This window comes from Babylonia areolata, chromosome 19 (assembly GCF_041734735.1).
Source record: "Babylonia areolata isolate BAREFJ2019XMU chromosome 19, ASM4173473v1, whole genome shotgun sequence".
NCBI lineage: Eukaryota > Metazoa > Mollusca > Gastropoda > Neogastropoda > Buccinidae > Babylonia > Babylonia areolata.
The window spans coordinates 52,801,334-52,852,629 of record NC_134894.1 but is presented as its reverse complement, the minus strand read 5'-3'; the positions used below and the strand labels follow the sequence as shown (position 1 = coordinate 52,852,629).

Genomic DNA, 51,296 nt, shown 5'->3' with positions numbered 1-51,296 from the left:
ATGGATGAACCAAAGTAACTTTGCTCTTAAATGAATCACCTATTTTGTGTCTTGGATGAAGCAGACTTTATCCGTTTGTTCATCTGGACGTGGAAAATAGTGATGGTCTAGGAGAACGAAGGGTCCAAGAGGTGATCCTCCAAGTTCCCTCCTCGGTAGTCGTCTTGCACACCCAGGCAGCTCGGCCTCCCTCAAGCACTGGGACTCGGACTCGAAAGCCGTTCCAGGAAGGGCTAACATAGAGCCTTCACACATACACACACACACACAGAGAGTATGTTCTCCATTCAACTGCCCGTCTTCATTCGACCAAAGGGAAATCAAACAAAATCTTCAATTGTCAGGAACGTGAAAAACAACACTTCTGGGGATCGGAGGAGTTATCTCCCTGTTCTGGAATAGTAACTGAAAAGTAATGGCGGAAGGACATTCATCCCCACGCATGCACAGACATCCAGCTGAGATGCAAGCCAATCTCCCGGTGTGGCATAGCCGAAAAACAGACTGGCTTCAAATTAGCGGAAAGATGTTCAACAAGAAGAAATCAACGCTTGCCCACTACCTGGATGCATATAGTTCACACACACAGATACAACAACATTTAAAGCAAGGTGGCTCTTCGTTACCTTGGGTATATATTGTGAATAAAACAAGAGAGGCAAGGCCTTCAAGACTCACTTGTGATACACTTTTTTTTTAAATCCAAGCTTTTTATGTATTGAGTATAATTTCAAAATGTAATGTTTAAGATAAGAAAGATCAGTTTAAAGCAAATTAAGTCCCCTAGCATTAATAACAGAGTAATTTCCCTTCTTTACTATCTGCACCAAAACGTTTGCAAAATAAATTTAAAAAAACTTCCATGCTTAGCAAAAGAAGTTCCTGTTTGAACAAAAAATGATATTAATGACTGCTTTTTTGTTGGGTCGAATATCAGATCAAAGTGCCAAGTTTAGAGAATACAAAAAATATAAATATAACAGTAAATGCAGTTTGGATATAATTAGGCTTCTTTTTTGGGGGGTTTTTTACCCATCCCAGAGGTGCAATATTGTTTTAAACAAGATGACTGGAAAGAACTGAATTTTTCCTATTTTCATGCCTAATTTGGTGTCAACTGACAAAGTATTTGCAGAGAAAATGTTAAAGTTTACCACGGACACACACACACACACACACACACACACACACACACACACACACACACACACACACACACACACAGACAGACAACCGAACACCATGTTAAAACACAGACTCACTTTGTTTACACAAGTGAGTCAAAAAGCGGAAGTTCGTTTATTTATTTATAGCCTATTCATCTAAGATGATGATATTAGACTGAAAATAAATGATATTATTATTATTTGGATTATTATCATTTCCATCATAATGATGATTGTTATTATTTATTAGAAATCGACATTTCTGTATAATCGAATGAAAATGGGGGCGGTTGAGGTTGGAGGGAAGCGGGGGAGGGGAGGGGACTAAGAAAGGAAGAGAGAGAGAGAACAGAATGTGGAAAAGATAAAGTACAAAATCTAAAATGGAGAGGGTGAGTGTCAAAAAAAAGCGGAAGTTTTTTCAAAGAAATTAACAAGGACTAAGTGTAGATATCAGCTCGTACCACTGGGCTTGAATCATAGTTAATAAGAAAATATGTTCTCAGATCTTTAACCCCCCGAACTGACATCATTATAGTACAAATCAACAAGTCATTTACCATTCATTTCATCACGAATACATCTCAAGAAAATCGAAAATATTACTTGCAAACATTAGCGTGAAAACCAATGGCAAACAAAATGGGGAAGGGGTGGGAGAATATAAAGGAAACACTTCTAGAAGTGATGCCGAAGTGAATAAGACGATTCAAAATGAAAGTATTTTTATAAGCTGACTTCGCGATTTTCGAGTGGCAGTGGGCTGGCATCAACAACTCGTGAGGCAGTATCCACGATTTTTTCCTTCCAGACGGAATGAGTAGTGTTCACAAGGCATGAACGTTCACTCCGCCAGTCACACAGAGGAGTGGAAGGGAAGAAATGTGGAAACAGACGTTCGTGATTTCGACTGAGAGAAAGGACCAATCAGCAGAAAAAACATGGTCTTGCTTCGACGCTGGTCACAGCTGGTATGTGGCCACAGTGATGTGACACGAGGTGTTACCAAACAGACGTAGGCGAACCGTTACCCATGGGTCCCAGAGCTGGAAACTCCTCGTCTCAGTGCTAGGATGGGAGTGTTCAGTTGCTGTCTATGGGTGAACGAAGAAAACTCCACCCAGTTTCACTCACACATCAAGTATGCCCACAGTCCAGTCAAAACATTTGCCGTGTACAGTACCTGCAAAGGCATAGCAAATTGAGAAAGTAAAAATTCTAAATTTATACCTGACTACTTGCTGAACCCTTTTCAGCTGACAGTCGCCAGGTTTCGAATATTACCTTAGCAATAGAAGTAGTGAATTAAAAAGCAAAGCAAAAACTGTTATCCCTCTCTCCACTGCCAACCTGGTGTGGGATATTACCTTGGCAGTCGTCGTAGGGAAACAGTAACGTCACTACCAGCACAGGGTTTCGGATGTTACCTGGTAGTAGCTTGTCAGATGCAATAGTGCATCAAACCATCAAGCAGCACTTTTGACAAAATGAAGATCTGTTGACATCAGTGAAGAAAATGAAACTATTTTAGTATGGCCACGTAACAAGATCCAGTGGCCTTGCTAAAACGGTCCTCCAAGGAAATGTTGAGGGAGGGAGACGAAGGAGAAGGCAGAGAAACCGATAGAAAGAGAACGTAGAGTGGACAGGAAAACAATTTGCAGAGACCAAGACTTTGACACCGACAGACCAAGAGGAATCTAGTGAACAAATCTTCTGTGTGACACCCCAGTCCAGTGAATCTTCACAGAGAAGAAGAAGAAGAATCTCAATTCATGGCAGCACAACCTTTTTCGTCTTGACCATTCCGAGCTATAGTTTGGTTTGATATTTATATTCGTACTCTTCCTGTAAAATGTCAGATTGATGGAGGAACGGCAACTTTACAAAATTCAAGCAAGTGATCATACTTCGCATTTGGCTTATCAAAAATAGCGTTGAGACCAGTGCATCTCAGCTCTTTTTTTTTCAGATTGGTTTGCTTGTTTATTGTTGTTGTTGTTTCTTTCTTTCTTTGATTTCAATTGCAATTGATTATGAATGTCGATACGAAAATAATATTTGTGTACTAGTGTGTGAATGTGTCCTAAATAGGAGTGCGTTTAGGTGGAGGATGAACGGATCTTCTTTGTTTTTTCATCATCATCATTGTTATTACTACCACACCAGTTCTAGTACAACCACTACTGCTACTCCTACATCTACAACTACTACTACTGCTATTACTGCTAGTTTTAGTACTGTCATACCATTACCGTCGTTGTTCTTATTACTATTATTATTGTTGTTTTTGTTATCATTACATGTACAAAATGGAAGACAAGGCATTCCAAAAAATCTTTATCCTTAAGCAATAACGTTTTTGACTCTCTCTCTCTCTCTCTCTTCTTCTTCTTCTTCTTCTTCTTCTCTGGTTTAAAAATGACGAATGTGTGTGTGATCATATGTTTTTGTGTGTTTCTGTACGAGTTAATTGGTGCGTATGTGTGTGTGTTTGTGAGTGCGTGCGTGCGTGCGTGTGTGGGTGTGTGTGTTAATGCGTGCTTGCCGCAGTGTGAAGGAGGGTATGCGAATGTTTTGCAGTGTGCACTTTAAAGAGTGCATATGCACTCATGTATTTTTGTGTGTGCGTGAAATGTGTCTAATGTTACAATGACTGAAAACAGAGTGTGAAGGTGGACAGAATAAAACAGCTCAGTGTTCTGTTAATAGTTCTGGTTGTCAGGACTGGGAACCACTCTGTAATCACTGCTACAAATTTGCAACAAGTTTGACAGAATTTCACAGCAGTGAAACAAACAGTTTTGAAATGGCCAATGAATACTGTAATTTTCACGGGGGGACTCTAGGGATGCCAAAATGCGTCAGTGATCCTATTCGAGTGGTGTACAAATTAACAGGTTTGGAAAAAATGTTGTCTGGATTATACTTTGGTCTCACGTCGGTGCCTAACATATACCGACAAGAGCTGATTTCTGTTGACATGACCGTGGTTTATCACTCTGTTGCTGTGTTAGGGTACACCAGTAAAGGACCGAATCTGTGTTCCACAACACAAAGGTATCAGGGACTTTTACTGACCTCGTGTGACGTAACACCTTACACTTTTACCCATGGCGCTATGTGTGAATTTAATTCGATAAATGCAAATGAAAAGCAGAACCATTCCAAAGAAATACCGTTGTTTAATGTATATTCTTTATTGCAAACAAATCAACAATCTCTAATTACATGTCCTGAGAGCTATGTAACACATAGTTTTATTTTGTGTAGTTCGTATCATCATAACCTATGTGGCGGAGAGTACACACCTATGTGTACTTTTTCTGCTCAATTTTCAAATAGGGGGGCATTTCAGAAAAAGGCTGATTTAGCAGACGATAACATCATTTGGGTGCCTTCATTTTCATGTAGTAATGGTATCACTAATTTGTCGTTCACGCTGGTATGTGACTTCATCAAGGATTGTCCAGACAACAGCGATGAATCCTTTTGTACGCATCCTGCTTGTCTCCGTATGTTTACCTGTTCCAATGGTCACTGTGTGTCTTTTGACAAGGTGTGTGACAGAGTGTCCCACTGTCAGGATGAATCAGATGAACATATATGTATAGATCTGAGACTCAGAAACATAGTACAAGAAATTTTGACATCTCCGGTTCTCATTACTTTTGACGTCTTTGGGTTTTTCGTGACAACTCCAATGAGGCCGAACGAGTCCTGCCCAGAAAGTCATTACCGTTGTCCTGGTTTGATGAACGACTGTCTGCCTGTCTTCACCCTGTGCAACGAGATCTACGACTGTACTGACCACCAGGATGAGGAGGGGTGTGAAGAGAGGGCGTGCACGGGGCTCTTGAAATGCAGAAGGTCCAGAATATGTGTTCACGGTGACCATCTGTGTGATGGCTGGCCTCACTGCCCAATGCATGATGATGAGCTGGCGTGTAATGTCATCTGTCCAGTGAACTGTCTGTGTCAAGGTCACACATTTCTGTGTCATCAGCCATTCTCCACAACAGCTTTTCCTCAACTCCGCTTTTTAGATGTCACTGGATCAGGAATGGCCCTGTCTGATGTGAGTAATATTACATATCTCATTCATGTGATTTTTTCTCAGTGTTCTATAACTCACGTTCCTGTCTTGAAATTATTGAATCTGAACGTTCTTGACCTCAGCAACAACGAACTGCATCATGTTAATATGACGTCTTTGGTGAATTTAGACAATCTGCAAATTCTGCTGTTGTCAAAAAATCCCCTCACAATGCTGTCTCGTGATCAGTCATCTACTGTCCAACAAAGCGCACTTGTGGTGATAGACCTGTCACAAACCTTACTCACTGTGTTTGATTCCAACGTCTTGGAAAACTTTCCGCATTTACAGAAACTAAATTTATCATTTACTACCATTCATACCATCAGTCATGGTGGGTTTCAATTTCTATCTCAGTTATCGGAATTGTACATGCATTATTGTCCTGTCAACACCTTTCAGCCTGACATATTTGAAGGTCTTTTCAACCTGCGTGTGCTAACATCACAAAACTACAAACTATGCTGCAATAACATCCTGCCAAAGACTTTGGAACCCACACTTTGTCGTGCACCAAAAGATGAAATTTCTACATGTGAAGATTTATTGCAGTCATGGATTTACCGTGGTTTTCTCTGGCTGATGGCCTGTCTTTCCGTGACAGGCAACGTCTTTTGTTTCTGTGCACGTGTGTTTGTGAAGAGTCTGACCTCGTCAAGCGGCTTCAGCGTATTTGTTACAAACTTAACAGTGGCTGATTTTCTGATGGGTGTATACATTGCTATCATTGGAGTAGCTGACAATATGTTCCGTGGTAGCTACCTCCATCATGATGACTCGTGGAAAACCAGTGTAGCCTGTAAAGTTTCTGGATTTCTGTCTCTGTCGTCCAGTGAGGTATCAGCTCTGACCATCTGGCTTATTACGCTGGATCGTTTCCTTGTTCTCCGCTTTCCTTTCAGCAGCATGCGATTTGAGAGGAAGTCGGCAGTGATGGCCTGTCTGTTGATCTGGTTGATAGGTTGGCTCCTTGCCTTGCTGCCATTACTTCCGGTGACAGCTCACTGGGAATTTTACAGCCAGTCAGGGATCTGCATTCCTTTGCCAGTAACGAGACAACAGTTCAAAGGACGATATTATTCTTTTGGTGTGCTAATCATCCTGAATTTCGTTCTGTTTTTACAAATTTCTTCAGGCCAGGCTTTCATCTACTGGTCAGTGCAGAAGAATAGCTTGGCAACTGACACAACGAAAACATCACAGGACATGACTATAGCACGGCGATTAATAACTGTTGCTGTAACCGATTTCATGTGTTGGTTTCCAATTGGATTGTGTGGAATCTTGGCATCGGCTGACATTCCAGTTCCTGGAGAAGTCAATGTGGCTTTGGCAATATTTGTATTACCCCTAAATTCTGCAATAAATCCTTTCATTTATACTTTTAACACTATGGCAGAGAAACGGCAGAAATCCAAAGAAACAAAAATTCTAAAATGGTTGGAGTCCCACGCCGATCTGTCAGTCTAACAGACTGTTTATCTTGAAATGTTTCTGACTTGTGTGATACATGCTTTACTCATGGTCGTGTGTACATTTGTTCTTAAACACCTCTATGTGTGTGTGTTTGTGTGTGTGTGTGTGAGAGAGAGAGAGAGAGAGAGAGGGGGGGGGGGGGGTTGCGTGTGTGGAGACATCTGGGGTTGCTGGTATAGTTGTGTATGTTGGGGGTAGAGGAGGGAAGATATTTGTGTCTACTTCGTGGATAGAAAGAAAAATTAATAAAGCTTCCCTGTCAAACTCTGTTCTAATGAATTTGGTTGCGTAAACCACGTTTATATTGTCAGACAAAACTAAGTAGCTGGCCATGTGTGTAACGTATTAACTAATCAACTGGAGAGTAGAGGAAAATGAGAACTGGGTATCAATTCTACAGTCCATGAAGACTGGACAAATATCAAATCAAGTTGTAAGCCTTGGTGCTGGACAAACATTTGTTCTTTTTATAAGCCTTAGTGCAATCTCTACAATAGAGGAAACAGGGGCAAATCATCATATGTATAATCAAGCGAAACCAAGACTGTTTTTAACGCGTGTTTTTTGTACGAAAACGAAGACATCTGGGGTTGGATTATTCCCCTCTCTCTCTCTCTCTCTGCTAACTATAGGCCTATATCAATATTATCCACATTATCCAAACCCCTCGAAAAACATATTAAACTTAATCTTCAAGCACATTTCAGCAAATATGATTTATTTCATCCCAATCAAAGTGGCTTTAGAAAAAATCATTCCTGTCACACCGCACTAACAAATCTTGTAGAAGAATGGCATTTAAACATAAACAACGACTTATTTACTGGTTCTGTTTTTATTGATTTTGCTAAAGCTTTTGATACTATTGATCACAATCTTCTCTCAAAAAAATTACTCATGTATGGATTATCCCCTGAATCTGTCGAACTTGTATCTTCCTTTCTTAATAGTAGGAAACAAATTGTCTTCCAAGATTCTAAAGTATCCCCTCTTATGCCAATCAATTATGGAATTCCTCAGGGATCAGTGTTGGGGCCTGTTTTATTTTCAATATATATAAATGACCTTCCACTTTTCGTTTCATCTTCTTATGAACTTTTCGCTGATGACACAACCCTCCATAAAAAAAAAGACACAAATGTCGATGCCGTATGTACTCAGTTGCAGAGTGATATTGATAAACTCGTAAAATGGACCGAAATTAATCACATGGCAATTCATCCACACAAATCAAAATTTATGCTAGTGACAACCAGACAGAAACGGCAAAACATCAAATCTAGATTACTCGGACCAAAGGTACTTGGCAGTGAGCTGGGGGTAGTTAATTCTTACAAATTACTTGGTCTTACTATTGATAATAACCTGTCATGGTCTAATCATGTTTCTGCTTTATGTAAAAAGCTATCGAAAAAATTATATCAGCTCAACAGAATTAAACATTTCCTTGATCAACATACCCGCAAGTTATTTTTTCACGCATACATTCAACCTGACATCGACTATGCCTCAACATGCTGGGACTTAGCAAGCAAAAATTGCTTGAAACCACTCATAAGCATATACAGACGTTCTCTCAAGATTATTCTCCTCAAATCTTCTGTCTATACTAACGACTACAAAGAACTAAACATTCTTCCTTTCTATCTCAAATGTATCTTTAATAAAGGTGTTTTTATGTACAAAATTAAAAAGAAATTAGCACCATCCTACCTTCAGAGGAAATTTCCGGAAAAAAGTGTTCGTGGCAAAAATACCATTTCTATCCCTCGTCCGAGAACAAACCTTTTCATGACATCTCTCATGTATTCTGGTGGTAAACTATGGAATGAAATTCCCGACTATCTGAAAAATAAGCCTACCTTGGTATCATTCAAAAAAGAGTACCAAAAATATCTCATGAATCAATTATAAATAATTCTTATGTACCGTGTTCTGTTTGAGATTCTTGAGAGAGCTTCTACACAATAACATTTTTTTCGTTGCTCTCTGACAATGTGAACAGAGAAAGGAGCTCAGAAGATTTGTGTATATCAGTCCGTGTATACATGCGTGCGTAGCTGGTGCGTGCGTGCGTGTTTGTGTGTGTGTGTGTGTGTGTGAGTTATATTCCATGCTATTTTTTTATGTTTCGTGACTAACTCTTGTTGGATAACGTCAAGCAGCAGGAACAAACAGCTCTGCCATAAAATAATATCTTTTAACTGTTATTGTTTTCTTTTTAATATCATCAGATTCGTTTCCCCATTCATCTGTGTTTTGGTGACGTGAAATCGGAGTTTTTTGTGCGGTGGATTCGGTAGGAGAGTGCTACAAGGTCCATTTGTGCGTCGACCTGTGTTCGTGGCTGTACTTCAGCCATTGTACCAGCGGCCTCTTTAGGAGCGGTGCTCTTCTACCAGAATATTACACGCCACGATTAACACGAAGCCGAAATCAGTATTTACTTTGTTCTTTGTGTGTTAACCCTTTTTTTTTTTTTCTTTCTTTTTTTTCCCCCAAACCCTTTTGGGTTTGTTATAGATTTTTTTTTTTTTTTTTTTTTTTTAAACCTGAATATGACGTCTTGCATTGACGTAACTGGATGAGGCGACGTCGTCTATACAGTTTGCGTCATTATTATGATGGAATTTAAATGGGGAAAGAATGAACAACATCTGACAGTAACCACTCCTTCAAAACAAGTACATCTCAAGTATCAACAATCATCCTTTTCACCTGATCAGTTAAACACAGAAGAACGGTTTCTTGTTTTATTAAAAGATTCGGGAAATGACTCTCTCCAGTTGCGACATTTATATCCACATTATCATAAAAAAGCCATCCAGTCTGTAGTTGGAGAGGTGGAATCTGTAACAAAACTGAGAAATAATAGTTTTTACGTCCAGTGTAAAAACGAGAGACAACGTAAGAAGTTGTTACAGACGCAAAGCATCGCGGGCATTTCTGTCTTAGCTTCAAAACCTGACCCGAAAACAGTGGGAATAGTTTTCCGAGAAGTTGACACCAGCTTTCTTTCCACTATACCTATTGTGAGTGACAGTCGGAAAATCCATCTGAAAAACGGGAGACCAGCGACAGTGATAACATTCAAACTTCATGACCTTCCAGAAGAACTAAGCTTTGAAAATGTCCATTTAAAAATATATCCATATTGTTCTCCAGTCGTAAGATGTACTTTTTGTCAATTGTTACATCACACTAAAAAATATTGTTCCAGCAATACTCATCGATGCAGCAGATGTGGACAGTCGTCTCATTCTCGAGACAAATGTACTGCTGAAAGGTTTTGTTGGAACTGCAAGGGAGACCATTCAGCTGCTTTCCATGGATGTCCGGCCAAAATCGTCGCAAGAGAAGCGAATAAACTGAAATCTAAAACTTACATTTCATTTCAAGAAGCACTTCGACAGGCAAGGTTGAATACGAATCAAAATGTGTGCGAAAAAAAGAAATCATATGCAGAAGTTGTTAAAGCTTATCATAAACTGTGTTCCAAGTCTACACAGACAGATGTACATTATGACAGTGTGTCAACACAGACTGAGGTCTTTGATGGAAAATTAATGTTGAAAAATGTATATGATGATTACACGGTATCATCAGAACGTAAAACTTCCGGTCTACATGACGTCCATTTGTCATCTGCAACAAAACCTGATCTTCACAACAACCACCTGCCATCATCATCTGAGGAGACATTACCTATTCTACATGACGACCACCCGACATTGTCACCTAAGGAGACATCATCTGGTTTGCAAGACGGTCATCTGACATTGTCATCGGAGGAGACATCACTTGATCTACATGAATACCTTCTGAAATCGTCATCAGAGGAGCCATCACCTGTTCTCCACAATGACCATATGACATCATCATCTGAAAATGCTTCACGTGTTCTACACGATGACCACCTGACGTCGTCATCTGTAAAGACATCATCGGGTATACATGAAAGCCTTCCAACAGCATCACCTCAGCAGACATTACATAATCTACATGACGACCACCTGACGGCGCCAACTGGGGAGACAACTCCTGATACACATGACCACCACCTGCCGTCATCATCAGAACAGTCATCACTTAGTCCACATGAATACATAACATCACGATCTAAGCAGTCATCACCTAGTCTGCATGACGACCACCAGACGTCGCCATCTGGGGAGACAACACCTGGACTGTATGACTACCAGAGGTCGTCATCAGCGGAGACAACGACTGGTCTATATAAAGACCTTTTTACGTCGTCATCCGAGGAGATGAAACTACAGCTTGTTAACTACCTAACATTGCATCAAATCAGTCATCACATTGTCTACACGAAGAACACCTCATCACCTTGTATTTTGATAGTATAAGGCCCTTTATCTATCATTATCTTAGTTTTAAATTCGGATATCTCATTATCTAATGATATTTTTTTCTACGATTCATTCTAGCTGACAAATGACTAAGAAGTTGCAAATAACATGTAGGAATCTATCAGTCTTGCAATGGAACTCCCGCTCTTTGAGTACAAATATTGATAATCTGCGTGCTTACCTTTTTGAAAATTCTCATCATATTCTCCTTTTTCAGTCATTGAATGTTACTAAAAATAAGTTACCGAATCTGAAAGGTTATTATTATCCTCCGGTTTATCATATAAGCGAGGATTCTGACAAGATTAGTACAGCTATTTACGTACAATGTGGTTTGAATTACGCAAGTGTCCATCCATCTCCTATTTCTAACTATACTGAAAAGATGTCAGCTACGTTTGTAAAATTGCATGTCTCTAATAATCAAATCATACATTTTGCGTCAGTCTACTATCCCAAAGGTCCAAGTAAGCAAAATACAAATTGGTTGCGAACATTAAATTGCTCAAAAGAAAGATGGATCGTCGGGGGGGATTTTAATTCCCATGCTCCCTTCTGGGATAGTGATTGTCAAATAATATCTCATCCTGACTTTGTTGAAAATATTGTTGATTCATCGTTGCATTTACTTAACGATGGGAGGATTACACGTATCCCAGATGTGGCTCATCATAGAGCATCGGCACTTGACCTAACCTTCATATCACCATCTCTAGCTTTAACAGTACAGTGGGATACTGGGGATGATCCACTAGGCAGTGATCATGTGCCAATCACACTGTCTTTTAAGGATTGTAATATATCTAAATACAGCGGAGAAGACGAAATCCCAAAATTCAATTACAAATATGCAAACTGGGAAACGTTTCAAAACTATCTTACGAACATTTCTGAAAGTGAAATTTTTTGTGAAGATTTAAATGTTTTTTATAACAACTTTCAAAAATCAATTATTGGAGCTGCTGAAATAGCAATTCCCAAAAAAGGTTCAAAGAGGAGTGACATTTTTTCTGGAAATGTTTGGTGGAATGATGCATGTGCGGAGGCTGTAAATACAAAGAAACTAGCATACCTAACATGGTTGAAACTCAGAAAAGTACGTGATGAAGATGTAAAAGAAGCCGCTCATAAAGAAATGTGTTACACAAAAATCAAGGCGAATAGAATCATAGCCCGAGAAAAAAGACAATACTGGTCACAATTCTGTTTGAATGAAGTATCTGACCATAAGGATATGAAGAAAGTGTGGGCCAAAATGAAAGAAATGAAATCAGGCATTGTTCTCCAAGACTATCCTATTAAAACAAAAGATAAAGAGTTTCTGTCCCCTCAAGAGAAGGCTGAAGAATTTGTTTGTATGTATTCTAAAACAGGCAGTGTAGATAGTTTGTCAACTAAACAAAAGACTTTAAGAGAGGAAGAAGAAATCAGTGACAAATATAGAGATCCTACCCCACAAAATGATAATACAATCAATTCGGCAATAACTTTACATGAGGTAAAGAACGCTATTCATTTGTTGAGTAACAAAAATGTGTCAGTTGGTAAGGATGTAGTATCTTACACCATGTTAAACCATTTGCCAGAAAACTGGTTGATTATATTACATACATTATTTCAAAAGTGCTGGGAATGTGGACAAATCCCTGAGGTATGGAAAACTTCCATTGTAACTCCTGTATTAAAACAGAGTAAACCTCGAACAGAAGCTTCGAGTTATAGACCTATTTCGGTTACCTCCCACGTTGGGAAAGTCATGGAGAAAATTGTAAATATTAGAATGGTGTATTACTGTGACAAAAATAACATAATTCCGTCAGCTCAAACTGGATTCCGGAAAGGAAGATCTACAATTGATCATCTGACCCGTCTCACTACCCAAATTAAAAAACAGTTTTCTAAGCGAAAAAGTATCCTTGCGTCCTTCTTCGATCTTACTAAAGCTTATGACCGAGTGTGGCATAGCAGACTGTTATTTAATCTGAAACAAATTGGTCTGTCGGGTCATGTTTATGACTATGTTAAATCCTTTTCAAGTGGGAGATATATAGTGGCAAAAGTGGGAGTAACTTTATCAACCTCTAGGCCTATAAACATGGGAATCCCGCAGGGTTCCATTATTTCTCCATTGTTGTTCAACTTTATGCTTTATGATTTACATACATGTTTTTCATCATCTACCAAGCTGGCTCAATATGCTGATGATATTGCTATATGGATTCAGACATCCTTGAGGAAAAGGACAAGCCTACATTACATAAATTATGTACAGAAACATTTTCAGGGTGAACTCGATAGACTGAGTAGCTATATGCAATCTAATGGTTTTGAGTTTTCTGTAGAAAAAACACATTTGATCCTCTTTAATAATGGTTATAATCCCAGCAAACTACCACGGTTTTTTTTAGGAGGACGTGAAATATTTTTCAAGTCGGAAATCAAATTTCTTGGGATCCTATTTACTTCAAAACTAAACTGGAAGAAACACATTGATTCAATGGTGACTAAAGCAGTTAAAAGTTTAAATTTCTTAAAAATTGTAAGTCACTCTCCTTGGGGACAAGACTCCAAAATTCTTTTACATTTAGCGACATCTCTCGTAAGATCAAGATTGACCTACGGTCAAGAAATTTTCTTTTCTGCCCCGCCGACGTTCCTAAAGAAGCTGCGAATAATTGACAGTAAAGCTGTGAAACTGGCTTTAGGGGTACCTGTGCATACTAAGACCTCAGAAGCCTATAAGCTTGCGGGTATTCTACCACTAGATGAAATCAGAAAATTAAGTTCTGCTAAATATATTGTGAGATGTACAGCAGTGGATGATTTTGAGGAATTAAATATTAGGTCTGATATTGATTTTCCAAAAAATGCACAAAATAATTCAAATCTACAAACCATTCGCACATATGTGTCAGATATTTTAAATTCTTCAGACATTGATTTGCATGATATGGCACCTCGTGTTCTGGTGCCACCTGTCCCTCCCTGGGAGTTAACAAAAGCAAACGTCAACATATGTGCTTCTGACACAACAAAAGGAGAATCTCCACATATAATAGCAGCATCTGTCAGAATTGAATTAGAAGAAAATTTTGATTATCATTTAAAAGTTTACACTGATGGCTCGGTCCTGGATGATAGCAGTGCAGGATCTGCTTTTGTCATTCCTGACCTAAAAACAGAAAAATCATATTATTTAGGTAAGGGACATTCAATTTTTACAGCTGAATTGGTGGCCATCCTTATGGCTTTAAATCATCTTGTTGATATACCAATCATAATAAGTAATATTCTATTTTGTGTTGATTCTCAATCTGTCTTAAAAGGTTTGCTCCTTTTTGAGAATAATCAAAGAGAAGATTTATTTTTTGAAATTAGGTATTTATTGCACTCCCTATTTGTGAAGGGTACAAATGTTGATTTTTGTTGGATACCATCCCACACTGGATTCCGTTATAACGACCAAGCAGATAGGGCAGCAAAAAGGGGAGCAAAAAATCATATAGATAGTATAAAAGTATATTGCCCATTGTCATACAAGGAAATAAGCAATATACTAGAAAGAGACTTTTATAGGTGCTTGAATTCAAGTCTAAAACCTCGTCAGTTGAGTCTCTCAGACTTTGGTCCGATTCGCAGACCAATTCTGAGCTTAGCTCTCAGACTATTATCAAATTCATTACGGACCAAGTATTGTTCTAATGTCAAGTGTATATGCTTTAATAACCTGACAATTGAGCATATAATTTTTCACTGTAGCTTGATGAAGCCTTTTGTACACGAAAGTGTGTCTTCACAAGTGACTGAGAACGTTGATGTTTTTGACTTTTTGCATTCATTATCAGTTGTTTCGCTTGTCAGTTTAACGACTTCTCTTTTACGAAGTCCTTTAAGTAATTTCCTGTAACTGTATTTAGAGGGTTTTTTTTGTTTGTTTGTTTGTTTTGTTTTTCTTTCAAATTTCACCCACATTTTTACCCTCATTTGCCCATTTTCCCCAAACCCTCCATTCATCCACATCTCCCACCCCTTCTAACAGATAATACTCAGATGTATTCATAAATACTTTTACAAAATGTCTTCAATCACCGATATGTGTGACGGGACATTAAACAAAAATTCCTTCCTTCCTTGTTGTTGTTGTTGTTACCGTCTACACCGAGTGTCCGTACCGATTTTCTTTTTTCTTTCACTTTTTTTTCTTTCTTTCTTTCTTTTTTTTTTTTTTTTTTTTTTCCTTTTCCATCTTTTGTGCATGTGAGTGGGTGTGGGTGTTTGTGTGTGAGGGAGGGCATGGTGTAAAGAAGCTTCCAGCTTATCCAGTTACCCTCAATAAAACATTTGTTCATTTGTTCATTGTTCTCTCTCTCTCTCTCTCTCTCTCTCTCTCTCTCTATATATATATATATATATATATATATATATATATATACAAGGAGAGAGAGAGATACGTGTGTGTGTGTGCGTGTATGTGCGTGTGTGTGTGACTTGTTATACATATGTAGATAAGTATATTATTCTTTTTTTCCTGTTTTCTCTGTTTAGATATTTATTGGAGACCCCATAGGGGAGCCTACAGGGATTTTTTTTTTTTTTTTTCAGTATGAATGCAGCTTTAATAACCACAAAGTTCCTCCAGAGCGGAAATATAATCATAGAATCTGAGCAGCTCCATCATAAAGAATGTTTTCTTAGCCTCGCCTGGACATGTTTCTAGAAACTGAACCGCATTCACAGCAGGAATAATTTGTGGCCATTGAGTCACAACAAGAAATAGGTGAACTTTACTTTTTAAATACATCTCTATGCTGTCAACTGTAATGTCAGGACTTTCAGTGCACACTGTGCGAGGAACTGCGTGTGACTGAACAAAATGTATTATCGCTTTCTGGCCATCTAGGGTCAGTATTGTGCTAGGTTTTCCACGACAGTGTTGCCACACCGTCATCACAGATTCTCTGATTGTTGATGAGACATATTTGGTACAACCGTCATTTTCAGTCTGTGAGAGAATGAAACTGCTCTGGAATCGTTACTGAGAAGAGTATCAACGTTAAAATAATCCCTTTCTCGATGTGCTGAAATTTCAGACACCCTCATTCATGACTAAGCGAGCTAACATTTCAGTTGTCACTCAACGAGCCTTCTTTTTTCAGACGCACTGCTTCGTGACTCAACACGCTAGTATTTCAGCGACGCTCTATCATGACTCAACAAGAAAACATTTCAGGCACGCTCTATCATGACTCGACAAGATAATATTTCAGGCACGCTCTATCATGACTCAACAAGAAAACATTTCAGGCACGCTCTATCATGACTCGACAAGAAAACATTTCAGGCACGCTCTATCATGACTCGACAAGATAACATTTCAGGCACGCTCTATCATGACTCAACAAGATAACATTTCAGGCTCGCTCTATCATGACTCAACAAGATAACATTTCAGGCTCGCTCTATCATGACTCAACAAGATAATATTTCAGGCACGCTCTATCATGACTCAACAAGATAACATTTCAGGCTCGCTCTATCATGACTCAACAAGATAATATTTCAGGCACGCTCTATCATGACTCAACAAGAAAACATTTCAGGCACGCTCTATCATGACTCGACAAGATAACATTTCAGGCACGCTCTATCATGATTCATCAAGCTAATCGTTGAGTCACATTGATTCATGACTCTCCTTGCTTATCTTTCGGGCACTCTCATACATGACTCGATGCAGTATCTTACAGAATACCTGTTTACTTTGATGCCAGATGAGTCGACAGTAAAATTGAGTTTACGTTTACTTCCCTGGCACTGAGGTACAGCACCAGGTGAACCACTTTTCCAGACGTTCGTTAAAGCTGAGGGTGTTCAATGGGAGCTTTCAGGGGTTGGCCACGTTTGATTTTCTTTCTTTCTTTACCTAAATTGTACTTCATTACGTATTTATCTTTGGGGGTTTTTCTGCCCCATCATCTGCACCGCTTCAGTGGCCTTACTCCCACGCCGCTCCTTTAGAGTCAACATTACACGGCCACATCCGGTTTCGTCCGTCACAGTTTCAGCGTCGGCAGTCCGCAGGGAACCATCGATGTTAGGTCGCTAGGAGGCCACACACCAGAGGAGACCCTGCACTGCTGCTGAGTCACTTCGGTGGTGTTCAGTGATGCCCGTTCTGATTTAACGTGCTGAGGACACCACCTACTAAGCCCCCTACTAACGACAATAATGGCTTAGTCGCGGAGCCAGATTGAGTGAGCGTCCCTCCCAGAGTGGAGACCGCCACAACGTCCCCCAAACAACAGCTCCCCCATGAATCTGCCGACACTGAAGACATTGACAGGACTCACCCCAAGCACGGAAGTGGAGGGGTATCGAAACTGAGGTCACCATGAGAGCAGGGCATGAAAGACCACAGACTTTGAGACTGTTTTGTTTATATTGGTGATGATGAAGGAGGAGCAGGATGACGATGACTGACGATGCTATTTTGGTTTGGGACTGTGTGACAAGGCTGTACTCTACGCTTCCTGTCATAATGATAACCCGGCGTTAACCAGGCCCGAGAGATACAGACAATTGCAGTGTTGGTCAGGTATTCAGAGCAACACACCCGAAGGCGCACCCGTGAAGTGAATGACACTCGACTGTGCAGTCCCAGTCTTCCTATGGCACACTCAACTCTGGGTAGGAGCCGGCCACGGGCCGAAAAACCTGCCTCAGCTGGGATTCGAACCCGCGTCCTCCCAGCCGTCAGTCCGCGACGCTAACCACTTCGCCACGGCGGCTGGTATCTTTGTTTTATTGTTCAAGTCCATTTTGTCTTTGTTAGCCTGCTATATTGCGTTGCAACCTTGTTCATAAAGTTTGCAGCACTATACAAACAAGACATTTCCAGTGAGAATAGCTGCAGAAAGATATATATAATTATATATATAGTGCAAGTGACTGGTGTAATCACACCACCAGTTTGTGATACCGGAGAAATCTGTCCCGTGCGGTAATACGTGCTTTATGGTACCTGCAACAAAAGGCGAGCTCGTTTACACAGTAACTATTAGTAAGGGTAGAATATTCATAACCATCTCAGCAGTGATGTATACCTGGACCAAAGGCTTCACTGAAATTGTCAGAAGTCTCTTTATGACTGTCGCTGTTTCTGTCTGTCGGTCTGTCGGTCGGTCGGTACGCTGAGGTTGCTGGTGGTTGCATGTTTCTCGCTCTTTGCAAATAAAGGAAAGATTCCCTGGTATCAATATGATGCATGGTCATCTGTCACTGCCACTGGTCCCAAAACTTTGTTGGTGGGTGCGCTGCACCACTGAACGCATCACCAACATTCTCCATTTCTGGCGGTCAAGAGACAGGGCCTGAGCTTCGGCAAAGCGTGGTCATCATTTTCATTTTGGTGTGCTGGCCTCGTGGTAATGCGTCCACATAGAAAGCGAGAGATCAAATCCTACACTCGGCAGTATTTTCTCCCCCTCCACTAGACCTTGAGTGGTGGTCTGGACGCTAGTCATTCGGATGAGACGATAAACCGACGTCCCGTATTTAGCATGCAATTAGCGCACGTAAAAGAACCCACGGAAACAAAAGGATTGTCCCTGGCAAAATTTTGTAAACAAAATCTTCTTTGATATGAAAACAAACTTTGATACACTTGCAGGCAGAAAATCAAATAGATTATGGGTGGAGCCCCCTGGTGAGTGCAGAACGAGTATTGCAGAGAACATTATGCTGTGACAAAATAGAAATGCAATACAATACAATACAATACAATACAATACAATACAATACAAGCAAATCTACCTGTTCGTGTGCGTCTCTACGGTTCGTCTGAAGGACTAATAATTTTCCATTGATCTACACTGGATTCCAATGAATAATTAACAGAGAGCAAAAAATCAAGACAGTTCACAATTTAAACGTGTCGGCAAGTGGTGAGCTGCACGTGCGTGGTAAAGAGGAGACCTGCCAGTACCAGGCCTAGCTGCCTGTGAACTTTGGTCTTTGCTCAAATAAGAAATGTTCTATTCAGTTTTATCAAACAACCCTCTATCGCTCATCACACACACATGGATCCACACACACAGATAATGACTGTGACTGACACGGAAGATTTGCCCCTTTGTCATTTTACCACATACGTTACTTCACTAAAGGGATACCATTCTCTTTGTGTGCTCAACCACCCACCTCTTTTTTTTTAACTTATTTTTATTCAGTTCACAAGTACAAGGTGGTAAACAATCGTATACATTTTTTTTCTTAAAAATAATAATACCCCCCCCCCCCCCCCAAAAAAAAAAAAAAAAAAAGAAAAGAAAACGAAAATGACAATAATACAATATAAGGAGAAGGATGTGGAATGCAAATGCATATATGTATGGAAAAAGACAGACAAACAATGAAAAACATAAACAGAAAAAAAGGTTTTAACATTTGGAGTATTTCATGAATGAGTGGAACTCGATTACACAAAATAGGCTACATGCTGAATGGAGTTAAAACAATTCGTTTTCAGTGGGAGATGGGGCCTCGAGGATATGTTATTGGAAGGATTTTTTTAATCCGATTTTTCTTTTTTCTTTTCCTTCCTTTCTTCTTCCTTTATTTCTATACATAAACACTTTGTAAGGACTGTGCAATAAAGTTATGTATCAACCATCACTAACATATACATGCATATACATAATACACACATACAGAAATATACATCAGCAACAAAGATTCTTTGTCAGGCAGCCGATTGGAAGTAAGCGATTACTCCAAGAACATTGGTTTATATGATATCCATGTGTTCTGAAAATCAGAATACCGTCAATTTATTTCTGCTACATATTCTTCTATTTTGTACCTATGTTTAAGCTGACTAAGAAATGCGCTCAAAAGTGGATTATTATCACAACAGATTTATCTGCATGAAATTCGGGCTGCTCTCTCCAGGAAGAGCACGTTGCTACACTCCAGCGCCACCCATTATTTTGTATTTGTTTCCTGCGTGCACTTTTATTTGTTTTTCCTATTGAAGTAGCTTTTTCTACAGGCAGGAACAACCCTTTTGTTGCCATGGGTTCTTTTACATGCTCTAAGTGTATGCTGCACACGGGACCTCCGTTTATCATCTCATCCGAATGACTAGCGTCCAGACCACCACTCAAGGTCTAGTGGAGGGGGAGAAAAGATTGGCGGCTGAGCCGTGATTCGAACCAACGCGCTCAGATTCTCTCGCTTCCTAGGTGGACGCGTTACCTCTAGGCCATCACTCCATCTGTAGAGGTGGTACTGGTGACACTCCTGCACACTTTAACAAAAGTGAATTTGTGTAATCTGCATATAAAAGAAGACAGAGAGAAAGAGAGAGAGACATGGATAGATCAAAGTACACAGGCCTGTAGGCCATACTATTATCTCCAGATTTTTTTCTTACAGACAATATATCAATATTCAAACTGGTAAAACGAAATGTTACGATGAACAACGACGTTACACAAATGAACGGCGAATGGATTCTCGACAATGATGCAGACAGAAACAAACTGTTGCTCCGATGATAACAAACAAGTGCTGGTGTGCATTCATGATTTGCAAAGCTTTGAACCATGCTATAAACTATGCAAGAATATGTGGCAAAGAACATTCTAACTGCAATATCAATTCGTCTGTGCACACACACACACACACACACACACACACACACACACAGAGTTCAGACAACAAAATCAATGACCTAGCCAGTCGCAGACGTTGGCACGTGCACGTTGGTGTGTGTATTCAGTGATGGAAATGCTGAGGTAGCCTCAAAATCACTATCATGTCCATTTAAAATGTTCACACTACGAGTTATATTCATCGTCTGTATATTATGTGTTGAATATAAATGCACTTATGTAAATGACAGTACTACACATATCTATACAACACTAAGACACACTAAGTCTATGTAAAAGCCTGACATACCTACCATCACAAACTCCGGAAACTAAGTCCAAAAAGAAAATGTCTATAGATCAGATGACAGACAGAAATAGAAAATAATGTTTCCTAAATTAGACATTGGTCATAATGGACAACATCATCATCAAGAAGAAGAAGAATTTATAATGCGCTCTACCTCTTTAGCACTGGAGCTCAGAGTTAACTAACATCATCTTCTTCTTCTTCGTTCGTGGGCTGCTACTCCCACTTTCACTCGTATGTACACGAGTGGGCTTTTACATGTATGACCGTTTTTACCCCGCCACATAGGCAGCCATACTCTGTTTTCGGGAGTTAACTAACACCAATATGAAGGGGAGTGGAGGAGGGAGGGGGAGGGGGGCTGCGAGAGGAAATGGTTCCAAAAAATTTAATTAACGTCAGTGAAGTAGAATATTTTCTCCCCCTCCACCAGACCTTGTGTGGTGGTGTAGACGCCCAGTGTCATGATGACTCCGACTACTGCTGCTTGGTCCCCTTGTCAGCGCTGCCTTCAGACCGTGCAGCCCGGCACTTCACCAGGTGGCGAACAGTGACGCTGCAGCCCCAAACCAGCAGTGTCGGAACAGCCAGCACGCCAAGGATCAGTACACAGAATACATCCAGCCCTATGTACTGCACAAAGTTCAGGTCCTCCGTCTGGGGTTTCAGGTGCTCGCCGCCATGTTTGATGACGTGTTCCAGTGCCGACACGGCCCGGTGTGCGGGGGTCTCCGGCCTCTCGTGGAACAAGATGGAGTAGAACTTCATGCTGTCTCCCACCTTGGGGTCCTCCACAAGGCTGTCCGACAGGCAGTTAATCCACTACAGCTTTGTCTATCACTCCTCTTTGTTGCCAACCATAATAAATCATGTATAACAATAATAGTAAGAAGAGGAATCTGAATATACATAGTACCTATTCTCTCAATAATGTACAAGGTGCTTTACAAAAGCAGGCACACACACACACACACACACACACACACACACACACACACACACACACTCCGCCCCTTACTGGAGACACACGGATTTCAACGAGAAGTCAGTTCTCATGACTGCCGGTGACCCGTCAACTCATTTTCCGGCTACCAGCAAGGACAGAAACACACCACTTGCCTCTAACGACAAGCTCACAGCTACAACCACAGTTGTCGAAACCAGTGATTCTAATTGTTACAAAACAAATTATCAAACACAGAAAACGGCCAAACACAAAATTCAAAATAAAAGTCTACACCATGCCAAATATCCTGAACACAAAAGAAAATCAAATGAGATAAAGAACAACGCTGGAAGAGAAGATGCGAGTTGCGACAAGAGTGAAACTGTCTCAAGTAGTGACTCTGAAAGTGAGGCAATAAACAGTGAGAAGGAAGATGATTTTTTGCACGAAGAGAAAGAACAAGACCACCACCAGCTCCCACGAATCATCATATACCATGATTCCGTCCTCAGGGACGTTGATGCCATCAGACTCGGGCGATTATACGGCTTGAAAATACAGAAGAAGAAAGCGTACAACACCAGTTACCGCACACTAGACATCATCAGTGAAACGTCACCTGATACTGTACTACTGCACACTGGTATCAATGATCTGAAGAAGAAAAGCGCAGAAACAGTGACAGCCGAACTCGTAACAACCGTCTCCAAACTGCAGGACAACTACCCGGATTCTAAGATCATAATCAGCAAAGTGACAGAAACAAAATCAGAAGAAATCACACACAAAGCCAATTTGCTGAACGCCTTAATTTACACCAGGCTGCATGACAACGCAAACATCTCATTCCTCGGTCATGAAAACGTAAGGACAGATCTGCATCTACAAGATGATATCCATCCCAACAGAAAAGGAGCAAGCTTGCTGGCGGCAAACATTGGCCGGTACTTAGACCACATGTTCTGGGAAAGGCCAAAAAAGAAACTTCGTCAAAACTATTGGAAAAGACGAACGGAAAACAATCCAGAGAGCCGCAAGGAATACCAACCAAGCCGACGCAGATTTATTGTAAGACAAGATCCAAGACGCTACGTGAGAGATGCACCAAGACGCAGCAACAACGAATACACGGTGGGCTACAGAAGTACCAACAGACGGGACAACATTCCACATTTCAACACGCAAGACAACTACAATCACAGCAGAAGGCCCTACAGAGGTCCAGCCGTACGACAACGCAGCACAAAACCACTTCAGTTATCAACGGCGATACGACTTCATCCCCTACAACAGAGACACAACGACATACAGTGGCTACACACAGGGACAACGGTTCAGAGACAGCTGGTTCAACAGTACGGAACAGAACAACTACCATTCTGATTATTGATCTTAACAATGTTTGACTGGCAAGGAGATTTAGGCAATGACGATTGATCATCAAAAAGTTCCTTAAAGACAACAAAAACAAAAACATTCACATATATTTCTTCTCTTTTTTTGTTGGTGTTTTAACCACTCGTTAGTGTTACATTTTTCTTTTCTTTTGTATATCTTTTTTTTTTATCTAATCGTTATGTTAAAAAAAGTCATTGAACATACTTTCATGGAACCTCAAAGGGTACAAAGAGACAATAGATGGACTTACGACAAATAAATTAGCACATGATTGGGTAATAAAACACTTCAGTAAATATGATATTATCTTTTTACAAGAAACCCATCTAGATAAAGACACTGCAAGTAACATCATTCCAAATTTTGCACCTGGAATTCATTGTGTACGTCAAAAACGTAAAAAAGCAGTAAGTTCATCAGGGGGGATATCAATTTACATTAAAGAAGATTTAAGAAAGAACATCAAAATACTGCTGAGCAGTAACAGCGACATTGTGTGGATAAAGATACCAAGCACCAATGACAACGACGACACTTTTGTGGGATGTGTCTACATCCCTCCAGAAACATCCTCTTTTGGAAAAGATAATACCACGGACATCTGGGATAAGTTAGAAGAAAACGTCGAAGAAATCAACGAAATGGGAAACATCATACTTTGTGGAGATTTCAATGCACGAACAGCTGGGATACCAGATTTCATTCAAATGGAACATGAAAACAACAGATGTAACTTACCTTATAATGATCATTGTGATTTGATATACAACAGAAATTCAATGGATGGCTATGTGCAAAAAGCTGGTAGAAGACTGGTGTCCATATGCATTGACAATAATTTGTGTATCCTCAATGGAAGAACACAGGGTGATTTAGATGGACACTTTACATGCTATAGTCCAAATGGCTGTAGTGTTTTTGATTATTTTATTTGTTCTACCACTATGAAAAAAGACATCTCACATATGAAAGTTCATCCCCTTAAATCTTTTTCAGATCACTGTCCGATGGAATTAAGTTTTTTCGTAACTGGATTTTCGACAAAATCAGAAAGGAATTTGATATCAGTTAAAACGTCACGAAAAGAAACATTTAAAGCTGAAGACGTCACACACCGATACTTATGGGATGCCTTCTCAGACGAGAAATATTTAAGAGCTTTCAAAATGCCATGGATAAAAACCCAACTTGTTCAAATAGAACAAAGATTAGATACGTATATTGAAAATGATGCCGGTATTTCTAAACTAGCACTAAACAATACTATTTATGATTTTACACAAATGATGAAATTTGCGGCTAATGTAAGTCTTAGGAAGAAAACAAACGTTAGTAAGCGCAAAAGAAAAAACATTAAAAAATGGTTTGATTGTGAATGTTATGAACACAGGAAAGATCTTAGATCAATACTGAATGCCATAAATAGGCATCCATATAATAAATCCCTATGCAAAAAAATATTTTTCCAAACGTAAGATCTATAATAGACTGTTAAGACGAAAGAAAAGAATGTACACAAATGATCTTGCGAATAAAATCAGCGATGTCCATTATAAAGACCCAAACACCGCCTGGAAAACATTAAAAAGTTTACAACCTGCAGGCGAGAATGCCACACGCAAATATCAGTTGAATACATCCATATGGATTTCACATCTGGAAAAGCTCATTGGCAAAGAGGTGAATGTAGAAGAAAAACAAAGGCAAAAAATCAGAAACGAACTTAAAAAGAGTCAAACAGATGAGAGTCTGCTTTCAAATATCAACTTAACAATATCAAACAAAGAAATCAAGAAAGCGTGCAAGCATCAAAAAAATAATAAATCACCAGGATTGGATGGCATTACAAACGAAATGGTCAAAACAAGTCTTCCAATAACTATCCATATCATTCAAAAAATGTTTAACATTATTTTCACTCAAGGTATATATCCAGGATGTTGGAAAAATGGTTTAAACATTCCATTGTATAAAAATGGGAACCCGGGAGATCCAAATAATTATCGGGGAATAACCTTAACCAATACCTTGGGAAAAGTATTCTGCACAATAGAACAAGGTGAACGCCTAACAAAGGAACAAATTGGATTTCGGAAACACTACAGAACAACTGATCAAATCTTCATTCTAAAAAAGATCATTAATGAAGTAATAAAAGTAAAAAATGGTAGATTATACGGTTGTTTTGTAGATTTTGAAAAAGCCTTTGATATTGTTTGGCACGATTCCCTGTTCCTAAAGTTGAAAAGAATGGGCATAACTGGAAAATGCTCTGATATAATTAAAGACATGTATGATAATTCCAAAATTCAAATAAATTCATACGAAGGTCTTAGCACAGAAATAACCGTACAGAAGGGTGTACAACAGGGCAATACACTAAGCCCAACTTTATTTAATATTTTCATAGATGATATTGTAAAATCTATGGAAAGTAACGATTCTCCAAAATTCAATGCTGTTTCACCCAGCAATGTACCATGTTTACTTTATGCTGATGATCTGGTTATTCTGTCTTTAACAAGAAAAGGATTGCAACAAAAATTACATAATTTGAACACATATTGCCATAGTTGGGGATTAAAAATTAATAGAGAAAAAACGAAAGTGGTAATCTTTACAAGATCTGACCGAAAAGTACCAATATATTTCTACTGTGGGGAAGATATAATACAAACAGCAGAAGAATATAAATATTTAGGAGTTATATTCCACAAAAGTGGAAGTCTGATAAGAGCACAGGAACACCTAACTAAACAAGCAAACAAAGCATTGCATACTTTACGAAGAACATTCAAAACTATCAACATCAATCCAGATACCATATCTAAACTATATGATACTTTGATAACGCCAATATCGATTTATGGGGCGGAGGTATGGTTACCTTACCAAGTCAAACCAGATGATTCTTTCGATTTAGCACATCTTTTTGACGACTGCTTATCGAATAAGTTTCCACATGAAAAATTACACATTAAATTCTGTAAGCAAATACTTGGAGTACACAAAAAAGCTATGGTGCTTCCTGTGTTAGGTGAACTGGGCAGATTCCCAATAAGTTTAAAGATAATGTGCCAGATTATTACATATTGGATTCACATTATTCAATTACCAGAAACTTCCCTCATCAACAAAATATATAAGTCCATGTACCAACAAGAAAATACAACTTCCCCATGGTTGATATTTGTTAAAAAGATACTCGAAATTATAGGCCTTGATCACATTTGGAAAAATCAATTCACATTCAGCGTATATAGACTGAAATACGTCGTGTATAAACAATTAGAAAATGAATATATCAAATACTGGAAAGATAAAAGAGAAAAAACATTAAAGCTAAAATTTTACAATACGATTGTAGCAGAGTACAAAACTGAAACCTATCTTTTAAATATATCAGATACAAAACACAGACAAGCTTTAACGAAACTCAGAATAAGCGCACATGACCTAAAGATTGAGAGAGGTAGATATTTAAATATTCCACAACAAGACAGATTGTGCAACAAGTGTAACATCCTGGAAGACGAAATCCATCTTCTTGATCACTGTATTAAATATAAAACCTTAAGGCAACAATTTTTAAAGGATATTCAAAATTTGAATAACACAGGACATATTCCCAGTCAGGTGATGCAAACAGATGATGAATATATACAAACAAGATTGGGAAAATTTGTTTATGAATGCTGCTGCAATTTACTGCATTAACTGATTGATTAATTGTGTGTTTTTTCATTCGTTCATTCATTTACCATTGCACTTGTGTCTTATAAACCTTACGGTTTCATGACAATAAAATCTATTCTATTCTATTCTATTCACACACACACACACAACACACACACACACACAACAACAACACACCACAACATACACACACACACATACACCACACCACAACACACACACATACACCACACCACAACACACACACACACACACACACACACACATGCACACGCACACACACACACACACACACACACACACACACACACACACATGCACACGCACACCGTCGCACACGCACACACAATCAATAATTATGTGATAAAGGGGTGTACGTTATGTGGAAAAGACTGACAGCGGATCTATTAACCTGCACAGTACCTTATGATTATGTGCAGTTTAGGGATAATGGGTGTACACTTCAGGTAACAACGTTTGATATGGAATACTCGACGACCGTCGATGCAATATCATTCAAAGAACATAACCGAAACAATTTCAGAAACATCATGATCTATCACATGCATTGCAGAATACCTAGGGTATCTTTCATTTTTAAACAATGAAAATTACATCAATTTGTAAAAGATGATTTTCTTTCACACAGTCAGTTGTCAATCATATTCTTCACATCTGCAGGGAAAGAGGCGTTCTTACATGTCAAACATGCGCCAAGTTGGAGTTCGACACTCAAGAGTAATTGTCATTTTGTTTTTGTCTGACGATACAAAATGTACAGACTGTTTTTTGACTGTGAAAAGGCTGAACACGATGTTCATGAAACAACGTAATTTTCTTATCCTGTTCCATATATCATAAACACTGAGCAAGAAAAATTGGGGACCACGAGACACAGAGAAAAACAAAACGAAACACAGAAACATAATTATTATCAATTTACATACGTGAATATTGAAAAGGAATGAATAATGAACACGTTCCTGACTGCATACAGCACTAGTATGTGTCGTCTATTTAGGTTGTTCTTCAGTGTTTCACTGGGTATGTTTCAATGTAAACGCAATGATTTTTTTTTCTCAACTTGCACTATTTTGTATTGTGTCATACCTAAACCTTTCTATCATCCAAGAGAAAAGCCAACCAAAGCACATACTTTTCTTAAATTCATACATGATTACAATGCGTGAATGAATAACCAATCTTGTTTCATGATATCAAAACACTACCTGTGTATGCATATTGTTTGTTTAGTTAGTTGGTTATTGGAGATGGTGGGCTTTGGGTGGGTGGGTGGGGGGGGGGTTACAAGATTTCTAACTTAGATATAACACCAATGACCTACAAAGCAGACCCACCCATTGATTGTGGCACCCAGCTCCTCAGCTGTTATCGTTTTGAGATCAGCCGATCCGCCGACCCCAAAGTCAGCCACCCGTTTCGCCGTGCCGTACCCATCAGCGTTGAGAGGCGTGCAGAGAATGGGAACCCCGTGGTACAGGCCCTAGTGCACACACGACACACAACGTGGCTTCGTGCAAACATGAAATTTATTCAATGCATGGCTGTGTGTGCATGCATGTGTGTGTGTGTGTGTGTGTGTGTGTGTGTGTGTGTGTGTGTGTGTGTGTGTGTGTGTGTGTTGTAAAGTGCTTTGAGAAGTTTGAAAGTGTTACACACACACACACACACACACACACACACACACACACACACACATATATATATATAGAGAGAGAGAGAGTACTTGAATAGCTCCATGTTTGCTGCTGGTATTAGGATTGCTAGAAAGGAGCTGTGTATCGGTCGATGTCGAGAAGTAATGCCACTGAAAAGGCACAGAAGATGGGTCAGTACGCGTCCACATATCGCCACCACCACCGAATAACAAAAACAGCAACACAAAACACAAAGAAGATCAACATGTTCTTAAACATGCCTATGAACAGGATGCACTTGCCTCAAAAAAGCCGTTCTTCCCGCAGTGAGAGACGAACAGTCTGGTGTTGGCGTGACCCAGAGCGTCATTTTGCGGAAACCAGGACACGATTTTCACGTGCTTGGGCACTGGCACTGTGGCCCTGTCCACACTGAGACGGAGCACCACGTTCATCCTCACCTTCACCACACACATCATTTCCGTTCAGATTTATCTTTACTCCATCTCGTTTCTCTACATTGTCTACTTCTTGCGATCGGCATCTGGGCATGTCCATAATCCTGTCTACTGCATAGGTGTATAATAGTTAATGTTACAGTCAACTTATCTTCAAATGTGTTGTTCAAATGTGTTAGCTTGAGTTTATCTTTCAAAAACACCCTGACCGGTGCTGCCATAATGGTAATTGAGTTAAAGAATTCATTTCGCTTTTCTTACCTCTATGAATAGTCGTGCGTGTTCATGTCCTTGTAGTGAGTGGCACGAAACTGAATTTTGGGTGAGGGGATAAACTTTATACTAATCATGATCTTGTTTTTTGGTGCTTTTTTCATCGGCTCTTTTTTCTTGCTTTGTAAATATTATATTTCAATCAGTTACGCTGCATGTTCATTCATGTATCATTCAAAGCTGACCTTGGCAGTGGCGGACAGCAGTTTATCCGTTATGCTCTGTGAGGCGTTGTACAGCATGGAACCCATGGAGATGACTACAACGCCATCTGGGGAAGAATCAAAATACTTCTGGAGGTCCTCTGGCATTGACTTTGCTGGACCAGTCGTCAGTCCCCCTACCTGAAAAAATACACCCGGATAGTACAGCATTACCGTAGATAAATAGCTGTTTTGTTTTTTAAACAGCTGCAGAATGAATAAAGTACGATAGTGCATCATTAGGTGTCCGTTTTCCCCATAAACTATTCAGCGATGCATTTCCCGTTATATTTTGGTTTTCTGTGTGTGTGTGTGTGTGTGTGTGTGTGTGTGTGTGTGTGTTTGTGTGTGTGTGTGCTTACAGTTATAGCAATAATCATGTCAGTCTTCATTTCAAACAGTCCGCCTTTTTTTCTTCTTTCTTTTTATATACATAAATGTGTAATTGTCTTTAAAAATCACCCCCTCCTCCCCCCCCAAAAAAAAAAATTATATACCCTACCCCACTTTACCCCCACCACAGCCATCATGGTTAGTTTGAGTTCCTACCTGTACAAAATTTGGAAAGGTCGCTTTGGCATAGTCGAGGATGTAGTCAGAGTTCTCCAGATAAAGAACAGCCTTTTTCATGGCTGCTCCATAGTCAAAACCTTCCAGATCCTCTCCAAAATCATCGCCTTGATCATACAGAGAACCAATCACATGTGTCATCATCTCTGTCAAGCTGAACATCATAGTATTGACCAGCCGCTGGCCGAAGTTCATCCGGCCAGGCAGGTGTGATATGGGGTTGGGATAGGAGGTGACTGGCCAGGGCATGCCGCTGTCATAAGTACTGATGAAACTGCCAGTCAGGGCGAATGGTTTGCGCAGGTAAGCTGCAACAAGAGTCAGGCATCTGCAGAAAGGTGTGCCATCGATGATAACCATGTCCAGTTTCTTTGGGGATTCCTGAAACACCACAGTGAACAGAGTGTAAAACTGACAGAAATTCGTTGATATGGGTTCTCTGATTCTGAGTACATAAAGAAATTTCCAAACTCGGAATCAATTGAGAGTTGAACTTCTTGTTTATGTCGATGGTTTTACATCTCCTTCAGCATAACTGGTACAGGAAAGTCTTGGGCTGGTCAGGCTGTGAGTGAACTGAATTCACAGCAATTTCAGAAATTCATTTCTCGTTACATATACTTACAGTCTGCGTGAGTATTTGGACTTACAAATGTCTGTTTAGGTCACATTGTTCAATGTTCGTGGAACTGTAAGTGGGAGTCAGATTTAAATCATACAGAATAAAATCATTCAACAGTAAAACAGTCTGCATTTGTTGCTGCAAGAAACAACACCTACATGATGCACACCCTGTACGCTGCATTGCATCGTGAAGAGACACGTCACATCACTCATTTCAGAGCAATCAATGACCCAATATCTAGTCCTTGGTGCAACTGGGCTGTCTTACACAGTAAATAGACAATGTATTCTCACATTAGTTTCACAATAAATGTTGTCAGCAAATGCAAAGAAAAAACACCTGCATATTCCAATAACTCTGTTTTATCCCAGAATAAAATAAACAGATGAACAGATGAATGAATATAGATAAATGAAAATAAATACACAAAGACCAGCCGCCGTTGAGAATGGTTAGCGTCTCGGACTGACGGCTGGGAGGACATGGGCTCGATTCCCAGCCCAGCGCAGCCGGCTCCTACCCGGAATTGAGTGCGTTATAGGTTTAACTGGGAAGACTGGGACAAACACAGTCGAGTGTCATCCACTTCCCTTTGTGTCTTTGGGTGTGTTGATCTAATTTTCTGACTAAGACTGCAAGTGTCTGTAATTCCCAGGCCTGCTTAACGCCAGGATATCATTATGACAGAAAGCATAGAGTACAGCCTTGTAATGTTGTCCCTAACCTAAATAGACCCCCTTTTCAGCATAGTCTTCATCATCATCGTCGTCGTCATCCTCCTCCACCTCTTTCATCATCAATATACAAAAAGTCATAGATTATGTTTTTCATGCCCTGCTCTCATGGTGACCCCAGTTTTGATCCCCCTCCACTTCTGTGCTTGGGGTGAGTCCTGTCAAGGTCTTCAGTGCCGGCAGATTCATAACGGACTGTCATTGGAGGGACGTGGTGGCGGGGGGTGGGGGTGAGGGTGAGGACGTTCACTCAGTCTGACTCTGCAACTAAGCAATTATTGTCTTCAGCTGGGGGCAAGAAGGTGGTGTCCCAAGTATGTTCAATCAGAACAGGCACTACTGAACACCACTGAAGTGACTCAGCAACAGTGCAGGGTCTCCTCAGATGTGTGGCCTGATGGCCACCTATCATCGATGGTTCCTTCGGAATGCGACAGACGAACCCGGGTGTGGCTGTGTGGGGGGGAACTAGGAATGAGCGGCATGGGAGTAATGCCACTGAAACTGTGCAGATGATGCGCGGGCGGGAGGGGGGGAAATAAATATAATAGATAAATACATAAACAAATAGAAAGATATATAGATAGATAGGTAGGTAGATAGATATATACGAATGAACGAACGAACGAACGAATGTTTTATTCAGATAAGGCCAGAGCCCCTTACTGAAGGGGAATTCATTGATAAATAATAATTAGAAAATGACATGATACAGTAAGTAGACAATTCAGATCAACCAAAAATTGTTAACACAATATCAACCATATCACCGAAAATAGTCCACACAAATATTCAACAACATTCACGAGATAACTGTACGTAGTCTCTTCAATCCTTCATGTATATATATGGCTAAGTTATGCATAGTACATTCCTGTCTTGAAGACATGAGTAAATTGAACCTAAAATTAGACGGATCTCTATAATATTTCGGTTGAATAAGTTTTTGTCTAAGGTCACACAAAGCAAGGCAACATAACAAAAAATGCAATTCATCTTCTTTACCCGAACTGCATAAACGGCATGTATACATGGGTTCATTTAGAATGCCATACCTGAAGCTATGAGAAGCAATACTAGAAATACCAAATCTAAATTTTGTCAGTGTACATTTTATATATCTGTTCAGTCCTAACTCAATGTATGGCTCAATCCCATGCGATGTTTTAAAAAGTCTAAACTGTGCGAATCTATCACTAGTCTGTATATGATCATGCCAATCTTGCCATCTGCAATCAATAATACGTTGTCTGAAACACTTTAAGAAACCTACAATATCTTCCACCCCTTGATTATCCCATACAAATGCAAAACCATATATATTTAAACACTGACGAACACTCGTTGCCCAAGTCTTCTCACCATTATTATCTAAACTATATAACATTTTATATGCTTTAAATGGATATCTGTTTTCATTCATTCTAGTCAACTTTAGCCAATATTTAATACATTTGATATAAGAATTTAGATAAATAGGGTATCTCCCCAGTTCACCATAAACAAGATCATTTGGAGTTCGATTGTCTACATTAAGAAAACGTTTCAATGCAAACAAGTGCACTTTTTCTGTTACTATCCTATTTTCCAGTCCCCAGATTTCTGCTCCATACTGTAATATTGGCTGAACTTGTGAATCAAATAATCTAACAAAAACACTAAAAGAACTACAGTCTACTTTATACAAAATATGAAGAATCAAAATAACTGCTTTTTTTGCTTTATTAGCAATGTCTTGACATGCAAAGTTGAAACTGAGTCTTGTTGAAAAATAAATCCCAAGGTATTTATAAGCATTTACGACAGTTATTCTTTCGCTTCCATATGACCATCTTTCATTTCTTGCCAAATACCCTCCCTTACGAAAAACAACAATATTTGTTTTATCCATATTTACTTTTAGCTGTAAATTAGTTGCAGCAGTGTATAAACTGTTAAGTTGTCGCTGTAAACCAACTGTTGTTATAGACAGCAGAATCATGTCATCAGCAAAAAGTAAAACAAACAGTTCAATCAAATCGAAAGTAACACCATGTTGACCATTTTGCATAATTTCTAACGCTAGTTCATTTATAAAAAGTGAAAACAAGACAGGGCTACAGACATCCCCTTGCTTAACCCCACGAATACAATTCACACAATCTGATAATTTTGCCCCTGATCTCACTCTCGCTTTCACTTCATTATACATACTTTTCACACAAAGATACAGCTTACCACTGATTCCATTTTTCAACAAAACAGGCCATAAAAGTTTTCTGGAAATAGAATCGAAAGCCTTTTCAAAGTCAACAAAAGCAACATACAATTTTCTATTATTTGCAAACTGTTTTTGTATTGCGGCCATTAAAGTAAATATATGGTCAATAGTTGAATAACCTTTTTTAAAACCAGCTTGATATTCTCCAATTATGTTATTCTGAGTTATCCATTCTTGTAGTCTATTGTTAATAATGGAACTGTATAACTTACTACTAATATCACTTAAAGAAATGCCTCTATAATTGTTTACATTGTTAATATCACCTTTCTTAAACAATGGCATAATTATGGATTCTGTCCAATTGCTTGGGTAGATTCCATTATCAAACAAATAATTAAACAGCTTCACCAGGAAGCTAACAGTCATCTCACCGGAATGTTTGAAAAATTCACCAATCAGTCCATCAGGGCCAGCAGATTTACCATTTTTTAATCTTCTAATTGCTAATAAGACTTCTTCATGAGATATAGGTCTGTCTAGTGTATAATTATCCCCTACATTTTCTGTATTCATGTTTTCAGTTACTTCCCCCTCGTCACCATCTTCATTTTCTAACACTTTTTTGAAATGTTCGAACCACTCTTGAATAGAAATATCATTTAAAGGTTGTACTTTCTTTTTTGAGATCTTTTGTACTGTGTCCCAAAATTCCTTTTGACTTCTAACAGAATCTATAAGTTCATTTACTAATGAGTTATTATATTCTTTCTTTTTTCTCTTATTTAAATTTTTATACTCACGTCTAGCAATACAAAACAAAATGCGATCTTCTTTATCTAATGTTCTTCTACATATCCTCAACAGTCTGCGTACCCGGCGTTTCTCCATTTTACATTCATGATCAAACCAATTGCTGTCTGCTGCTTTTTTATTTATAAATATACGTTTTTTCATATATTCTGCTTGTTCTTTAACAGTCTGATTAAACTTGTCTAATGCTCTATTTATATCAACGTGAATAAGATCTTCTGCTGACTGAAACTTTTCTTGTATTTCCTGTGACTCCATAGAAAAAGAAAAATATTCTGCATATATATCATTCCAACAATATTTAATAATGGACTGATTCATATCATAATCAGAATTCATATCACATTGCCTTGTGGAGTGTTTCTCAATATATAATACAATGGGTAAGTGGTCAGATTCAATTCTTTCTAATACCTGTAATTTTACATTCTGAGATGACGAATCATAAAGATTTACAGACGCTAAAAAAATAATCATTCACACTTGTACCTAAATCAGAAACGTATGTGAAACGACCTTCTAGGTCACCATTACATACGCCGTTGAGAATGGTCAGTCCAAATACAGTGCACATGTTAAGTAATTTTTTTCCATATGAATTTAATACCTTGTCTTCAGAATGTCTGTTTATTACACTACTGGCATTTTTATGACAAACATATAATTCACCTTCATGTAAAATTTCAGGGGATACATCAGAAGTTCTTGCATTCAAATCCCCACATAATAACAAATCAACATCATCTGAACATAACAATTTTTCCAATACGCACTCTTCCAACATATCAATTCCATTATCAAAATCACAAATATTATAATGCGGTGCATTTTCTGGAGGAACATATGCACACACAAGTAAAACATTTTTACAGAAGCCAAAGAAACTTTTATCCAACATAAATGTCATACAATATTTGCTGTCACAATCAATATACTGCACATGAGGAAGTAAGATTTTCCTTACAAGACAAATTAATCCACCTGAGCACCTCCCCTGTTGTGTTATCTTGACTGCTGGTTTTACATACGACTTATGGTTTTTAAAAATAGAAGATTCAAATTTTTCAACAAATGTTTCTACAAGACATACAAAATCAAACAATGAAACATATTGAACAAAACTTGAGTCACCCAACTTAGGTAGTAATCCACAAATATTCCAATGGAGAAATGAAATTGTATTTACAAATGTAACTAAACTTCCCACATTATCTTCTCCTGAATCGCTCATCCATCTATGATCATGTTCTTCAACACATTCATTCTCACGAACAACATTCTTATCTAAATTTAAACAACCCTTTTTACTATCCAGTTGTAAATAAGTGTACTTATCTTTATTATCATGTATTCCATCCATCATCATCATACAGTCACAGCCATCACCCACACAGTCATAATCATTCTCAGTCACACAATCACCCTCACTGTTTAATCTATTCAAGTTCTCACAGACACCATCAGGATCAATTACATCTTCACATTCAGATTTTATAACTTTCTCATATTCCTTGTTAATGTCCATGTCAGATCTATCACTATTTACATATTCTTCATCAAAAACAGTTTTATTTCTGGACATACAAACATCGCCATTATCAACCTTCATCATCTCAAAAATCTCAAAAATATCACTGTGTAGCAAACAGTTACCAACAACACTGTGTTCAGCACAGTAAACATTCCTTTCACCCATCTTCTCATTCACAACATCAACACGTGTTCGGTTTACACATTTTCCATTTCCGTGTTGGCGACACACATGTACATCACGCTCGCACTCCACACCGCGCTTAGATTTCAGTGTGGCACAGTTCACTGAGCTACTGACAAATTCGCTGTGGGAACACGGCACACACACACACACACACACAGCACACACACGGTGACTGGTCAATTTTGCCACCCACAAAAATACCACGATGGATCGTGTTCAAACCACAGGGCAGGCCAGACCTCTATGGGATTTGCACAAGTCTGTCTTTACCATCCAATCCGTACTTTTTCCCTTCAATCACAAGATGGTCATATACCATTGTGACTTTTTTGTTCTCATTTCTGGCAGATTTTAAATGTGGTAACAATTTCTTTCTTATATCCCTCACCCGCAGAGAGAAATCTTCCCCGATAAAGATATTGCTTCCCTTTAACTTTTGTTTAGCACGCATAATCCTGTCTTTGTCCTTAAAGAATGTGCAGCATGCCACTATGGGGGACTTTGGTCTGGCATTAACCCTGTGCACACGATCAAATTGAACATCGTCTGACAATTCAAGAGTATCAGTGAGCATATCTTTCACCCTGTCTTCACACTCTTCCCATGTCTCATTGTCTCTACGGTGCATGCCATGTATTATGATGTTATTTCGTTTGGACCGACCTTCCAGATCATCCACTTTTCTATCAAGAGATTCAATCCTCGAATTCAGTCTTTCATTTTCTGTTTTTAATGCATCATTTTCTTGTTTCAAATCAGACACATCCTTTTTTAAATCAATCTTCTCACCTTGCATCTTGACAATCCCATCTTTCATCTGAGTAAACTCATCTTTCATCCCTCTCATATCACCACTCAGATAGATATATATATATAGATAGAAAAGGTTTCGGAATGCGTAGAGCATGAACCTCTCCGTGGAGAAAACAACCCGTCTCACCTGTCTGTTGGCAATGAACTGATCCAAAAAGGGCGTGGCTTGTGCATACGTGTGACACAATCGAGGTAGCAACGTTTTCAGAGCTGTGAGCAGATGCAGATGGCTACCCTCCCCTGACGCCATGGTCCCTAAGGCCGTCTTCAGCAGGTCTGTTATCACCGTGGACATTTCTGGATCTGTCTGGAAATATATCACCTGCACGACAGAGACAGAAATTAATAATCATCATCACCATCATCAATGACATCATCATCCTCATCAGTGCCATCATCATCATCATCTCTCTCTCTCTCTCTCTCTCTCTCTCTCTCTCTCTTATTCAGGTCTCAAGGTGATTGTGAACTGAGGTGTCGCTTATGTAACACAGAGAGAACAAATCCATTGTTTTTTTGTTGTGTCCTGCCCTACTTGACAAAGTTCTAAATTGAAGCTAATAGATCCCAAGCATTACATTAATCCTTGCAGTCTTAGACTGGGTGTGTTGTCGTCTAGAACTTATACTACTCTCTATAAACTCGCTATCTATATTATCAAATCTTTGAAGAGGCTAAATATCATGAAACCATAGTCTTTTTTCGCTGTTGATAAATATATTTGATATGATTGCTGTGGTATCAGTCATATTTCCAATAATTATGTCCAACGTAGTACTTGTGTCACATCCCTTCAGAAAGGGGCTTTGATCTTTATTTAAATAAAACTGTTCGTTCTCTCTCTCTCTGTCTCTCTGTCTCACACACACACACACACACACACACACACACACACACACACACACACACACACACACACAATGAGAGAGAGAGAGAGAGAGAGCGAACAAAAAAACAGAAAAGAAAGGAAGAAAGATGAACGATGGACGTAAAACACAAAAGAAGAATGTGACGATGATGATGACGAACGAAAACAGCAATCAAAAATAAAAAAAAAAAGGAAAGAAGGAAAAGTGAACATAAAAAGTTCAAAATAAGAAATAAGACAGTAGAAAATATTGTTTCCCTCTCATATGTGAACATCTTAGTTAAAGTCTGTTCTATGAGATTGTCTGCCTCTAATTTATCGTAATTTGTATTATCATTTTGTTATTGTGCTGTCTACTGCTTTATCTCCTGTGGACATTGTTGCACTAAACTGGATTAGGTATGAACATGTTTACCGTTTTTGATTGAGTGTGCATGAGTGGTAACATGTATGATATTAATTGAAAGCGAGGGAGAGGATATGAGGGTGACAGATCAAGAGATATATATTATATGCTTATATGGCTCAATTACATTAAACCATTCCGAATCTCTCTGTCTCTCTCTCTCTCTCTGCCTTTTGTACTGACCTGTAACATTGCTAGCTTATCCACCGACACTCATCGGTAATAACGTAATACACTTCAACACCTGACAAATTTACCTGCCCTCATATAATCTGCCAGTTATATTCAACTGCCAAAGTTTCGGGATTCTTACAGTGGTTGCTACTTGAAATATGAATGCCAAATGACCAAGTGATGTCATTATGGCAAGTTTTGTTACTCCATCAAAATTGCTGTAGGTCGAACTGTGAGCAGAGCAACGAGCGAAGCCGAGTATACCTACAAATGCTAATTATCAATAAACAATGAGGCCAGGAGGATAAATGATTAACAAATAGTAAAGAGTGGTAACTCTCCATTCACAAGGTACACTTTTGCCACCAATTCAGCTACCACACAGATAAGTAAAAGGTACAGTGGAAAAAAAAAACCCAGACACCTCCTAATAAAAAGACCAGCATCGCCGTACCTGTCCATATATCGATCATTTGACATGTGCACACAGCAGCAATGACAGAAGAAATGAGCAAACACAATTTAGCTTTTATTCAAAACTGGCATAGCCTCTTTAATCCTGAACAAGCCACACAGAACATACGGACAATACAGAACAAACACATTGTTGCCTCTGTGGTTTTTCATCTTGAGATGAATAAACAATGACGCCAGGAGAACAAATGATAACCAAATAGTAAAGAATGGTAACTCTCTCCATTCACAAGGTACACAACTTCAAGTCAACGCTGCTTATGCTACCGATTCAGCTAGCACACAGATAAACAAAAAGGTACAGTGGAGCAAACCCAGACACTTCCTCAAAAAAGGAGGCGCCGGGCCTGTCCTAATACCAATCATTTGCCATGTGCACACATCAGCAATGACATAAGAAATGTGCAAACACAAATGCTAGTTACTGTGTGTGTGTCACACACACACACACACACGCGCACGCGCGCGCGCGCGCGTGTATATATATTAAGCACAGAAAGAGATACACAGACACAGGCACTAGAATCGACACATTCAAGCACCAAGAAGGAATACTGAAAAATAAAATAAGATAAAACAAAGTAAAAGTATAATTAAATGAAAGAAAACACAAACATTAACTGCTCCGCGCAGGTCCTGGGCCACACACTTGTTGACCTCAGCGAAGTCTGGCATCAGCAAATGGACTGTGTGGCCTCTCTCCAGCAGGGCTCTGCCGATTCCCATCATCTCCAGGCAGTGGCTGGAACCAGCCGGGATGGGAACCAGCAGAAACGAATGGGCTTCCGACGTGCACACGTGAAAGCCAAGGATCAGCAGTGGCAATATTGATCTGATTAGGTAAGCCTGAAAAATGCATGGAAAATAGACATGTTAATATCAACAGAATCATTCTGGAGAAATGACCGCTCAGCTATATCATTAACAGAATCGTTCAGAAAAACTGACCGCACTGTATGAATTACAAAAGGACCGTTCTGGAGAACTGACGCACAGCAATATTAATAACAAAAGAACCGTTCTGCAGAACTGAGCACAACCATATGAATAACAATCGAATCGGAAAACTGATCACACAACTGTGTTGATAACAACAGAATCATTGTGGACAACTGACGTACAACTCTATCAATAACAAAATCGTTCTGGAAGGACTGACTAGCAGGACTCGCCCCCTCACCGGAACAACGCAACTTCACCGAGCCAAGCCCCACGCCCCATTCAATGTGAACTCAAATCTACAGCATTCCAGAAAGCTGATCAAACAGCTTCAACAATGAAAATGACATCGTTCTAGAATCATCACATGCGTGATCCCGGATTTGCATTGTGTGTGTGTGTGCGCGTGCGCGCGTGTGTGCACGCGCGCTTGTCAACAGTCATTCAAAATGTTATTTCGAAGATGGTGTATCAGTTTGCGCGCGCGCGTGTGTGTGTGTGTGTAAGTGTGTGCGCGCGTGTGTGTGTGTGTGTGTGTGTTTCCATGTGTGCATTGCATGGGTGTGTGTGTCTGTGTCTGTGTATGCGCTGCGCGCGCGTGTATGTGTGTTTGCCTCTGTATGTATGTGTGTGTGTGTGTGTGTGTGTGTGTGTGCACGAGAGCGCGCGCACGCGCACGTGCTCGCTCACCATGAATTCAGACGCGATCCAACAGAAACCGCCTGTTGTGATTTATCTCCCCACCCCCACCTCCACTCCCCAGAAAATTGCCCGACCTGTAACACCAATAGAACGGGGCATGCGCAGAGCTTGATACAATCATCATGTTTGATATTTAGGTGCCACGAACAAGTTCTGGGGGTCTGCTTTGTTTGTTGTGCAAGCCAACTTGATTCGTTGGTAAACTGTGCTGTGCCTTACAGAGTGACTTCAGAACTCAGTCTCTCTGTCTCTGTCTGTCTTTATGTCTGTCTGCCAGCGGCCCCCCCTCTCTCTCTCTCTCTCTCTCTCTCTCTCTCTCTCCCACCCATCCTCCCCCGTTATTGCAAAACGTATCTCCATGAGACTTACTGTTTCATATTCACACTTGGTGTAGTATTTGACAACATACACAACGTATGCTTATGTGTGTGTTAGTGTAAGTTAGAGAGAGGGGGAGAGAGAAAGAGAGAGAGAGTGTGTGTGTGTGTTTGTGTGTGTGTGTGTGTGTGTGTGTGTGTGTGTGTGTGTGTGTGTGTGTTCTCTATGGTGGTTTTTTCTATATAGTTTATCAGTACCATGTTTGTGCCTGTGTGTGTGTGTGTGTGTGTGTGTGTGTTATCATCACCATGGTTATGCCTTTATGTAGTATTGTGTACGCATGTTATGACTTTAAGTAGCATTGTGTAGTGCATGCAATGACACATATAATGTGGTATTGTGTAGTGAAGACCCTGTTTCAGGGCGGGGACTGGATGTAAAAGAGTGCGTCAGTACCTATCTTTTATCCTCGAAAACAAAGAACTCTCTCTCTCTCTCTCTCTCTCTCTCTCTCTCTCTCTCGTTACACAAAAAGGTGACTTCAACAGTCCAGACAACTACCGAGGCATATCACTACTAAGTGTTGTGGGTAAAGTGTTTACCAAAATTATGAATGATAGGCTGTATCTCTGGGCTGAAAACAGTTCTCTGTTAAACGAAGCACAAGCAGGCTTTCGTAAGGGACGTTCAGCAATAGATCACATTTTCACACTTCATGCTGGCATTGAAAAACATTTCTCTAAAAACACAAAATTGTATGTAGCTTTCATTGACTTCAGAAAGCCATATGACACTGTAAACAGACACATACTAGTAGCAGTGCTTATGAAATCGGGTGTAAGTGGGAAAATGTTACATATTATCCAAGCAATGTACGAAACAGTACAGTCATGTGTGATGAGTTGGAGTGGGTTTTCTGACTACTTTTTCTGATTGCAAGGTTTGAAACAAGGTTGTATTATGTGCCCGACACTTTTCAACATTCTAGTAAATGAAATGGCAAATGAAATAACTATGAAAGGTAAATATGGATTGTCCCTCAGCTCAGCGGAGATTGACTTATTTTTACTACTCTTCGCCGATGACCTCACACTCATATCCACAACAGTGATTGGCTTGCAAAACCAACTTAACAATCTTCAAGAATCTGCACATAGATTGGGATTAGCTGTAAATATGGACAAATCTAAGGTGTTAGTGTTTAGGAAGGGTTGTTTTTTAGGACTCAGGGAAAAATGGTATTTAGATGGTAAAAAATTGGAAATAGTTAATACATACAAATACTTAGGACTAACTTTTTCAACACGACACAGTTGGACGGCAGCACTGGAAGATCTTACAGTCAGAGCAAAGAGAAGTACAATAGAAATTATTAGAACCTTGAATAGAATAGACTGCAATTCAGCTGATGTATTTTTGAACTATTTGACATGCAGGTTGTTCCAGCAGTTTTGTTGTACGGAGCAGAAATTTGGGGATTTGACAGATATGAACATGTAGAAAGGATTCAGCTCTATGCTTGTAAACGTCTGCTGCATGTCACAGATAAGACTCCTAACGATATGGTATACGGGGAACTGGGCAGGTATCCATTATGGATTAATTAAGTCATCAAATGTAAAAGATATTGGTTTCGATTACTGAAGCAGCCTGAACAATTATTTTTAAAGAGAGCTTATAAAATGTTGTTAAAAATGCTTGAAAATGGTACTGTCACTTGGGCGACCAAAGTTCAAAATGTTCTGTGTGAAAATGGATTTGAGCAAGTGTGGCTGTTTGGATGTGGGCATGAGAGACTATTTTTCAAAGAACTTAAAGAAAAACTGTACAACTCATTTTGCTATCGTTGGCATGACCACTTAGAAAATAGTGTAAGATACTCGGTATATACACAATACAAGACTTCTTTTGGAAGAGAGAAATACGTGAATGTTTTATGGATGAACACGTATCGTAACACCCTTGCTCAGTTTAGGATGGGAGTATCACAAATTAATGTTCACAAATACCGTTATTCAAGGAATCAAGAAAACTGGAAATGTCCATTTTGTAGTAACTCACTTGAAACCGAAATTCACTTCACTTTTGAGTGCCCTAAGTATGAAGACTTAAGATCTAAGTATTTACAGAATATTGTCAATTACGAAATTCATAATCTGGAATTTGTGAGAGTTCCAGAAGAGAGTATTTTTGTTTTTGCGAAGTTTCTTTTCTATGCTTTTAAGCTTAGATCCCAGACCTTGAATGCAGTCCAAAATATACAAATGTAATTTTTTTCCCCTCGTGTAAATAATAATGTATCTGTCGACCGTGAAACCCCATTGAAAGGGGCTGTGGCCTATTCAATAAACTAGTGTCAGTGTCAGTGTCTCTCTCTGTGTCTCTCTGCTCGGAAGGTATTTAGAAAAAAAAATTATCTGTAGCCTACACACCTTGCTTAACAGTCTCATTACCATGGTGAATAAATGTTCCTTTCACTGAGTCATTAACACGCACGCAAACACACATAGACACACAAACAGACACGTACAAACTCGCGCGTGTGCATGCAGATAAACGGATGTGTCCAAGCATACAGGCCTATCTGTAATCGAACTACGCGCTTTTAACACACACACACACACACACACACACACACACACACACACACACACAAACACACATAGGCACACAGCACACACACACACACACACACACACACACACACACACGCACACATACACATACACATAGGCACACACACACACACACACACACACACACACACACACACACACACACACAGAGAAAATACTTATATAGACTGCATATACCTACGTAATATATGCATACATTTGTCTACAATAATAATAATAATAATGTGGAGGCTTATATGGCGCTTCAAGAGTCGGCTCACTGCACTTTGCAGTTTAGAAAGAAAAAAAATATATGTATATATATATATAATTTCAAAGATACTGTGATGATAAAAATGAGATAAAACGATTCACTTCCCACATATCATTCACAGCATCGATCACACACACACACACACACACACACACACACACACACACACACACACACACACACACACACACAAACAGAGAGAGAGAGAGAGATTCACATTCACCACTAAAAATCTACCTAATGGGAGTCAATAGAGATACTAAAAATAAATAATTTTTTTTAAAAGACAGTAAAACTGAGAACTACACATTGCACAAATAACATAAACTTCATCTACTCGGGCAGAATAAATCATCACAGACACTTCACATAAAAGTAACCAATTTAAAAATACACTACAAGCATATGAAATAATAATTCAATAACACTTCCCCACTCAGAATAGGTAACAACGTGAATACTAAAGACTGACGACAGTAAAACAACGGTCTCTATCTTTCTACGAACCATCCTGACTGCGATCCTGGAGAACACACGCTGGCGCAAAACACGTTACACTGTCTGGCTTCCACACCACAGCAAGTGTCGCTTTTCTCTCTGGCTAAAGTCCACAACCCAAGTATGCGGACAGTAGTAATAACAGTCGTTTTGAACGGAGGCCAGGCAAACCTCGCCTTTGCCCCCTTGACCTTTTGAGAAAGAACATCAATCGCTCAGCGTGAGTTCGTGCAAAAGTCACGGTCAAAACTTAAGTTACAATCATCGCGAAACACCAGCAGAGGCCCGCACTGAATTCGAATTGTTGATTTTCTGTTGCTGAGGTCCGAGTGCAGATACAGGTATACCGCTGCTCAGATTGATTTATTTTGACTCATAATTATGTGCACTGTCTTGAGTCAGTGCAATGGTTAGAGATGAATGACCTCGTTAGCGAATGTTCTTGAGGTCAAGGGTTTAGTGGTCGTTTGTTTCAAAGTAAAGCCCACAGACATCTTGAAAAGTAGATAACACAGAGTTGAAAAGTAGATAACAAAGAGGTATCACCAGCGACTGAAGAGGATTGACCAATTATATATCAATTGCAAATGCTACTTGCTTTATACTGCGCTAACATCAGTATAAAAAAAATATGTATTAATTTTTTTTTTAAGCAGCAAGATCCTAGAACATATTGGCATTTATCGATTTGTCACATGATGTCCCTTTTGGAAAAAAATCCTAACAACACCACAGAATGACAGGTTTTAAAACGGTTACTAAAGTTAAATACATTCTGTTTCTACTAACAATGCTTCGGCGGCCTTCTGAAGACTTACCACAAAGCGAAACAAGTTGATCGGAATATTAGACTTTGTTAAGCGTTCGATAACGTACCAGACAGCAAACTCCTCCACAAAGTTGAACACTGTGGGATAACAGGCCCCAACTCCATATAGTTCCTAATCTCTCTTATCAAAATAGAAAGGCTAATGTCATAGAAGAAGCAGTGACCTATCAGAAGTACCCATCAGCGTCGACTCCAGTGTGCTCGATCCAGGGCACTGTCCTTGGCCCGCTGCTGATTTTTTTTTCCTGTATAAATGAATTTCTAACATACGTCTTATAATTCATTATTTCATAAGTTCGACTCTTTTTGAATTAATGACTGTTGAACAGATAAATCCACAGCTATGATCATGTTTTACTGCATTAAGATCTTAAAAACCTGGACATCTTTTCTCAAAAGTCATCCGGGCCACCACTGCATGCTTGAAAAAACTGCATTCTTCAGCATTAATACCGAAACCCGTACCTTAATCACGAAACAGATAGCCAATGACCCTAAGTGGACAACACATGTATGATGTCTTCAGAAAAGCCAGCACCATCGCATTTGTACAACGTAGCTGATGGGTTAGTGCCAGTAACAGGCTACCGCCACAAGATTGTCTTGGTAATCCAACGGACAAGAAAACAAGCCGTAGGATTATCCGACTGGAGAGTTACCGACTGTGACTGATGTCGACAATATCATTGCCAAAGCTGCCACTAAAAACAGTATAACATTTAAAATTCCGCATAGCCATACTAAACACTCTTTTTCTTCTTCTTCTTGTGTGTGTGTGTACAATCCCGGCGTTGCGGTGGGCTGGGACCTAAAATGAGGAAACAGTCATCACGCTGACACCACTATGTTACATATAGTGTCTATAGTTCTGTACCCAGGAGAGGTCAGGTCATTAGATCTGCTACTGGTAACCTGTAATCCAGTACAACCTGTTCAGGGTCGGATTGCCGGCGACTAAACCGGCACTCCCACCGCTCCCTTCCGGGACTGGTGAGGCGGGTAGCTAGACACCCTTATGGAGATCCATAAAAGGGCGTTGTCTCAGGAGAGCCACCGACGGCCATCTAGCTCCACCGTGCTGTGTGTATGCCACACGCAGTTGGCCCCCGGGGTGTGTCTACCCATGCATGTGAAGTCTGGATCCGGCAGAATCTGCGGAAGAAACCTATCGGTTCAACGGAGAGGAAGGCGGTTACAGCAACGCACTGTGGAGTGCAGAGAGCAAGATGAGACACCGAAAGGATATCTTGGTCATCCACTGCATCCGTGCTCATCCTCCAGTCGTCTCGACTTAGTCTTGCCACTGGAAATCGGTGGACCCGGACGAGAGAGTGAGGTCGACGTTGCGCAACTCCTCTTCACTTTAAACAAACTCATCGCGCAAGTCATCAGTCATCCTTAATGACCTTTCATCCTTCATCATTTCATCACCCCCAAGTCCTGTGGCGACAGGCGAGCGACGAAACGACAGGTGTGGGTACACTGGCAGTTGCAGCCACAGATCTGCACGCAGGCGGCTCAGGCCATAGGGTCGTTCGTCGAAAGGAGCAGCGATGGAGCTCGGCAACCGTCTGAGCGTCTGAGCAGCCCTCCTTAGGAATGCACTGCTCACCTCCCTGGCATGAGGAAGGGGCTAGAAAAGGTGCCCTAAAAATTGCCTGCTCCATATCACCCTGGCCAGCATACCGCGGCTGGCGGGGACCCTACATCAGCGGTCGAAACAAAAAGAAAGAAAAGAAAAAAACAAGGATCGTTCCTCTCACCATTGGTGCTTGGAACATAAGGACTCTCCAGGACAGAGATAACGCGGACAGACCCCAAAGGAGAACGACACTAGTTGCATCCGAACTCGCCAGATACAACATCGACATCGCAGCCTTGAGGGAGACTCGGCTTGCAGGCGAAGGCGAGCTCTGTGAACGGGGATCTGGTTACACCTTCTTCTGGAGTGGACGAGGAAGCGAAGAGCGACATGAGGCTGGCGTTGGTTTTCCATTAAAAACAGCACTTGTCAGCAAGCTAGCTGGAATCCCAAAGGGAGTCAACGATAAGCTTATGACCATGAAACTCCCACTGGCATCTGGCCAGAAGCACCTCACCATTGTCAGTGCCTACGCCCCAACCATGACCAACCCGGATGAAGTGAAGGCGAAGTTCTATAAGGACCTTCACCCTGTCATTGCTGCTATCCCTAAAGCAGACAAGCTCATCATTCTTGGGGACTTCAGTGCTAGAGCTGGCTCTGACTACATCTCCTGGGATGGAGTGATTGGAAAGCACGGTGTGGGCCACTGCAATCCAAATAGATTGCTTTTGCTTCAGACCTGTGCAGAGCACGAACTGCTGATGACCAACACAGTTTTCTGCCTCCCTACCCGCAACAGGACGTCATGGATGCACCCTCGCTCAAAGCATTGGCATCTCATCGATTATGTCATCTTCAGGAAAAGGGATAGGCAAGATGTACGTATAACAAAGACCATGTGCGGCGCCGAGTGTTGGACAGACCATCGCCTTGTAGTCTCGAAGCTGAATATTCGAATCCAGCCCAAGAGACGCCCCCAAGGCCAGAAGGCTCCAAAACGGCTCAACATCGCTAAGCTGAAAAACATCACCATCAAACAGTCCTTTGTGGATCGTCTGGAATCCGCCTCTCTGGACAACCAGAATGTGGAGTCTGACTGGAGGACCCTGCGTGAGCTGATCTATAGTACAGCTTCAGAGACCCTGGGACCCATGACCAGAAAGCACAAAGACTGGTTTGATGAAAACTGTGATGAAATCAAGCAGCTTCTGGATGAGAAACGCCGTCTGCATCAAGCCTACCTGAGCAACCCAAAGTCCACATCAAAAAAGGATGCGTACAATGCCATCCGCAGGACTGTTCAGCAAAAGTTAAGCCAGATGCAGGATAAGTGGCTGAGTGACAAAGCTGATGAGATCCAGGGATATGCTGACAGGCTCGATATGAAGAGGTTCTATGATGCCTTAAAAGAAGTCTACAGCCCCACATCCTCAGGATCATCCCCCCTCCTCAGTGCAGATGGGAATACCTTGATCACCGAAAAGGAGAAAATTCTCGAACGCTGGGCTGAGCACTTCAACAGTGTCTTAAATCGCCCTTCCTCCATAAATGATGAAGCCATAGACCGTCTCCCACAAGTCCCCATCAACGAAGCACTGGACGATCCGCCAACACTTCTTGAGACCCACAAAAGCAATCAGTGGCAAAGCACCTGGCTCAGACTCCATACCAGCAGAGGTCTACAAGGATGGAGGCACTGTGCTGTCTGAGAAGCTCCATCAGCTGTACTCACTCATGTGGAAACAAGAGACAATCCCCCAGGATTTCAAAGATGCATCTATCATTCACTTGTATAAGTGAAAGGGGAACCAGCAAGCCTGTGATAACCATCCGGGCATTTCCTTGCTCTCCATCGCAGGCAAGATACTTGCCAGGATCCTACTAAACCGCCTCACAGCACACCTTGACCAAGGTCATTTGCCTGAGAGCCAATGTGGATTCCGGAAAGAGCACGGAACCACCGACATGGTGTTTGCTGCAAGGCAGCTGCAAGAGAAATGTCAGGAGCAAAATGCTGATCTGTTCTCCACCTATGTCGACCTCACTAAGGCCTTCGACACCGTGAGTAGCGAGGGACTGTGGAAGATCATGGCCAAGTACGGATGCCCTCGGAAATTTATTTCCTTGGTCAGCCAATTCCATGAAGGCATGCAGGCTCGAGTCCAGGACAATGGTGAAACATCTGCTCCTTTTGCTGTCACAAATGGTGTCAAGCAAGGCTGCGTCCTGGTTCCAACGCTGTTCAGCCTCATGTTCTCTGCAATGCTTACTGATGCCTTCAGAGATGGCGATGTTGGAATCGGCCTAAAGTACCGAACAGATGGCAAGTTGTTTAACCTCAGAAGGCTTCAAGCAAAAACGAAGGTCGTGACAGACATCATCAGAGACTTTTTGTTTGCTGCTGATTGTGCCCTCAACGCTGGATCTGAAGCTGACGTGCAATTCAGCGTCAACAAGTTTGCCACTGCCAGCAGGAACTTCGGCCTTACCATCAGCACGAGGAAAACTGAAGTTCTCCATCAGCCAGCCCCAGGGAAACCCCATGTTGAGCCCAACATCACAGTCAACGGTCAGAGACTCAGTGCGGTGGAGCGGTTCACATACCTTGGCAGCACACTGTCAAGAAATGCGACCATCGACGATGAAGTGAACGTCAGGACTGCAAGAGCAAGCGCAACTTTTGGTAGACTCAATGCAAATGTCTGGAACAGAAGAGGCATTAGTCTTGAGACCAAGCTAAAGGTCTACAGAGCAGTAGTTCTCCCCACACTACTGTACGCCTGCGAAACTTGGACAGTGTACCAATGACATGCCAAGAAGCTGAACCACTTCCACACAACATGCCTCAGGAAGCTACTGAACATCAAGTGGCAAGACAGGACCCCAGACACAGAGGTGCTCGCAAAAGCCACCCTTCCCAGCATCTTCACCATCCTGATGCAGTCCTAGCTTCGCTACAAGGGAAGAGATCACACGGAGGTCAGAAGAAGCGCTTCAGAGATACTCTGAAAGTCTCTCTGAAAGCGTCACACGGAGGTCAGAAGAAGCGCTTCAGAGATACTCTGAAAGTCTCTCTGAAAGCTTCAGAGATACTCTGAAAGTCTCTCTTAAAGCGTTTGATATCAACCCTGACTCCTGGGAGGAATCTGCAGTGGACCGTGACAAATGGCGCGCTGCTGTGCACAAAGGCGCGAAGTTGAGCAAGGCCAACAGGACTGCTGCAGCTGTTCAGAAGAGGCAGGCCAGAAAGTCACGGGCAAACAAGCTCCCTGACAATGATATGCCTGTCTTTGTCTGCCCCAACTGTCAGCGAACATTTCGTGCGCAGATTGGACTATTCAGCCATCTGCGCATTCACAGATAGATTCATGAGCATCCGCCCCCCACCCCACCACCACCTCCCCCCATCCCCCAGCTGGATGACAACGATGGTCATCATCGATCTCGATGGACACACCACCACCCAGGAGAAGTCCTGTTCGCCTCTTCCTGATTTGCCTACTCTCTGATCGTGCCGACACCCTCATTGCCGGGCCTCTTGAGAAATTGACTCTTATCCTGTTTCGCCTGTGCGTCATTACCGTTTCGCCTGTTCAGTCAGCCTCTCTCAAATATACACACGTATGCACACGAACACATGACACAGACACACGCATGGGGCTGTGTGCTTTGATTTTCGGCATATCTATGTTGCCATGCACATAATTATTTGTTAAACATACTTTGAATGGCATGAGTGTCAGTGTGTGTGTCTCTGTGTCTGTGTGTGTGATTCACCTGAGTGTGTTTGTGACGTGTGCATACAGTGTGTGCATGCCGTGTGTCAGTGTGTGTGCGTGTGTTGGAGTGCGTGCGTGCGCGCTGGTGTCAGTGTGTGTGTGTGTGTGTGTGTGTGCCGCGCGTGTGTGCGCGCGTATATGTGTGCCTGTGTGTGTGCAAAAATGGAAACAAGTTGAGCCGGCGAACCAGGATGACACCCTGTGGCCGGGGCTACTACCTCATCCGTGGTCAGTGTCAGCGACGTAAGTCACAGACCATTGAGCATCGCGACTCGATCGACCAGAAGGGACACTTCCCTCTCGTTCACTGTCTCTGTGTGCCCAGTGATCGGCAAGCTCCTCATGGCAACATTTGGCACTGACGTGGCTCACTGAGTTGTCAGTGTAATGCGTCACAGTGCCGTCGCGACACCGGCAACTGGTGAGAGTGACACTCAGTCAACGGTGAGTATTCCTATTTGAGCGTACTGACACTCATCAAATAAGTTTCTTGTGTTCACTCTGATTCCTACTGCCGCGGCTCAACGTATAAAACTAAGTAATCAGTCAGTAATATAAAGATAGTAATGAAAATATGTTCACGGCAGTTGCGCCCGCGACTGAGTAAGCGGCCAGAGCTTAATTAAAGAATGTATATAATATATATTTAAACAGACCATC

At 40.5% G+C, this 51,296-nt stretch overlaps 1 protein-coding gene across 1 annotated transcript; it reads right to left on the bottom strand.

Moving 5' to 3' along the window:
* Nucleotides 1–21,548: 21,548 nt before the first annotated feature.
* LOC143294204 (UDP-glucuronosyltransferase 2A2-like) lies at nt 21,549–30,522 on the bottom strand. Its single transcript, XM_076605634.1, has 5 exons — nt 30,253–30,522; nt 29,686–29,844; nt 29,072–29,230; nt 28,470–28,615; nt 21,549–21,870 (listed from the first exon to the last, which is right to left on the bottom strand). The coding sequence occupies exons 1-5, from the start codon at nt 30,520–30,522 to the stop codon at nt 21,549–21,551; spliced, it is 1,056 nt and encodes a 351-aa protein (XP_076461749.1).
* Between the last annotated feature and the right edge of the window lie 20,774 nt (nt 30,523–51,296).

What these genes read in the sequence shown, in the direction of transcription:
- LOC143294204 (XM_076605634.1), bottom strand. Translation starts at nt 30,522, where the DNA reads ATGCCCTGGCCAGTCACCTCCTATCCCAACCCCATATCACACCTGCCT. An exon ending in CCTTTCCAAATTTTGTACAG is followed by an intron (nt 29,845 to 30,252) that starts GTAGGAACTCAA and finishes GTATTTTTTCAG; the next exon opens with GTAGGGGGACTGACGACTGG. An exon ending in TGCTGTCCGCCACTGCCAAG is followed by an intron (nt 29,231 to 29,685) that starts GTCAGCTTTGAA and finishes TGTGTGGTGAAG; the next exon opens with GTGAGGATGAACGTGGTGCT.